General features: G+C 37.9%; 8 protein-coding genes across 8 annotated transcripts; 3 read left to right on the plus strand and 5 right to left on the minus strand.

Annotated features, from left to right (window-relative positions):
- Positions 1-3,269: 3,269 nt before the first annotated feature.
- LOC311171157 (olfactory receptor 9G4-like) lies at positions 3,270-4,308 on the plus strand (the record flags this gene model as incomplete). Its single annotated transcript, XM_084233814.1, has 1 exon — positions 3,270-4,308. The coding sequence occupies one exon, from the start codon at positions 3,270-3,272 to the stop codon at positions 4,206-4,208; it is 939 nt and encodes a 312-aa protein (XP_084089940.1). The 3' UTR covers positions 4,209-4,308.
- Positions 4,309-10,397: 6,089 nt separating this feature from the next.
- LOC311171089 (olfactory receptor 9G4-like) lies at positions 10,398-11,452 on the plus strand (the record flags this gene model as incomplete). The annotated part of the gene is made up of 1 exon (XM_084233660.1): positions 10,398-11,452. One exon carries the CDS (start codon positions 10,398-10,400, stop codon positions 11,334-11,336), a length of 939 nt encoding a protein of 312 aa, XP_084089786.1. The 3' UTR covers positions 11,337-11,452.
- A 1,443-nt stretch (positions 11,453-12,895) lies between these two features.
- Positions 12,896-13,831, minus strand: LOC311171240 (olfactory receptor 9G19-like; the record flags this gene model as incomplete). Its single annotated transcript, XM_084233892.1, has 1 exon — positions 12,896-13,831. One exon carries the CDS (start codon positions 13,829-13,831, stop codon positions 12,896-12,898), a length of 936 nt encoding a protein of 311 aa, XP_084090018.1.
- Positions 13,832-23,139: 9,308 nt separating this feature from the next.
- LOC311171581 (olfactory receptor 9G9-like) lies at positions 23,140-24,415 on the minus strand (the record flags this gene model as incomplete). Its single annotated transcript, XM_084234549.1, has 1 exon — positions 23,140-24,415. The coding sequence occupies exon 1, from the start codon at positions 24,055-24,057 to the stop codon at positions 23,140-23,142; it is 918 nt and encodes a 305-aa protein (XP_084090675.1). The 5' UTR covers positions 24,058-24,415.
- Positions 24,416-31,146: 6,731 nt separating this feature from the next.
- Positions 31,147-32,064, minus strand: LOC311171590 (olfactory receptor 9G9-like; the record flags this gene model as incomplete). Its single annotated transcript, XM_084234560.1, has 1 exon — positions 31,147-32,064. The coding sequence occupies one exon, from the start codon at positions 32,062-32,064 to the stop codon at positions 31,147-31,149; it is 918 nt and encodes a 305-aa protein (XP_084090686.1).
- Positions 32,065-39,120: 7,056 nt separating this feature from the next.
- LOC311171607 (olfactory receptor 9G9-like) lies at positions 39,121-40,038 on the minus strand (the record flags this gene model as incomplete). Its single annotated transcript, XM_084234583.1, has 1 exon — positions 39,121-40,038. One exon carries the CDS (start codon positions 40,036-40,038, stop codon positions 39,121-39,123), a length of 918 nt encoding a protein of 305 aa, XP_084090709.1.
- A 7,057-nt stretch (positions 40,039-47,095) lies between these two features.
- Positions 47,096-48,013, minus strand: LOC311171599 (olfactory receptor 9G9-like; the record flags this gene model as incomplete). Its single annotated transcript, XM_084234571.1, has 1 exon — positions 47,096-48,013. The coding sequence occupies one exon, from the start codon at positions 48,011-48,013 to the stop codon at positions 47,096-47,098; it is 918 nt and encodes a 305-aa protein (XP_084090697.1).
- An 11,625-nt stretch (positions 48,014-59,638) lies between these two features.
- On the plus strand, positions 59,639-60,574 carry LOC311171264 (putative olfactory receptor 2B8; the record flags this gene model as incomplete). The annotated part of the gene is made up of 1 exon (XM_084233954.1): positions 59,639-60,574. The coding sequence occupies one exon, from the start codon at positions 59,639-59,641 to the stop codon at positions 60,572-60,574; it is 936 nt and encodes a 311-aa protein (XP_084090080.1).
- Between the last annotated feature and the right edge of the window lie 661 nt (positions 60,575-61,235).

The raw sequence follows: 61,235 nt of genomic DNA on the forward strand, positions 1-61,235 counted from the left end.
CCTGATGGTTGGAGCTTTGTTTGAAAGAGATAATACTTTGAGAGAGTGGGAAGCCCCAAAATATAAAGGTAATTATCCATTTATTTGTTCTACAAATAATTCTTTAGTGACAACTAGTTGCTAGGAACTGTACTATACACTGGGATACAGCAGTAAACAAAACAGAAAACTCTTTCTGTCTGTGGTGAATGCATTCTGGTGGATGAAATGGTCAGCTAGCTTAGAAACAAGAGTCAGAAGGTGACAGCAGGTCTTGTTGAAAATAGAGCGGAGTCAGAGCAAAATAAGACCGGTAGGGACTGCTGATGGGAGGAAGGCAGGGGGAGTCTAACAGACTGGTGAGGATGGCATTTAATCAGAAAATGACATTTGAATGGTACTTAGAGGAGAGGAGAGTGTGTGCCTTGAATAAATCTGGGAAATAGTGTTTCAGGCAGAGAGACAGTGCAAGCATCTTCCATGCTGGGCCTGAGAGACTGACAAGGTCAGAACAGCTGAAACAGAATGGTAGACTGTGTGGGTCTCAGGCTAGAAAGGCTGTGGGTAATGCAGACCTGCTATTGAGGACCCTTAGGTGACTGTACAGGATTAGACTTGGAATCAGTTGGGAACACATAGGGTTGTTTTTTGTACATGAGTGACATGACTAGCCTTTTTTGTAAGGAACCTTAGATTATAGACAGATGACTCTGTAGACCAGTTAGAAGGAAGAAGGATATTGCAATATTTTCCCCTTATGTGGCAAGTTATTGGTTCAAACACACCAGAAGACTGCCCATATTCCAAGGTAGAAAAACAGAATCTACTTTTGAAATCATGAATTTAGCAAGGAAATTTCCCCCCAACATAGCATAAAAAGGATTGATTTATAGTTTAGTTTGCTTTCTCCACTTTTAGATATTAGAGGCATGGTGCTTATCCCAGAATGGCAGCAGCAGAGATGGAGAGAAGTGTTCAGTTTTAAGACATGCTAAAAAATTAGAGGCACCAGATTTTCTGATAGGTTGAAGAGGAGGTTGGAGTGAAGGAATCAACCTTCAGGATTTTAGAAGGTTACTGTAGGATACTGCCCTTGTGACTCACATTATTTTCCTCTAGAAACCTGTCCTATTATCTTTTTTCCTCAAACTCAGCTTTTATAAATAAGTCAGGAATTATTTTTCCTTTTGAAAAATAAAATCCTTAGTTAGGTACTTCCTGTGTCTACATGTGACTATGCATTTTAAATTTGCAGCCCTGATGTTTTCCCTGCTTTTTTGGTGAATAAATGTGAATGGAAATTTATTTATTCGCAAGATTAAAGAGCTTTTAAATCAGAATTTGAAGTAAGGTGCCATTCCAGTTATACAATGACAAGTCTTCCTATGCCAGACTTGCTTGCTGAGAGCCGGGCTTGCACCAAAGTTTGTGGTCTGAGGTTCTCTGTTCGATTAGCTGGAGACCAGATGATAAAATGGATCCACTCACAAACCGGGGCACCAGTGCTATTAGCTGAGGTCACAGAGGGATGCAGCCCCTTTTTTCAGGAAACATCCCCAATCTGACATGCACATTCTGTGGCTTATGTGGCAAGTTATTGGGTTCAAAAAACCACACGACCATCCCAGATTCACAGGTAGATCAACAGAATCGACTTTTGAAATCAGACACTAGTTAGGAATTGTGTTTCCCTCCTCCAATATGTCCTAAAGAGGACTGATTTGTGGTTTAGTTTGTTTCTTTCTCTTTTAAATATTAGAGTTTGGCACTACAATTGAAGTCGTAAATAGATGTAGACAAGTGCAAACTAGGGCTACAGAGGTGAGCTGAGGCAGCTCACAGAACAGTGGCTGTGGGTCTACAGCCTCTGTGCTTTGCATGCAGTGAGGAGATACTGGGCACTGTAGAGACTGTAGCTCTGCAGGATGCCCAGCTGTGTTTACACAGTGTTACCATCAAGTCATGTCCTCTCTGAACACCATCAGTTACAACAGATTAGGAGAGTGGGTATTTAAAGATGAAGCTGCCTTGCTTCCTAATAGAGGGAGAGATTAGACATTGAGATAGAAAACCAACGTGTGCATTCTAGTCACAAACAAACTCTGGGTTATCTTAAAGGCAAATATTTTAAACATGAAGGCCAATCAAAGTCCTTTGTTAGTGTTAGATTTTCCCAATCCCATTTCAGCTAGAGGGAAAAGTCAGCTGGTCCTTGGAAAACCAGGCTGTTTCTCTAATGCAGCAGCAGCCCTAAGTCTGCAATGGTTTAAATTAGAATCTCCTTTTAGTTTCGCTCTGATATTTATGGAGCTTCAAGATATGAACTACAAAGATTTCATGACTTTTCATGAATTCATGGCACCGATACTTGGGTTCTTCCTAATGGTCAGCATCTCCTATATAAAAATCCCTGATATGAATATAAACCTCATGTGAACAAGAGGAGGTGGGGGGAAGCATTATTAAAAATATTTTAAAGCTCTTGTTAATAAGTAATGATTTTCAGGTTGTCAGACAGTTACAGCATTATCTTAGCAAGAGAACAATGCAAAGGATTCATCTATAAAAGACATAAATGGCTTAACAGTAAGAGCACACACTCATGATAAAGAAAATTCTGGACTCAAATACTTCCTCTGCTGTTGATCAGTCCTGTAACCTTAGAAAATCTTCTTAAATCCTACAAGGATCATAATAGCACCTGCCTTATGATGTCGTGGGAAGGATAACATGGATTCAGATTAGAATTTAGAGCACCAACTGGAACAAGAATATATTAATGTTACTAGCAGCCATAGAACAGTTTGTTCGTATTTGTGTAACTGTCAGCATAAGACACATAGATCATCAATAATGTATAAAGGATATGAAAATTATTTGAGTGTCCCTATGAAAGTGGAGAGACATACAAATACACATCTGGGTCTTTTCAACTCTTCTTTACCTAGTAAGATTTGACCTGACTTAGTCAGAGGATGTAATTTTTTTATTTTTCTTGTTTGCTGACAAGTAGGGCCTTTCTGTGCATCAAATATTTACTACATCAAATCCCCAGTGCCTTTCTCAGCATCAAATATTTACTATGTGAAACCCCTAGTTTCAAAACCAGATTCCTGTTCCATTCTCTAGTTATCTTCACAAAACAAACCCAAGTTCTGTCATTCTAGATAGTCAGAGCTATAAATCTGTAAACCTCTTGGTAATGGCTGACTTAATTGATATCATTATTTATCAAATCCTAAATCATTCCCCCCCCCCCCATTCCTTGTCAGTCTTTCTCCTCTGCAGACATGGAAGTTGGCAATCGCACCATTCTGACTGAATTCATCTTGGTGGGTTTCTCTGCAAACCCCCAGTGGAAGCTGATTCTATTTGGATTATTTCTGACGCTCTACTTGATAACCTTGTCTGGCAACATGACCTTGGTTATCTTAATCCACATTGATTCCCGCCTGCACACCCCTATGTATTTTTTTATTGGCAATCTGTCTTTTTTGGATTTCTGGTACACTTCTGTGTATACTCCCAAGATCCTGGCCACTTGTATTTCAGAAGTTGAGCGCATGTCCTTGGCTGGGTGTGGAGCTCAGTTCTTCTTTTCCTGTCTGGTGGCCTACACTGAGGGCTACCTCCTTGCTGCCATGTCCTATGACCGCTACGCAGCCATCTGCAACCCATTGCTTTATTCAAGTGCTATGTCCAGTTCTCTCTGTACTGGACTTGTTGCTGGCTCCTACATAGGCGGGGTCTTGAATGCCATAGCCCATACAGCCAACACCTTCCGCCTGAGTTTCTGTGGTAAAAATATCATTGAAGACTTCTTTTGTGATGTCCCTCCTTTGGTAAAAATGTCTTGCACAGACACCCAGATCTATGAAAAAGTCCTCCTGGGTTTGGTGGGCTTCACAGTCCTCTCCAGCATTCTTGTCATCCTGATTTCATATTTCAATATCTTCCTGGCTATTCTGAAGATTCGCACGGCCTCAGGAAGGCGCAAGGCCTTCTCCACCTGTGCTTCACACATGGTCTCCGTCATGCTCTTTTATGGATCCATGTTGTTCATGTACTCCAGGCCAAGTTCCACCTATGCCCCAGAGAAGGACAAACTGGCTGCCCTGTTCTATACTGTGATCAACCCCTTGCTCAACCCTCTCATCTACAGTGTGCGAAACAAAGATGTCAAAGAGGCCTTCTGCAAGGCAATGCAGACCTTAAGGCCACAGAGATGAGGTCACCTATTTTGCAGAATGCCCTCATTGCAATTCCCAAATTCTTGGTTTGTGTACATGTTCATAAATGTTGCAATCTTTCATATAAATGCCACAAGTTATTCTTAGAACTCTGAAACTTTGATCAAACCACTCTTGTTATTATTTTGTTGTTAATAAATTATTTTAAACCTATACTATTGGGTTATTTGATGTTCCATGATACCGTATTTCACGACTTTGCCATACCTGATTTTAATAAAATTTATTTTGGGGGAACTTGGAAAGAAAAAGTGGATGGTTTCTATGCACTTATTTTGATTTTGAGGATTGGGTAGAAAACTTTATTGTTAGGGAACGATTTGGAACTGGCTCTAGTGTAGGAAATTTACTCAAGATTTTAAAAATATTTATTTTTATTAAGGTAATCCTTCCAAATTTCTTCATAAAACTCTACTTGAGAACACAGAAAATATATTAATTTGTGTCTCCTATATCATATAATATTAGGCTAAGTATTTGAGTTGTTTAGATTGCAAAAAAGAGAACAACCAATATCCCTTTCTAAGTCCATGGAGAAAAACATGTTTCTGGGATTGTTTATTATGCTAAAGAGTAACCCACAGAGTATGGGAACTCTGTTATACTCCCCTTATATTTCATTCTAGTTCCTATTCCCCCTGAATGAAAATAATAAGTGGGGCAAATGAAAATAAACAACCCCATATATAAAAACTCCACTTTATTCTAGACTCAATGCTTCTTTTCTTCCACCAGTATGTTCTAACTACAAAAACATTTACCAATCCATATTCAGTACATGATAGGTTTAATTGGTATTTTTAAAAATATACTTTACAACAACACTGCACGTTCAGGATAGTTTCATAAAACAAACGAATATCTTTTACCTCAGATGTGAGAACAGACAGGAATGGAGATATAAGAATAAACAGATTACAAAAAGCTTTACATCCAAAAGCATTTTGGAATAAAAATTTCCACTAAGTGAAGTAATGATTGGCAAAAATTAAGGTTCTATAAATGTTTGTGTTTTCTTACAAGTTTATATATGAATTAATGAAAAATTAGAGAATATTCATTATCACGCATCACAATTTTTTAATTTTGGTAGTTGTTTTACATATCACATAAAAGACAAAAATAAAAAAAAACATGCTTAGTGTTGATATATTCCTTAGCCAGGGCTGCCATAACAAAACACCACAGACCGGGTCACCGAGCCATTTACTTCATTACAGTTCTTGAGGACCCAAGGCCAAGTGCAAGGTGCCAACAGGAGCCCTTTGCTGTGAGGCCTCCTTCTTGGGTTGCAGAGTGCTGCCTTCTGCTGTGACCCCCCACAATCTTGTCTCTATGCACAGCTTCTTTGCTGTCTCTGTGTATCTACATTTCTATTGGCTTTTGATATAAAGAAGCCAGTCCTATTGAGATTAAGATCCTCTCCTTCAACTTAATCACCTTCTATAAGACCTTTTCTCCAAATACAGTCACATTCTAAGCACCTGCATTTTAGGGTTTTAAAATACAAATTAATGGCAGATGTGACTCAATTAATTAATCATTGGACTGATAGGATTTTTTTTTTTTTGATAATGAGACAAGGAGGGGAAAACTGAACCTACAGAAGAGCATAAGATGAGAAACAATTACGAGCCACCTGATATACTCTGGAAAAGTCTAATTAGTGCAACTTGGAGAGTTTCTATCATCAAGCACCTGATTATTGTATTGTGACTTCTATCTGTTCTATTATACTCTTAATAAAACACTTCTCTTTTCGTCATGTCCTAATTAATATATGATCCCCATACTCCAAATGAAATTTAAATGAGTCTTTAGAGACTAAGGCACATTTATCTGGGTTACTGTATGGAAGAATAATAACACAGAGGGCTATTAAGGAAATACATATATTGGGTCCAACAAATCCTGCCAATATGCAGAAGGAAGGGAAGAGCGTGTCACTTCCAGGACTGTCCTTCCGGAGAAAGGTAAGTTACCTGGATGTGGCCAGTGAGGTGGTTTGGCTTCCCTGTAAGCTCAGTAGCATTTGGAAGGGAGATACAGAGTCTGGCCTGGCTCTCAAAGGATCACTTTTAACACAGATACGCACGCACGTGCACATTCGCCCTTCTAAATAGGATTCTAACTAATGATCTATGAAACTCCATCTAGAATTGAAATTCAGTCTGGTAATCCTGCTCAGTGAAAATGTTCACTTGGAGAAAATAAGAGGATATAAAAACAAACTTGCTTTTTTCAGACTCTAGTAGTTGAGATATTCTTTGCTGTGCAAACTACTAGTATGATATTTGCACTACTTGCAATCCATGCTCAGTTGCCAGAGGAACACGTTCTTCTGCAGAATTTAGGTGCTCCAGGAATGGGCCAGAGACAGAGCTGCATAGGGTAGCCTCCCACTGGAGAAGCCATTCCCAAAGGGATGCTTTGGGATGATTGCACCAACCTTTCCTATCTTTCATTCACATTCACTTTTCATTGGCATTTCTTTCAAAGTCAGGATAGATTTAGGTCCTTCTGGATGGTTGTGAGTTTGATGGTTGTGAGTCCTCTCCTTCAGTCACTCCTTTTTCTTATGAGTGAGATAGTATACCAAGCCAGGAAAGTTCTCGTGATGCTATATATGTCCTGAATAATTGGAGCACAGTTTGAAAGGGAGAATATTTGGAAGAGGGGAAAGCCCCAAAATATAAAGGTAATTATCCATTTATTTGCTCTACAAATAATTCTTTAGTGACAACTAGTTGCTAGGAACTGTACTATACACTGGGATACAGCAGTAAACAAAACAGAAAACTCTTTCTGTCTGTGGTGAATGCATTCTGGTGGATGAAATGGTCAGCCAGCTCAGAAACAGGAGTCAGAAGGTGTCAGTAAGTCTTGTTGAAAATAGAGTTGAGTCAGAGCAAAATAAGACAGGTAGGGACTGCTGATGTGAAGAAGGCATGGAGAGTCCAACAGACTGGTGAGAATGGGATTTAATCAGAAAATGATATTTGAATGACACTTAGAGGAGAGGAGAGTGTGTGCCTTGAATAAATCTGGGAAATAGTGTTTCAGGCAGAGAGACAGTGCAAGCATCTTCCAAGCTGGGCCTGAGAGACTGACAAGGTTAGCACAGCTGGAGCAGAATGGTAGACAGTGTGGGTCTCAGGCTAGAAAGGCTGTGGGTAATGCAGACCTGCTATTGAGGACCCTTAGGTGACTGTACAGGATTAGACTTGGAATCAGTTGGGAACACATAGGGTTGTTTTTTGTACATGAGTGACATGACTAGCCTTTTTTTGAAATGAACAAATGACTCTGGTTAGTATAGACAGGTTCTAGATTGTAGACAGATGACTCTGTAGACCAGTTAGAAGGAAGAAGGATATTGCAATATTTTCCCCTTATGTGGCAAGTTACTGGTTCAGACACACCAGAAGACCATCCCAGTTTCCAAGGTAGAAAAACAGCATCTACCTTTGAAATCATGAATTTAGCAAGGAATTTCCCCCCCCCAACATGTAATAAAAAGGATTGATTTGTAATTTAGTTTGCTTTCTCCACTTTTAGATATTAGAGTCAAGGTGGCTTATCCCAGCTTGGCAGCAGTAGAGGTGGAGAGAAGCATTCAGGTTTAAGATATGCTAAGAAATTAGAGGCACCAGATTTTCTGGTAGGTTGAAGGGGAGGTAGAAGTGAAGGAATCAACCTTCAGGATATGAGAAGGTTACTGCAGGATACCGTTTCCTCTAGAAGCATGTCCTATTATCTTTTTCCCTAAACCTCAGATTTTTTTTTTAAAGATTTATTTATTTATTTATTTATACAAGCACTGGGTACAGTCAGAAGTGTGGGAGGGTGAGAGAATTCACCAGGGCCAGAGCAGGGAACAGAACAGGCAGACCGATGAAATACACTGCTGAGGGGAGCAGCGGGTGGCCGGAGAGGTCTGCGCGCCTTGTGGGACCCTCGCCGGTGGCCGGGGATCGAACCATCACTGCAGAGGCTGCGGACAGCTTTGAAGCCCAGTGCTAAACTGCTGTGCCACCAGGGGAGGCCCCTAAACCTCAGATTTTATAAATAAGTCAGGAATTATTTTTCCTTTTGAAAAAAAATCCTTAGTTAAGTACTTCCTGTGTCTACATGTGACTATGCATTTTATACATACAACCCTGATGTTTTCCCTGCTTATTTTGGTGAATAAAAATGAATGGGAAGTTATTTATTCCCAAGATTAAAGAACTTTTAAATCATGATTTGAAGTAAGGTGCCATTCCAGTTATGCAGTGAAAGAAGGCTTCCTATGCCAGACCTGCTTGCTGAGAGCCGCGCTTGCACCAAAGTTCTTGGTCTGTGGTTCTCTGTTAGATTAGTTGGAGACCAGATGATAAAGTGGACCCACTCACAAACCTGGGGGCCAGTGCTATTAGCTGAGGTCACAGAGGGATGCAGCCTCTTTTTCAGGAAACATCCCCAATCTGACATGCACATTCTGTGGCTTATGTGGCAAGTTATTGGGTTCAAAAAACCACACGACCATCCCAGATTCACAGGTAGATCAACAGAATCGACTTTTGAAATCAGACACTAGTTAGGAATTGTGTTTCCCTCCTCCAATATGTCCTAAAGAGGACTGATTTGTGGTTTAGTTTGTTTCTTTCTCTTTTAAATATTAGAGTATGGCACTATAATTGAAGTCGTAAATAGATATAGACAAGTGTAAACTAGGGCTACAGAGGTGAGCTGAGGCAGCTCATGGAACAGTGGCTGTGGGTCTACAGCCTCTGTGCTTTGCATGCAGTGAGGAGATACTGGGCGCTGTAGAGACTGTAGCTCTGCAGGATGCCCAGCTGTTTACACAGTGTTACCATCAATTACAACAGATTAGGAGAGTGGGTATTTAAAGATGAAGCTGCCTTGCTTCCTAATAGAGGGAGAGAGTAGACATGGAGACAGAAAACCAACGTGTGCATTCTAGTCACAAACAAACTCTGGGTTATCTTAAAGGCAGATATTTTAAACATGAAGGCCAATCAAAGTCCTTTGTTAGTGTTAGATTTTCCCAATCCCATTTCAGCTAGAGGGAAAAGTGAGCTGGTCCTTGGAAAACCAGGCTGTTTCTCTAATGCAGCAGCAGCCCTAAGTCTGCAATGGTTTAAATTAGAACCTCCTTTTAGTTTCTCTCTGATATTTATGGAGCTCCAAGATATGAACTTCAAAGATTTCATGACTTTTCATGAATTCATGGCACCGATACTTGGGTTCTTCCTAATGGTCAACATCTCCTATATAAAAATCCCTGATATGAAATATAAACCTCATGTGAACAAGAGGAGGTGGGGGGAAGCATTATTAAAAATATTTTTAAAGCTCTTGTTAATAAGTAATGATTTTCAGGTTGTCAGACAGTTACAGCATTATCTTAGCAAGAGAACAATGCAAAGGATTCATCTATAAAAGACATAAATGGCTTACCAGTAAGAGCACACACTCATGATAAAGAAAATTCTGGACTCAAATACTTCCTCTGCTGTTAATCAGTCCCTTAACCTTGGGAAATCTTCTTAAATCCTACAAGGATCATAATAGCACCTGCCTTATGATGTCGTGGGAAGGATAACATGGATTCAGATTAGAATTTAGAGCACCAACTGGAACAAGAATATATTAATGTTACTAGCAGCCATAGAACAGTTTGTTCATATTTGTGTAACTGTCAGCATAAGACACATACATCATCAATAATGTATAAAGGATATGAAAATTATTTGAGTGTCCCTATGAATGTGGAGAGACATACAAATACACATCTGGGTCTTTTCAACTCTTCTTTACCTAGTAAGATTTGACCTGACTTAGTCAGAAGATGTGATTTTTTTATTTTTCTTGTTTGCTGACAAGTAGGGCCTTTCTGTGCATCAAATATTTACTACATCAAATCCCCAGTGCCTTTCTCTGCATCAAATATTTACTATGTGAATCCCCTAGTTTCAAAATCAGATTCCAGTTCCATTCTCCAGTTATCTTCACAAAACAAACCCAAGTTCTGTCATTCTAGATTGTCATAGCTATAAATCTGTAAACCTCTTGGTAATGGCTGACTTAATTGATACCATTATTTATCAAATCCTAAATCATTCCCCCCCCCCCATTCCTTGTCAGTCTTTCTCCTCTGCAGACATGGAAGTTGGCAATCGCACCATTCTGACTGAATTCATCTTGGTGGGTTTCTCTGCAAACCCCCAGTGGAAGCTGATTCTATTTGGATTATTTCTGATGCTCTACTTGATAACCTTGTCTGGCAACATGACCTTGGTTATCTTAATCCACATTGATTCCCGCCTGCACACCCCTATGTATTTTTTTATTGGCAATCTGTCTTTTTTGGATTTCTGGTACACTTCTGTGTATACTCCCAAGATCCTGGCCACTTGTATTTCAGAAGTTGAGCGCATGTCCTTGGCTGGGTGTGGAGCTCAGTTCTTCTTTTCCTGTCTGGTGGCCTACACTGAGGGCTACCTCCTTGCTGCCATGTCCTATGACCGCTACGCAGCCATCTGCAACCCATTGCTTTATTCAAGTGCTATGTCCAGTTCTCTCTGTACTGGACTTGTTGCTGGCTCCTACATTGGCGGGGTCTTGAATGCCATAGCCCATACAGCCAACACCTTCCGCCTGAGTTTCTGTGGTAAAAATATCATTGACGACTTCTTGTGTGATGTCCCTCCTTTGCTAAAAATGTCTTGCACAGACACTCAGGTCTATGAAAAAGTCCTTCTGGGTGTGGTGGGCTTCACGGTCCTCTCCAGCATTCTTGTCATCCTGATTTCATATTTCAATATCTTCCTGGCTATTCTGAAGATTCGCACGGCCTCAGGAAGGTGCAAGGCCTTCTCCACCTGTGCTTCACACATGGTCTCCGTCATGCTCTTTTATGGATCCTTGTTGTTCATGTACTCCAGGCCAAGTTCCACCTATACCCCGGAGAAGAACAAACTGGCTGCCCTGTTCTATACTGTGATCAACCCCTTGCTCAACCCTCTCATCTATAGTGTGCGAAACAAAGATGTCAAAGAGGCCTTCTGCAAGGCAATGCAGACTCTAAGGCCACAGAGATGAGGTCACCTATTTTGCAGAATGCCCTCATTGCAATTCCCAAATTCTTGGTTTGTGTACATGTTCATAAATGTTACAATCTTTCATATAAATGCTGCAAGTTATACTTAAAACTCTGAAACATTGATCAAACCACTCTTGTTATTATTTTATTGTGAATAAATTATTTTAGACCTATACTATTGGGTTATTTGATGTTCCATGATATTGTACTTCACTTCTTTGCCATACCTGATTTAAATAAAATTTGTTTTTGGGGAACTTGGAGAGAGAAAGTAGATGGTTTCTGTGCATGCATTTTGATTTTGAGGATTGAGTAGAAAACTTTATTGTGTAGGGAATAATTTGGAACTGGCTCTATTGTTGGAAATTTACTCAAGATTTTAGAAGTATTCATTTTTGTTAAGGTAATCCTTCCAAATTTCTTCATAAAACAGGTGAATACAGAATATATATTAGTGTATTTTGTGTCTCCTACATCAATATAATATTAGGCTAAATATTTGTGTTGTTTAGATTGCAAAAAAGAGAACAACCAAGATCCCTTTCTAAGTCCATGGAGAAAAATGTGTTTCTGGGATTGTTTATTATGCTGGGATTGTTTATTATAACCCGCAGAGTATGGGAACCCTGTTATGCTCCTCTTTATTTCACTCTAGTACCTATTCCCCCTGAATGAAAATAACAAGTGGGGCAAATGAAAATAAACAGCCCAATATACAAAAACTCTACATTATTGTAGACCCAATGCTTCTTTTTTTTCCCACCAGTATGTTCTAACTACAAAAACATTTACAACTCCATAGTCAGTACATGATAGGTTTAATTGGTATTTTTTAAGATACTCTTTACAAAAACACTGCACTTTCAGGTTAGTTACATAAAACAAATGAATATCTTTTACCTCACATATTAGAACTTTGTCATGGAAAGATTATAGACTACTGTTGTAATGTGCACTTTTAAATTAATAAAAGGCATTTATTAAAAATTGAGAACAAATAATTGTAGGCACTTCTTTTGTATTAGCTATGTCATGTCTGGTCTTTCTTTTCCTCTGGGTTCACTAAATAGCATGTCACTGCCTTTTCTCTTTTCATACAATATTCTTCACATTTTATATCCTATTATTTGCACAGAAGTTCTATAAGTACTGGACAATAAGGATTAGGAATTTATTCCACAAATCTCTACCACTTATACAACATTTTCTTCACATCATCATAAGACCCATCATTTGAGAAGAAAATTGAGTCACTCTCAAGGGTGATAATAGAGAAAGTTTAATCCTTTGGGATTACTTATACATTTCTCTTCTGCATCAAACCCTGATGTTGTTAAAAAAAACTTTTATTAAATTGAATCTGTTTTTTAGTATAGATTATAGTAATTGACTATAACCTATAATTACTGAAGGGAAAAACAACAATGCAAACAAAATCTTTCTCATTGGATTTCTTTGAGTTAAAGAAAATGTTTTTTTTTTTTTAAATCTCATTTTGCCAGTGTACCCGGGAACAGTCCATTTTCGCTGAGCACTGATTTGAAGAATTTATGTTAACTTAGATTTCAGATTGTGTGAACCCAAAGAGCTTTTTCAGAGCTTCTTTCACATCTTTATTCCTTAGACTATAGATCATGGGGTTCAACATGGGGAACAGTACAGTATAAAAGGTAGAGACCATTTTGTCCCTCTCAAGAGAATAGCTGGAACTTGGACGAGAGTAGATGTAGAGGATGGAGCCATAGTATAAGGTGACAGAGACCAGGTGGGAGGAGCAAGTAGAGAAGGCTTTGAGACGTCCCTGGGTAGAGCGGATTTTCAGGATGGCAGCAATGATGAACATGTAGGAGGCCAGGATGAGCACAGTGGGGGTAATGACATTGGAAGCCAGCAGAAAGTATAACACAGCCTGGTAGCTTTCTTTCACATTGCATGCCAGTTTTATCAGGGGTGGGACATCACAGAAGAAGTCATCAATGACATTGTCACCACAAAAATCCAATGTGAATGTGTTGCTTGTGAGTATGATTGCATTGACAAAACCTCCAATATAGGAATAAACAACTAAAGAGATACACAATGTCCTTGACATGGCCTGAGCATAAAGGAGGGGATTGGAGATGGCCACATAGCGGTCATAAGCCATGGCGGCCAGCAGGTAGCACTCACTATAGGCCAGCCCAGCAGAAAAGAAGAACTGAGCTACACAGCCCGCAAAGGAGATGCTTTTGTCTTCAGAGATGCAGGTCACTAGGATTTTTGGGGTGTAGACAGAGGAATACCAGAGATCCAGAAAGGACAGATTGCCAATGAAAAAATACATGGGCGTGTGCAGTCGGGAGTCATTGCAGATGAGCACCATGAGGGTTGAATTTCCCATGAGGGTGAGAGAGTAGACGCCGAGGAACAGCACGAACAGGACCAGCTGCATCACAGGGTCTGTTGTGAAGCCCACCAGGATGAAGTCTGTGACTGTGTGATTGCTTCTCTCCATGCTTCAAAGAGACCTGACCTAATGAGGCAGTGAAGAGTTTAATTTTCTCAAATAAGTCAAGGAGGGCATTGTCTGTGATGGGCCCAGGGTGAGATCAAGGCTATGGGGATAGAACCTGGGAGAGTTGATGAGGAATCTTGCCTGACTTGGGCAGGTGATGTGAGTTTCTTGAGTCTCAACATACTCTTTTCAATATAGAGTATTTTACTTTAGGACAACTTTAGTGCTGTTGGGGTTTATTCATTTTTAAGAAATTGAATCAAGAAATTATGTCTTGATTCCCAGGTGCTGTCTAGGATATAGCAGGGTGCGTAATAAGGTGGCTCTTAGTCTACAGAAACTTTATTTAGATGGGAGAGATGCATACAAGTAAACAAATAAATATAGAAATATATTCAGTTAATGTTAGTTGATACAAGAAAATAAAAACGAAGGGATGGGGTGAAAATACACTTGGAAGATTTAATTTAATTTGGACATTGAGAGGAAAAACTCCCTTTCCCTTTTCCTAAAAAAACAAACAAACAAACAAACAAACAAAAAAACAAAACAAAACAACCAAAGGTGAAGTTATTCAAAGCTCACGAGACACAGGAAAGTTTTTTTTTTTTGTTTTGTTTTTGATTGATAAGGTGATAGCATTGGAAAGCTGAAGAATATGCTCATACAAGAGATGCCATTTTGTCATAAGAATTCACTTGAAATAATGATATTAAATACAAAACAAAACACAAACATGAAAGAGACATTCAGCACTCTCCTTTTCTTCCTGAAATCAGAAAATGAAATTCTCACACGTAACCCCCTGCCTTGCTTTACCAGGAGAAAAGTGTCCTCATTATCAAGAACAAGAAATTGAGATGAAAGTAAGCTTTCTCAAAACAAGTTTGTTAAAAAAAATGTTTTTAATCTACGCCACAGTATGCATTGTTACTTTATTCCTCTCTATTGACAAGTAATATGGTCCTGTTCTATTTTGTCTACCATTCATCAATCGGTGTATGTTCTATTGTTTCTTCTGGGGGAGCAAACATGGACAATAATGCTATGAACATGTTTTATATGGATATGTTTTCACTGATCTTGAGTAGGTATCTAGGAGGACTTCTGAGTTACATGGTGAAAATGTAGTCATCCTCTTGAGAAAATACCAAACTGTCTTCCAAGTAACACTACTATATTTCAGTCCCACCTGCTTCTGACTCCTCTTTATCCCAACCGACAACATTATTGTCTGTATTTTTTACTCTAGTTATCTTTGTGGGTTTAGAGTGGTATAATATTGTGGTTTTTCATTTCATTTTCCTAATGACTAATGATGTTCAACATTGTTTCATGTACTTATTGAATATTTTCTTTGGATAATACCTATTAAATCTTTGGCTCACCTCTTAATGGATGTTTTTGTGTTTTCATTGTTGAATTATATATTTTTACATATGGACATAATTCCTTTATAGATGCATGAGTTGTAAGCATTTTCTCCTGTTCTCTGGGCTGTTTTTTAATTGCTGGATGTACTCCTTAATATACAAAACTCTTAAAACTTGCTAAATTCCAATTTATCTATTTTTCATGCTTGCTCTTGGCCTGAGCCTTGCTGTGATTCCTTCAAATTTTTTCTCTTCTCTTTAAAGTTATTCTTTTCTTTCTTTAGCCTACCTATGTATCTGAGTTACATTTGCACAATTGCTTCTTTTATATCCAACATACTATAAGAACACTTGGGTTTTATTTTTTCTTTGGTTTTTCATTTCCTTATTGAATTCTCGTATTCACATACTTATATTAAATACATTTGTGTGTTTTTCTCCTGTTAATGAATCTTTGATAAATTCATTATCAGGTCCAGCTGAAAATACTAAGGCAAAGTTTTGCCTTCCCTATTCTCCACAAACACAGAAGTTCTCTCACCCCTGAGCTACTATGCCAGAATCTTCTTCTTTTTTTTTTTTAAGTCTTTTTTTTTTTTAAAGATTTATTTACTTATACATACAAGAACTTGGGTATAGGCCAGAGTTGTGGGGAGTAAGAGGATTCACCAGAGTCAGAGTGGGGAACAGAACAGGCAGACTGACTGAAATACACTGCTGAGGGGAGCAGCAGGCAAGACAGGAGAGTTCTGCACCATGTGGGTTGCTCCCTGGCTGACCTGGGATCACACACTGCGGAGGATGCAGACAGCTTCACAGTGCTGTGCTCAACCCTCTGCGCCAGGGAGGTCCTGCTAGAATCTTTGACAAAGGGAGAGAGCCAGACTCAGAATCAGGATGAAATTTCAGAATAGAGACCGATAAATCTCCATTCTATTAATCAATCTGGTTATGTCAAACAAAAAGAAAGATGTGATGTCATTATAAATCTTCTGGGGTCTAAAAACAATGACACAGCTTTATTTTAATATTTAAATCAATATTATTTGATATTATTTGTAGTAATATTGCCATGTAAAAAATGTTCACTTTTTAGCCAACATTTTAATGCTTCCTTTTTGATCCTAAAATAGTCAACATAATCTACTTATAAACATATACATGTATGGAAAAATATCCTAAGTGTAACATAAATATGATAAAAAAGTAGTTCATAATAAAATTATTATAAGGTGGTAATAATGGATTTATTATAAAATAATGTGAATTTCAATGTGTTGATACCGGAATACTTAATGAACTACTTGTGTATGCAGAATTATTACAAAAGCATTTGTGACCTAAACATCAAGAGTTTTTTTATTGTTGATAAGATTTTTCTTGGGGCCTTCCTGGTGGAGCAGCGGTTGAGTGCTGGGTTGCAAAGCTGCCCGCAGCCTCTGCAGCGCCAGTTTGACCCCCGGCCATCGGGTGAGGGTCCCACATGTCACGCAGACCTCTCCTGCCGCCCGCCGCTCCCTTCAGCAGTGTATTTCATCAGTCTGTCTGTTCTCCACTCTGGCTCTGGTGAATGCTCTCACCCTCCTGTGCCTCTGACTGTACCCAGTGCTTGTATAAATAAATAAAAATAAATCTTAAAAAAAAAAGATTTTTCTGCCCAGGTAACTAATTCTCGATAAAGCTCTAAACAAAACAAATAATAATCTCTCAAGTTTGAATTCCTAGCCAAGATGATATACATCAAAACCTAGTAATATAAGCTTTGTGTTTATTTGTAAAATGGAGTAGATTTCAAAGCCATGTAATTATTAAGGTCTTTGTTCAATCCCCAAACGTCCATCCAGTCATTAAATGAGGAAGATAGGATGTTTATGTTTGGGTACAAAAGATTTTCATCCTTTACTACAAGATTAATATTGCTTAGGAAGAGACTGGATTGAGTAGTTGAGTTCTGTATTACTAATCAAAACTAGAATATTATGACAATCTGGTGTCAGCTAAGATGTTATACAACCCATAATTAATGGTCTGTTTTGTATTATAAACTAAATGTATTTTCTACACAAAATTATTAAAATATGACTTTTGGTATTTAGAAATGAATCTGTCTTGTCCAGAATTCTTCTCCAGGACTCATGACTTTGTTTTTTCTAAAAGAATATCAAACTGGGCCTCCCCTGGTGGCGCAGCGGTTGAGTGCTGGGCTGAGAAGCTGCCCAAAGCCTCTGAAGTGCCGGTTCGATCCCCGGTCGCCAGCGAGGGTCCCACATGGCGCGACAGACCTCTCCTGTCTCGCTCGCTGCTCCCCTCAGCAGTGTATTTCATTGGTCTGCCTGTTCTGTTCCCTGCTCTGGCTCTGGTGAATTCTCTCACCCTCCCGCGCTTCTTACTGTACCTAGTGCTTGTATAAATAAATAAATAAATCTTTAAAAAAAAAAAAAGAATATCAAACTGAATGACAGTTGAAACATCTCAGGAAAATTTTTGTCTTTTAGATCAGTAATCTCTAGTTGTGTCTGTTCCTTCCTTCCTCCTGTCACCTAAGATGCTCTTTTGATATTAACAGGACTGTTTTTTGCTGAGTGGTTTCTCATAGTTGCTTGTTGTGTATTTTGTTTTTTTTTCCCCATCTTTGTCCTATTTACATCAATTGCTCCTTTTTGTCTCTAGTAGTGAAAGATGCTCCTTCTCTTGCTGATCTTTCATCAGTTTCAGAAAGTGAAGGTGATAAAGACATTTCCAAAGAGGTCCCTTCTTTAGCATTTACATCTTAGTCTGTCAGTGATCCTTGGGCTGGTCATAAAGAAACAGTGAAATACTAATATCTGAATTAGGCAACTTACCTAAAATTCTCTGCAACACCATCACCTTTGCAGAATTCAAGTCTGCCTGTTCCAGAATCTTTAATATCAGTTTTTATCTCCCCAGAGTTGTAGATCTCTGCAACCCCTCAGGAATTCATAAGCTTGGGAAATAATTAACAAGACAATTAAGAAAACTTGCAGGTTGACAAATTGGTTATTGTTTAAAGATTCACAAAAGTATTGTAGAGACTGTGAGACCCTGGGAAAAATGTAGCCAGTCATGATTTTTATCCTCATTTTCTCTCTCTCTCTTTTTTAAAAAAAAATATTTATTTATGCATACAAGAACTGGGGTATAGACCAGAGGTGCGGGAGGGTGAGAGGATTCACCAGAGACAGTGTGGGGAGTAGAACAGGAAGACTGACTGAAATACACTGCTGAGGGGAGCAGCGGGCGAGACAGGAGAGGTCTGCTGTGCCATGTGGGTAGTTCCCTGGCCAGCCAGGATCCAGCTAGCGCTGCAGTGGCTGCTGATAGCTTTGTACGTGCTGCATCTTAACCCCTTGCTCCACCAGGGAGGCCCCATCATTCTCTCTTGAGTTGTTTAGAATTTAACTCAATCTATGTGTGCACATAGATTACATGTTCCAGACATATTCACATGTATATATTGGTATATTAATGCACATAAGCTCAATACCAGTATTTTTGTTATATGCTGAATACTTTTATCTTTCCAAATCCATTCTACAACCATTTAAATTTCTTGTTGAGCCAGGATACTCAATGTATTAACATAATAATAGCATTAATGGACTCCTGTGCTCTATCTGCTAAAGGGATTAGTGAGTGATTGTCACTAGCTGGGAAGAAAGTGAGGTCAAAGTGGTTTTCCTCTTCCCCAGTTCCTGCAAAGATGCTTCAGCTGGCTGCACCCCTGGACCCAGCCCATAATCTGGCAGGTGACCCATCTCAAGTTCTTCCAGTGCTCATAACGGCTCTGTTCTCTTGTGCCTTCAGGGATACAACGGCTCACAGAAGTCATTCTTTTTAGAACAATTAAACTATTCTTGGGTATTCTCAACACCAGACTTATTCCTTTGTAATATTTCCTCCCCAGTTAAACCAGTTTAAATGTTACATGATCATAACTGATCCAGGTCCTGAAGGAGTCCCAGGAGATGGGATTAAATTGCTCACATAATGAAGACTAGACATATAAACCCATTGGTGGAACATGGGACACTGTAATGCATGCCATGCCATCCAGGGCATCATGGAAAGAATTGGGGGGTGGGTATGAAGAGATCATTTTTTGTAGCACAGAGGCAGGCAAACAGATATATCAAGCAGCATGTGATTTGTCGACTTTTGCTGCAGTATAAACCCGAACTATCCAACTGATAAAAGAGTAGGCAGCCAGAAAGCCATATTGCAGTTCTTTAGTGTCAGAGACAAAATGAAAGCAATTCTTAACAGACCACAGACTCTACATGGTAACCGAGTATTTTGTTGTTTAGATATTGTGGTGATATCTCATGAATGTGGTGGTTTCTAAGAATTGAAGTAGATGCAAACTCGGCCTAGCTGACATTTTTCTTGCAAAGAAAAAAGTTTCATCTTCCCTTGGACAAGAGCTAGCTCATGTTGTCATAGCATAGAAACTCAATCTCTGGTATAATTCTCTGTGCTAACTTCAGGTACTTCCCCTTCAGCCATGGACCTCGGGTGAGACAAGGTCCTGAGAGGACAGATCATGAGATGAGCCAAGATGTGCACTCACAGCTTCCTCAAGACTTCTTGTGTCTGGCCTGCTGCCATTTATAAGGGTACACTTTGGGGAATGGGAGGTACCCAGATATTTCGTGAGTTATTGGATACACTGGTTCAGAATATACACTACCTCCTTTCCTTTTTCTCCACATCCTCGCCAACATTTGTTGTTGCTAGTTTTTTTAATATGTGCCATTCTCACTGGTGTAAGATGGTATCTCATTGTAGTTTTGATTTGTGTTTCCCTGATTACAAGTGATGCTAAACATTTTTTCATATGCCTGTTGGCCATTTGCATTTCCTCTTTGGAGAAGTAGTTCCTTTTTAGCTCTTCTGCCCACTTTTTGACTGGATTATTTACTTTGTTTTTGCTGAGTCTCTTCAGCCCTTTGTAGATTTTTGTGATCAGTCCTTTATCATTAGTGTTATGTGTAAAAATTTTCTCCCGGTCGGTGGGGTATAGCTTTGCTTTTGTTACTGTCTCTTTTGCTATACAGAAGTTCTTTAATTTGATGTAATCCTAGCTGTTTATCTTTGCCTTCGCTATCCCTGTTTTGGACACAGAATCATGAATTCCAAAGGGCACCTGCACCCCTACGTGTATAGCAGCACTATTTACAATAGCTAAGCTGTGGGAACAACCCAAATGCCCAAAAATACATGACTGGATCAAGAAGATGTGGTACATATACACAATGGAATATTACTCAGCAATCAAAAAAGATAAGATCATGCAATTTGCAGCAACATGGATGGCCCTGGAAGGGATCATGCTCAGCGAAATAAGCCAGAAAGAAAAAGAAAAATACCGGATGGTCTCACTCATAGCAGGAATCTAGAAAACCTAAATAAGGGACCAGGAAAAAGACTAATTATAATAAAGTAAAAATCAAAATCAACAAGTAACTATAAACCAGAGACACACGACAGGGGAGGAGGGAAGGAGGGATTAGGGTCAAAATAAAGGGGACTATGGGGACTATAACCAAGATGAAAATGCATACATTGTGCAAAATGAAAAATGATGTAAAATATACAAAATAAAATAAAATAAAAATATATAAGAATCCATGTCACCATGTTGCTTTAAATCTGCATTTATTATAACAATTTACACTTTGTAGCTAATATTTCCCTCTGGAATGATGTATTTCTAGTTTTATTCAGGTGACATAATAATACTTTTCTGCCCCTGTAATATACCAATTAGACTTTTTAGCATGACATAATAAAATTATGTATTTTATAATATTTTTTATGATTTATATTTCTTTTTTTATGCATACAAGAAATGGGGTATAGGCCAGAGGTGGGTGGGGGAGAGGATTCACCAGAGACAGAGTTGAAAGCGAAACAGGCAGATCTACTAAATTACACTGCAGTGGGAGAGACCAGAGGGGTCTGCTGCGCCATGTGTGTCAGCACCCTGGCCTGGGATTGAGCTCATGCTGCAGTGATTGTGGATATCTTGATAGCGCTGAGACTTTAATCCCTGCACCACCAGGAAGGCCATTTATAATAATTTTATATTATTGACAAATTGACATATTTTAGAAAGTGACAGACAGTCTGAATAAACAACTTTCCATTTTAGGACATTGTCTAATTCAAACCTGTTAGGATTACACTGGTGGGCCCTACCTCTATTGGGTTAATACGTGTTGTAATCAGTATTGACTTTATACCTTGGATTTAGTGTTCAGGTTAAAGGCTATGACTGCCAGTGCTGATCAAACTTTCTTGTTTTGTGTGGAGCTCCTACATTTTTTGGAACACTTGCCTAATTTTCACTTTCTTATTTTTTCCCCCTTAACTGCTTACACTAATAAAAACAAGGGCCTATTCACATTTTATTAATATACATTCCATTAATATTACCTCACTGTTAAAAATCATAATTAAGTAGAACTTATCATGCTTACGTTTTTGTTTTATCACTACCTGTATCATTCCCTCAAAAATTTTTTCTCCTTTATTTCTCACGTTAATTCATGTCACCAAGGTTTTTTATTATAATAATTGTTTATTGATGCTCAGAATACCTCAATCTCCACTCCTATAAAATATGAGAGGGACACCGACAGTTATTCAGCGATTCACAAAAATCGTATCTAAGGGAACTTGGCCAGTTTTTCCTTTATTGAGGAACATATGTCAGAGACATATAAGGAGAGTTCCTGCTTACTCATTCTGGTTGCACTGAGTTATTTTGTGGTGCCTTTCGGGTTTAGTGCTAGTGTTTCTGGTGGAGAAAGCACATTTTAATCTCTGAGTTTTTATTTTCTTCTGAAAAATTTAAATTTCTTTTTTTTAAAGATTTATTTATGCATCTAGAGCTGGGGTACAGGCCAGAGATGTGGGGGAGAGGTGAGAGGATTCACCAGAGAGAGACTGGGGAGCAGAACAGGCAGACAGTCTGAAATACACTGCTGAGGGGAGCAGCAGGCGAGACAGGAGAGTTCTGCTGTGCCATGTGGGTTGCTCCCTGGCCAGCCAGGGATCAAACTCATGCTGCAGAGCTTGCAGATTGCTTGATAGTGCGGTGTTAAACCCCTTGTGCCACCAGGGAGGCCCTGAAAAATTTAAATTTCTTTTACCTTTATTAAGTTTTGTGAATTTAATGATAGTTGACAGGATGTAGCAGAGTTAGAATACAGAGGTCCCATATACCCTTCACCCCATCAGTTTCATACATTTTACTTAACTGTGGTATATTGCGATCATGAAAATGACATTGATACAACATGTGTATAGTTCTATTCCACTTCATCACATGCACACATTCCTGATAACACCACGAAGATCAATAGAAGAATATTCTATCACCAATAAGCTCTTCCTCATGCTACCTGTTACAGTCACATTAACACCCCTCTTCCTGCCATTACCCTTAACCCCTCAGAGACATTGATATGTTCTCCATCTCTATTCTGTTAAGGAAACAAAAGTGATATATTTGAAATAATTAAGAGTTATATGAAATATTATGAAATAATCTAGCATATTTGTTTTATTTCTATTAAATTACTATATAGATACCACTCCATGTGTATGAATCCATCAAAAATATCCCTATACTAAGGTACTGAACTTAAAGGAGGAGTTTTTGACTTTAGTTGCTTTTGTTTTTTAATTAGTTAATTCAACTCAAATACTTGTATTTTAGATTCAAAGTTTATCTCCTAAACTGGTTTAATTTTCCCATGCTAAGTCTCTTGAATTATCATGGGTAGAAATTTTTTAACTTGCAATTTAAGAATCCTGGGTCATGATGGAGCAAAGGGTCATGTCTTCTTCACATAAATGCACTCAATCGAAGACTGAGTTTCAACCTCCTTAGTAGGAGAGAATCTTGATTCATTTGAAAATTTTATTCAAAGCATCTTTCACATCCTTATTCCTCAGGCTGTAGATCATGGGATTCAACATGGGGAACACGACGGTGTAAAAGGTAGAAACTATTTTGTCTGTTCCCATAGAATAGTTAGAGCCAGGACGAGCATAGATGAAAAGGATGGAGCCATAGTACAAGGTGACAGAGATCAGATGGGAGGAGCACGTGGAGAAGGCTTTGAGACGGCTCTGGGTGGAGCGGATTTTCATGATGGTGGCGATGATGAACATGTAGGAGGCCAGGATGAACACAGTGGGGGTGATGACATTGGAGGCCAGCTGAAAGTACATTAAAGCATGGTAGTCATCCTTCTGGCCACAAGCCAACTTCACCAGGGGAAGCAAGTCACAGAAAAAGTCATCAATGACATTGCCACTGCAGAAGTTGAAGGAAAAAGTTTTCTTAGTAACGATGGAACTGTTAATAAAGCCACCAAGATAGGAGGCTGCTACCAAAAATGTACATAGCTTCATGGACATGGCCTGAGCATAAAGGAGGGGTTTGGAGATGGCCACATAGCGGTCATAAGCCATGGCGGCCAGCAGGTAGCACTCACTATAGGCCAGCCCAGCAGAAAAGAAGAACTGAGCTATGCAGCCAGCAAAGGAGATGCTTTTGTCTTCAGAGATGCAGGTCACTAGGATCTTCGGAGTGTAGACAGAGGAATACCAGAAATCCAGAAAGGACAGATTGCCAATGAAAAAATACATGGGCGTGTGCAGTCGGGAGTCATTGCAGATGAGCACCATGAGGGTTGAATTTCCCATGAGGGTGAGAGAGTAGACGCCGAGGAACAGCACGAACAGGACCAGCTGCATCACAGGGTCTGTTGTGAAGCCCACCAGGATGAAGTCTGTGACTGTGTGATTGCTTCTCTCCATGCTTCAAAGAGACCTGACCTAATGAGGCAGTGAAGAGTTTAATTTTCTCAACTAAGTCAAGGAGGGCATTGTCTGTGTTGGGCCCAGGGTGAGATCAAGGCTATGGGGATAGAACCTGGGAGAGTTGATGGGGAATCTTGCCTGACTTGGGCAGGTGATGTGAGTTTCTTGAGTCTCAACATACTCTTTTCAATATAGTATATTTTACTTTAGGACAACTTTAGTGCTGTTGGGGTTTATTCATTTTTAAAGAAATTATGTCTTGATTCCCAGGTGCTGTCTAGGTGTTGGGGTATAGCAGGGTGGGTGATAAAGTGGCTTTTAGACTACAGAAACTTTATTCAGATGGGAGAGATGCATACAAGTAAACAAATAAATATAGAAATATATTCAGTTAATGTTAGTTGATACAAGAAAATAAAAACTGAGGGATGGGGTAAAACACACTTGGAAGCCTTAATTCAATTAGGACTGAGAGGAAAAACTCCCTTTTCCTAAAAAAAAAAAAAAAAAAAAAAGGGACCAGGTATTCAAAGCCTATGAGACACATGAAAGTAGGAAAGTATTTTTTTTGTTCGTTTTTGAACTGATAAGGTGATAAATTGGAAAGCTGGAAAAATATGCTCATCCAAGAGATGCCATTTTGTCATAAGAATTCACTTGAAGTAATGACATTAAATATAAAACAAAACACAGACTCGAAGGAGACATTCAGCACTTCCCTTTTCTTCCTGAAATCAGAAAATGAAATTCTCATGTGTAAACCCCCCCTTGCTTTGCCAGAAGAAAAGTGTCCTCATTATCAAGAACAAGAAATTGAGATGAAAATAAGCCTGCACAAATCGAGTTTGTTACAAAAATTATTTTTCTTTTTAATCTATGCCACGGTATGTATTGTTACTTTATTCCTTTCTATTGACAAGTAAAATGGTCCTGTCCTATTTTGTCTACCATTCATCAATTGGTGTATGTTCTATTGTTTCTTCTGGGGGAGCAAACATGGACAATAATGCTATGAACATGTTTTATATGGATATGTTTTCACTGATCTTGAGTAGGTATCTAGGAGGACTGCTGAGTTACATGGTGAATATGTAGTCATCCTCTTGAGAAAATACCAAACTGTCCTCCCACCTGGCTCTGACTTTTCTTTATACTAACCGACAACATTACTGTCTATATTTTTTTACTCTAGATGCTTATTGCTGTGAAGTAGTATGATCCTGTGGTTTGCACTTCCATTTTCTTGACAAATGATGTTGAGCATCTTTTCAGGTGTTTATTGAATATTTTCTTTGGATAAATATCTATTAAATCTTTGGCTCACCTCTTAATGAATGGTTTTGTCTTTTCATTGTTGAATTGTATATTTTTACATATTCTGGACATAATTCCTTTATAGATGAATGAATTGTAAGCATTTTCTCCTATTCTCTGGGCTGCTTTTTTATTGCTTGATGGACTCCTCAATATACAAAAGTCCTAAAACTTGCTAAAGTCCAATTTATCTATTTTTCATGCTTGCTCTTGGCCTGAGCCTTGCTGTGATTCCTTCAAATTTTTGCTCTTCTCTTTAAAGTTATTCTTTTCTTTCTTTAGCCTACCTATGTATCTGAGTTACATTTGTACAATTGCTTCTTTTATATCCAATATACTATAAGAACATTTGGGTTTTATTTTTTCTTTGGTTCTTTATTGAATTTTCATATTCACATAATGCTTATGTTAAATAATTTTCTGTGATTTTTTCCTGTAAATAAATCTTTTGACAATATAATATTCAGCTGAAAATACTAAGGCAAAATTTTACCTTCCCCATTTACAAATATAGACGTTCTCTCCTGCCTGAGCTACTATGCAGGGATCTTTGACAAAGGGAGAGAGGCAGATTGATAATCAGGATGAAATTTCAGAATGGACCCCGATAAATCTCCATTCAGTTAAAAATCTGGTTATGTCAAAGAAAAAAAAAATACGTGATGTCATTATAAGTCTTCTGGGTCTGAAAACAATGACATACTTTTATCTTAGTTTTTATCACTAGCCATGCACAATGCTTACAAAATCACTTATCACAATTTGATATTATCTGTAGTATTATTTGTTATGTGAAAATGTTAATTTTTTGGCCAACATTTCAATGCTTCCTTTATAGTCCTAAAATAGTCAACATAATCTATCTATAGATATATATGTATAGAAAATATCCTAAGTATAACATAAAGATGATAAATAAGCAGTTCATAATGTAATTATTATACAGTGGTAATAATGGATTTATTATAAAATTATGTGAATTTCAATATGTACATACCAGATCACTTAATCAGCTACAAGTGTATGCAGAATCAGTAAGATAGCATTTGTGACCTCAACATGAAGAGTTTTTATATTGTTGGTAAGATTTTTCTGACCAGGTAACTAATTCTCAATAAAGCTCTAAACAAAACAAATGATAATCTCTCAAGTTTGAACTCCTAGCCAAGCTGATATACAACAAAACCCAGAATATAGGGTTTGTGTTTACTTGTAAGGTGTAGTAGATCTCAAAGCCATGTAATTATAAAGGTCTTTGTTCAATCCCCAAATGGCCATCTAGTCAGTGGATGAGGAGAATAGGATGTTTTTCTTTGGATAGGACTGTAACATCCTTGTCTACTACAAAGTAAATATTGCTTAGGTAGAGACGGGTTGAATAGTTCTGTATTTACTAATCAAAACTAGAATACTAGGAGAATCTGGTGTCACCTAACGTGTTATACTTCCTAATTAATGTTTTGTTTTTATATTATAAACTAAATGCATTTTCTATACAAAATTATTAAAATATGACTTTCGGTACTTAGAAATGAGTCTCTCTTGTCTTCTTGTCAAGGGCTCATGTCTTTGTTTTTTTCTAAAAGAATATCAAACTAAAAGACAGTTGAAGCTTATCAGGAAATTTTTTGTCTTTTAGATCAGTAATCTCTAGTTGTGTCTGTTCCTTCCTTCCTTCTGTCACCTAAGATGCTCTTTTGATATTAACAGGACTTTTTTTTTGGTGAGTGGTTTTTAATAGTTTTTTGTTGTGTATTTAGTTTTTTTTTTCCCCCATCTTTGTCCTATTTACATCAATTGCTCTTTTTTGTCTCTAATAGTGAAAGATGCTCCTTCTCTTGCTGATCTTTCATCAGTTTCAGAAAGTGAAGGCGATAAAGACATTTTCAAAGAGGTCCCTTCTTTAGCACTTACATCTTAGGCTGTCAATGATCCTTGGGCTGGTCGTAAGAAAGCAGTGGAATACTAATATCTGAATTAGGCAACTTACCTAAAATTCTCTGCAACACCATCATCACCTCTGCAGAATTCAAGTCTGCCTGTCCCAGAATCTTTAATATCAGATTTTATCTCCCCAGAGTTGTAGATCTCTGCAACCCCTCAGGAATTCATAAACTTGGGAGAATAATTAATAAGACAATTCAGCAAACCTGTAGAATCACAAAAAACCTGTAGAATGATGAACAAAAATAATCTAGAGACTGTGATTCCCTGGTAAAAATGTAGTCAGTCATAATTTTTATCCTCATTCTCTCTTGAGTTGTGTAGAATTTAACTCAATGTATGTGCACACATAGATTACATGTTGCAGATATATTCACATGTGTATATTGGTATGTTAAAGCACATAAGTTCAATACCAATATTTTGTTATATGCTGAATATTTCTCTTTTGTCTTTCCAAATCCATTCTCCACCCTTTTAACTTCCTCATTACTCCAGGAAACTCAATGTATTAACATAATAATAGCATTCCTGGGCTCCTGTGCTTTATCTGCTGAAGGGATTAATGAGTGATTGTCATTGGCTGGGAAGAGAATGAGGTCAAAGTGGTTTTCCTCTTCCCCAGTTCCTGCAAAGATGCTTCAGCTGGCTGCACCCCTGGACCCAGACCATAATCTGGGAGGTGACCCATCTCAAGTTCTTCCAGTGCTCATAACGGCTGTGTCCTCTTGCGCCTTCAGGAACAGAGGATGCAACAGCTCACAGAAGTCATTCCTTTTAGGACAATTAAGCTATTTTGGGTATTCTCAGCACCAGACTTATTCCTTTGTACTATTTCCTCCCCAGTTTAACCAGTTTAAATGTTACATGATCATAGGTCCTAGAAGGAGTCCCATGAGTTGAACGTTCAAATGGCATTAAATTGTTCACATAATGAAAACTAGACATATGAACCCATTGGTGGAATATGGGACACTGTAATGCATGCCATCCAGGGCATCATGGAAAGATGGAAGGCGGGGTGGGGGGTGGATATCAAGAGATCATTTTTTTGTAGCACAGAGGCAGGCAAACAGATATACCAAGCAGCATGTGATTTGTTGGTTTTTGCTGCAGTATAAACCTGAACTATCCAACTGATAAAAGAATAGGCAGCCAGAAAGCCATATTGCAGTTCCTTAGTGTCAGAGACAAAATGAAAGCAATTCTTAACATACTGCAGACTCTAGATGGTAACCGAGTATTTTGTTGTTTCGACATTGTAGTGATATCTCATGAATGTGGTGGTTTCTAAGGAGTGAAGTAGATGCAAACCAGACCCAGCTGACATTCATCTTCCCTTGGACAAAAGCTAGCTCAGGTTGTCATAGCACAGAAACTCAATCTCTGGTGTAATTCTCTGTGCTAACTTCAGGTACTTCCCCTTCAGCCATGGACCTCGGGTGAGACAAGGTCCTGGAGAGGACAGATCATGAGATGAGCCAAGGTGTGCACTCACAGCTTGCTCAAGACTTCTTGTGTCTGGCCTGCTGCCATTTCTAAGGGTACACTTTGGGGAACGGGAGGTACCCAGATATTCCGTGAGTTATTGGACACACTGGTTCAGAATATATACTACCTCCAGACATGAGAGGACATTAAATGTACATTCTCACCAGCAAGACCCATGGAAATGATTGAAAAATAACATTGACCTGAATGAGTTCTCTGTGAGTCCAAGAGACCAGGTATAGAACTGACCATTATTACCCAGGCTCAGAAAGAGTATTGGAGTTAAATATAAGAATCCGTGTCACCACTTTGCTTTAAATCTGCGTTTATTGTAACAATTTACTCTTTGCAACTAATCTTTCCCTCTGGAATGATGTATTTCTAGTTTTATTCAGGTGACATAATAATACTTTTCTGTCCCTGTAATACACCAATTAGACTTATTAGCATGACTTAACAGAATGACATATTTTATAATAATTTTTTAAAGATTTTTTTTTCTTTTTTTTTATGCATACAAGGAATGGGGTATAGCCCAGAGGTGGGTGGGAGAGAGGATTCACCAGAGACAGAGTAGAAAGTAGAACAGGCAGATCTACTAAATTACACTGCAGTGGGAGAGACCAGAGGGGTCTGCTGCGCCATGTGGGTCAGCTCCCTGGATGGGGATTGAGCTCATGCTGCAGTGTCTGGATAGCTTGATAGTGATGAGACTTTAACCCCTGCACCACCAGGGAGGCCAATAATTTTATATTATTGATAAATTGACATTTTAGAAAGTGAGAGACAGTCTGCACAAACAGCTTTCTATTTTAGAACACTCTAAATCCAATCTGTTGGGATTACTCTGACGGGCCCGGCCTCCATTGGGTTACTACATGTTGTGATCAGTATTGATTATATACCTTGGATTTAGTGTTCGGGATAAAGGCTGTGATTGCAATACTGACTGATCTTTCTTTTTCTGTTTTGATCCTACATTTTGGGGAACATTTGTCTAATTTTCACTTTCTTCCTTTTTTTTGTGTTCCTTTACTGTTTACACTAACAGAAACAAGGGCCTATTTATATTTTATTGACATATTCCTTTAACATTTTCTTACTGTTAAAAATCAAAATAAAATATAACTCATTATGCTTATATTTTTGTTTTATCACTACCTGTATCTATCGTTCCCTGCATAAATCTTCTCCTTTGAGTTGTCAAGTTATTTTACCTCACTAAGTTTTTTTAATATAACTGTGTACTGATGCTCAGAATCTCTCAATTTCCACTCCTATAAATAAGAGAGGAGCATGAGAGTTATGCCATGATTCACAAAAATCCTTTCTGTGGGAACCTGACCAGATTTTTCTTTATTGAGGAACGTATGTCAGAGACATATGAGGAGAGTTCATGCTTACTCTGTCTGGTTACACTAAGTGCAACCAGTGCATTGGTGGTTTAGTGCTAGTTTTTCTATGGGAGAAGGCACATATTATATCTTTGAGGTTTTATTTTCTTCTGAAAGTTTTAAATTTCTCTTAGCTGTATTAAGTTTTGTGAATTTAATGATAGTTCACAGGATGTTGCAAAATTATAGAGGGGTCCCATTTACCCTTCACCCCATGTCCCCCATGGCTTACATATGTTTTACTTAACTGTAGTATAGTATAACTACAGTTATACTATAGTATAGTATAGTATAACTGTAGTATATTGTGTTCATGAAAATGACATCGATACAATGTATGTATAGTTCTATTCCACCTCATCACATGCACAGATTCCTGATACCATCACCAAGATCAAGATACAGAATTTTCCATCACCACTAAGCTCTTTCTGATGCTACCTGTTACAGCCACATTACCATCCTTCTTCCTGCCACCATCCCTACAGTGGCAAGATACCAAGTTCTCCCCCACAGCTACTAAGATCTCCATCTTTATTCTGTTAAGGAAATAAAAGTGAAACTTTTGAACTAGTTAATAGTTACATGAAATACTATGAAGTAATCTAGCATATTTGTTCCTATTTCTATGAAATTACTGTAAGATATCACTCCATATTTATGGGCCCGTCAAAAATTCTTATGCTAAGGAGTGAGCTTAAAAGGAGAGATTTTGATGTTAGGTATTTTCTTTAAACTTAATTCAATTCAAATACTTGTATTTTACATTCAAAGTTTATCTCCTAAATTGCTTTAATTTTCTCATGTTAGGTCTCAGGGGTACAAAAGTTTTAACTTGCATTTTATGAATTCTGGGTCACAATGGAGCAAAGAGCCATCTCTTCTTCAAATAAAAGTAACCAATCACAAGTTCCCTATATCCTTAAAAGGAGAGACTCTTGATTCATTTGAAAACTTTATTCAAAGCATCTTTCACATCCTTATTCCTCAGGCTATAGATCATGGGATTCAACATGGGGAACACAACAGTGTAAAAGGTAGAAACTATTTTGTCTGTTCCCATAGAATAGTTAGAGCCAGGACGAGCATAGATGAAAAGGATGGAGCCATAGTACAAGGTGACAGAAATCAGATGGGAGGAGCATGTGGAGAAGGCTTTGAGACGGCTCTGGGTGGAGCGGATTTTCATGATGGTGGCGATGATGAACATGTAGGAGGCCAGGATGAACACAGTGGGGGTGATGACATTGGAGGCCAGCAGGAAGTACATTAAAGCATGGTAGTCATCCTTCTGGCCACAAGCCAACTTCACCAGGGGAAGCAAGTCACAGAAAAAGTCATCAATGACATTGCCACTGCAGAAGTTGAAGGAAAAAGTTTTCTTAGTAACGATGGAACTGTTAATAAAGCCACCAAGATAGGAGGCTGCTACCAAAAATATACATAGCTTCATGGACATGGCCTGAGCATAAAGGAGGGGTTTGGAGATGGCCACATAGCGGTCATAAGCCATGGCGGCCAGCAGGTAGCACTCACTATAGGCCAGTCCACCGGAGAAGAAGAACTGAGCTACGCAGCCCGCAAAGGAGATGCTTTTGTCTTCAGAGATGCAGGTCACTAGGATCTTCGGAGTGTAGACAGAGGAATACCAGAAATCCAGAAAGGACAGATTGCCAATGAAAAAATACATGGGCGTGTGCAGTCGGGAGTCATTGCAGATGAGCACCATGAGGGTGGTATTTCCCATGAGGGTGAGAGAGTAGACGCCGAGGAACAGCACGAACAGGACCAGCTGCATCACAGGGTCTGTTGTGAAGCCCACCAGGATGAAGTCTGTGACTGTGTGATTGCTTCTCTCCATGCTTCAAAGAGACCTGACCTAATGAGGCAGTGAAGAGTTTAATTTTCTCAACTAAATCAAGGAGGGCATTGTCTGTGATGGGCCCAGGGTGAGATCAAGGCTATGGGGATAGAACCTGGGAGAGTTGATGAGGAATCTTGCCTGACTTGGGCAGGTGATGTGAGTTTCTTGAGTCTCAACATACTCTTTTCAATATAGTATATTTTACTTTAGGACAACTTTAGTGTTGTTGGGGTTCATTCATTTTTAAAGAAATTATGTCTTGATTCCCAGGTGCTGTCTAGGCATTGGGGTATAGCAGGGTGGGTGATAAAGTGGCTCTTAGTCTACAGAAACTGTATTCAGATGGGAGAGATGCATACAAGTAAACAAATAAATATAGAAATATATTCAGTTAATGTTAGTTGATACAAGAAAATAAAAACCGAGGGATGGGGTAAAACACGCTTGGAAGCCTAAATTCAGTTAGGACATTGAGAGGAAAAACTCCCTTTTCCTAAAAAAAAAAAAAAAAAAAAAGGACCAGTTATTCAAAGCCTATGAGACACAGGAAAGTAGGAAAGTATTTTTTTTGTTCGTTTTTGAACTGATAAGGTGATGAATTGGAAAGCTGGAAAAATATGCTCATCCAAGAGATGACATTTTGTCATAAGAATTCACTTGAAGTAATGACATTAAATATAAAACAAAACACAGACTCGAAGGAGACATTCAGCACTTCCCTTTTCTTCCTGAAATCAGAAAATGAAATTCTCATGTGTAAACACCCCCTTGCTTTGCCAGAAGAAAAGTGTCCTCATTATCAAGAACAAGAAATTGAGATGAAAATAAGCCTGCACAAATCGAGTTTGTTACAAAAATTATTTTTCTTTTTAATCTATGCCTCGGTATGTATTGTTACTTTATTCCTTTCTATTGACAAGTAAAATGGTCCTGTCCTATTTTGTCTACCATTCATCAATCGGTGTATGTTCTATTGTTTCTTCTGGGGGAGCAAACATGGACAATAATGCTATGAACATGTTTTATATGGATATGTTTTCACTGATCTTGAGTAGGTATCTAGGAGGACTGCTGAGTTACATGGTGAATATGTAGTCATCCTCTTGAGAAAATACCAAACTGTCCTCCCACCTGGCTCTGACTTTTCTTTTTACTAATCAAAACATTACTGTCTATATTTTTTACTCTAGATGCTTATTGCTGTGAAGTAGTATGATCCTGTGGTTTGCATTTCCATTTTCTTGACAAATGATGTTGAGCATCTTTTCAGGTGTTTATTGAATATTTTCTTTGGATAAATATCTATTAAATCTTTGGCTCACCTCTTAATGAATTGTTTTGTCTTTTCATTGTTGAATTGTATATTTTTACATATTCTGGACATAATTCCTTTATAGATGCATGAATTGTAAGCATTTTCTCCTATTCTCTGGGCTGCTTTTTTATTGCTTGATGGACTCCTCAACGTACAAAAGTCCTAAAACTTGCTAAAGTCCAATTTATCTATTTTTCATGCTTGCTCTTGGCCTGAGCCTTGCTGTGATTCCTTCAAATTTTTGCTCTTCTCTTTAAAGTTATTCTTTTCTTTCTTTAGCCTACCTATGTATCTGAGTTACATTTGCACAATTGCTTCTTTTATATCCAATATACTATAAGAATATTTGGTTTTTATTTTTTCTTTGGTTCTTCATTTCCTTATTGAATTTTCATATTCACATAATGCTTATGTTAAATAAATTTCTGTGATTTTTTCCTGTAAATAAAACTTTTGACAATATAATTCTCAGCTGAAAATACTAAGGCAAAATTTTACCTTCCCCATTCACAAACATAGACGTTCTTTCTTGCCTGAGCTGCTATGCAGGGATCTTTGACAAAGGGAGAGGCAGATTGATAATCATGTTGAAATTTCAGAATGGACCCCGATACACTCCATTCTATTAATCAATCTGGTTATGTCAAAAAAAAAAAAAAAAGGAATATGTGATGTCATTATAAGTCTTCTGGGTCTGAAAACAATGACATAGTTTTATCTTAGTTTTTATCACTAGCCATGTGCAATGCTTACAACGTCACTTATCACAATTTGATATTATCTGTAGAATTATTTGCTTTGTGAAAATGTTAATTTTTTTTGCCAACATTTCAATGCTTCCTTTATAGTCCTAAAATAGTCAACATAATCTATCTATAAATATATATGTATAGAAAATATCCTAAGTATAACATAAAGATCATAAATAAGCAGTTCATAATGTAATTATTATACAGTGGTAATAATGGATTTATTATAAAATCATGTGAATTTCAATATGTAAATACCGGATCACTTAATTAGCTACAAGTGTATGCAGAATCAGTAAGATAGCATTTGTGACCTCAACATGAAGAGTTTTTATATTGTTGGTAAGATTTTTCTGACCAGGTAACTAATTCTCAATAAAGCGCTAAACAAAACAAATGATAATCTCTCAAGTTTGAACTCCTAGCCAAGCTGATATACAACAAAACCCAGAATATAGGGTTTGTGTTTACTTGTAAGGTGTAGTAGATCTCAAAGCCATGTAATTATAAAGGTCTTTGTTCAATCCCCAAATGGCCATCTAGTCAGTGGATGAGGAGAGTAGGATGTTTTTCTTTGGATAGGACTGTAACATCCTTGTCTACTACAAAGTAAATATTGCTTAGGTAGGTACTGGTTGAATAGTTCTGTATTTACTAATCAAAACTAGAATACTAGGAGAATCTGGTGTCACCTAACATGTTATACTTCCTAATTAATGTTTTGTTATATATTATTATAAACTAAATGCATTTTCTATACAAAATTATTAAAATATGACTTTCGGTACTTAGAAATGAGTCTCTCTTGTCTTCTTGTCAAGGGCTCATGTCCTTGTTTTTTTCTAAAAGAATATCAAACTAAAAGACAGTTGAAGCTTATCAGGTGTCTTTTAGATCAGTAATCTCTAGTTGTGTCTGTTCCTTCCTTCCTTCTGTCACCTAAAATGCTCCTTTGATATTAACAGGACTTTTTTTTGGTGAGTGGTTTTTAATAGTTTTTTGTTGTGTATTTAGTTTTTTTTTCCCCCATCTTTGTCCTATTTACATCAATTGCTCTTTTTTGTCTCTAATAGTGAAAGATGCTCCTTCTCTTGCTGATCTTTCATCAGTTTCAGAAAGTGAAGTTGATAAAGACATTTCCAAAGAGGTTCCTTCTTTAGCACTTACATCTTAGGCTGTCAATGATCCTTGGGCTGATAGTAAGAAAGCAGTGGAATACTAATATCTGAATTAGGCAACTTACCTAAAATTCTCTGCAACACCATCACCTCTGCAGAATTCAAGTCTGCCTGTCCCAGAATCTTTAATATCAGATTTTATCTCCCCAGAGTTGTAGATCTCTGCAACCTCTCAGGAATTCATAAGCTTGGGAGAATAATTAATAAGACAATTCAGCAAACCTGTAGAATCACAAAGAACCTGTAGAATGATGAACAAAAATAATCTAGAGACTGTGATTCCCTGGTAAAAATGTAGTCAGTCATAATTTTTATCCTCATTCTCTCTTGAGTTGTGTAGAATTTAACTCAATGTATGTGCACACATAGATTACATGTTGCAGATATATTCACATGTGTATATTGGTATGTTAAAGCACATAAGTTCAATACCAATATTTTGTTATATGCTGAATATTTCTCTTTTGTCTTTCCAAATCCATTCTCCACCCTTTTAACTTCCTCATTACTCCAGGAAACTCAATGTATTAACATAATAATAGCATTCCTGGGCTCCTGTGCTTTATCTGCTGAAGGGATTAATGAGTGATTGTCATTGGCTGGGAAGAGAATGAGGTCAAAGTGGTTTTCCTCTTCCCCAGTTCCTGCAAAGATGCTTCAGCTGGCTGCACCCCTGGACCCAGACCATAATCTGGGAGGTGACCCATCTCAAGTTCTTCCAGTGCTCATAACGGCTGTGTCCTCTTGCGCCTTCAGGAACAGAGGATGCAACAGCTCACAGAAGTCATTCCTTTTAGGACAATTAAACTATTTTTGGGTATTCTCAACACCAGACTTATTCCTTTGTACTATTTCCTCCCCAGTTTAACCAGTTTAAATGTTACATGATCATAGGTCCTAGAAGGAGTCCCATGAGTTGAACGTTCAAATGGCATTAAATTGTTCACATAATGAAAACTAGACATATGAACCCATTGGTGGAATATGGGACACTGTAATGCATGCCATCCAGGGCATCATGGAAAGATGGAAGGCAGGGTGGGGGGCGGATATCAAGAGATGATTTTTTGTAGCACAGAGGCAGGCAAACAGATATACCAAGCAGCATGTGATTTGTTGGCTTTTGCTGCAGTATAAACCTGAACTATCCAACTGATAAAAGAATAGGCAGCCAGAAAGCCATATTGCAGTTCCTTAGTGTCAGAGACAAAATGAAAGCAATTCTTAACATACCGCAGACTCTAGATGGTAACCGAGTATTTTGTTGTTTCGACATTGTAGTGATATCTCATGAATGTGGTGGTTTCTAAGGAGTGAAGTAGATGCAAACCCGACCCAGCTGACATTCATCTTCCCTTGGACAAAAGCTAGCTCAGGTTGTCATAGCACAGAAACTCAATCTCTGGTATAATTCTCTGTGCTAACTTCAGGTACTTCCCCTTCAGCCATGGACCTCGGGTGAGACAAGGTCCTGGAGAGGACAGATCATGAGATGAGCCAAGGTGTGCACTCACAGCTTGCTCAAGACTTCTTGTGTCTGGCCTGCTGCCATTTCTAAGGGTACACTTTGGGGAACGGGAGGTACCCAGATATTCCGTGAGTTATTGGACACACTGGTTCAGAATATATACTACCTCCAGACATGAGAGGACATTAAATGCACATACTCACCAGCAAGACTCATGGAAATGATTGAAAAATAACATTGACCTGAATGAGTTCTCTGTGAGTCCAAGAGACCAGGTATAGAACTGACCATTATTACCCAGGCTCAGAAAGAGTATTGGAGTTAAATATAAGAATCCGTGTCACCACTTTGCTTTAAATCTGCGTTTATTGTAACAATTTATACTTTGTAACTAATCTTTCCCTCTGGAATGATGTATTTCTAGTTTTATTCAGGTGACATAATAATACTTTTCTGTCCCTGTAATACACCAATTAGACTTATTAGCATTACAACAGAATGACGTATTTTATAATAATTTTTTAAAGATTTTTTTCTTTTTTTTTTTTATGCATACAAGGAATGGGGTATAGCCCAGAGGTGGGTGGGGGAGAGGATTCACCAGAGACAGAGTGGAAAGTAGAACAGGCAGATCTACTAAATTACACTGCAGTGGGAGAGACCAGAGGGGTCTGCTGCGCCATGTGGGTCAGCTCCCTGGATGGGGATTGAGCTCATGCTGCAGTGTCTGGATAGCTTGATAGTGATGAGACTTTAACCCCTGCACCACCAGGGAGGCCAATAATTTTATATTATTGACAAATTGACATTTTAGAAAGTGAGAGACAGTCTGCACAAACAGCTTTCTATTTTAGAACACTCTAAATCCAATCTGTTGGGATTACTCTGACGGGCCCTGCCTCCATTGGGTTACTACATGTTGTGATCAGTATTGATTATATACCTTGGATTTAGTGTTCGGGATAAAGGCTGTGATTGCAATACTGACTGATCTTTCTTTTTCTGTTTTGATCCTACATTTGGGGAACATTTGTCTAATTTTCACTTTCTTCCTTTTTTTTGTGTTCCTTTACTGTTTACACTAACAGAAACAAGGGCCTATTTATATTTTATTGACATATTCCATTAACATTTTCTTACTGTTAAAAATCAAAATAAAATATAACTCATTATGCTTACATTTTTGTTTTATCACTACCTGTATCTATCGTTCCCTGCATAAATCTTCTCCTTTGAGTTGTCAAGTTATTTTACCTCAATAAGTTTTTTTTTTTTTTAATAACTATGTACTGATGCTCAGAATCTCTCAATCTCCACTCCTATAAATAAGAGGGAAGCATGAGAGTTATGTCATGATTCACAAAAATCCTATCTGTGGGAACCTGGCCAGATTTTCCCTTATTGAGGAACGTATGTCAGAGACATATAAGGAGAGTTCATACTTACTCAGTCTGGTTGCACTGAGTTATTTCATGGTGCCTTGGGGGTGTAGTGCTAGTTTTTCTAGGGGAGAAGGCACATATTACATCTATGAGGTTTTATTTTCTTCTGAAAGTTTTAAATTTCTTTTAGCTGTATTAAGTTTTGTGAATTTGATGATAGTTCACAGGATGTTGCAAAATAATAGAGGGCCCCATTTACCCTTTGCCCCATGTCCCCCGTGGTTTACGTATGTTTTACTTAACTGTAGTATATTGCGATCATGAAAATGACATTGACACAATGTATGTGTAGTTCTATTCTACCTCATCACATGCACAAATTCCTGATAGCAATATCTTGGTGATGACCAAGATCAAGATACAGAATTTTCCATCACCACTAAGCTCTTTCTGATGCTACCTGTTACAGCCACATTACCATCCTTCTTCCTGCCACCATCCCTACAGTGGCAAGATACCAAGTTCTCCCCCACAGCTACTAAGATCTCCATCTTTATTCTGTTAAGGAAATAAAAGTGATACTTTTGAACTAGTTAATAGTTACATGAAATATTATGAAGTAATCTAGCATATTTGTTCCTATTTCTATGAAATTACTGTAAGATATCACTCCATATTTATGGGCCCGTCAAAAATTCTTATGCTAAGGAGTGAGCTTAAAAGGAGAGATTTTGATGTTAGGTATTTTCTTTAAACTTAATTCAATTCAAATACTTGTATTTTACATTCAAAGTTTATCTCCTAAATTGCTTTAATTTTCTCATGTTAGGTCTCATGGGTACAAAAGTTTTAACTTGCATTTTATGAATTCTGGGTCACAATGGAGCAAAGAGCCATCTCTTCTTCAAATAAAATAACCAATCACAAGTTCCCTATATCCTTAAAAGGAGAGACTCTTGATTCATTTGAAAATTTTATTCAAAGCATCTTTCACATCCTTATTCCTCAGGCTATAGATCATGGGATTCAACATGGGGAACACGACGGTGTAAAAGGTAGAAACTATTTTGTCTGTTCCCATAGAATAGTTAGAGCCAGGACGAGCATAGATGAAAAGGATGGAGCCATAGTACAAGGTGACAGAGATCAGATGGGAGGAGCACGTGGAGAAGGCTTTGAGACGGCTCTGGGTGGAGCGGATTTTCATGATGGTGGCGATGATGAACATGTAGGAGGCCAGGATGAACACAGTGGGGGTGATGACATTGGAGGCCAGCAGGAAGTACATTAAAGCATGGTAGTCATCCTTCTGGCCACAAGCCAACTTCACCAGGGGAAGCAAGTCACAGAAAAAGTCATCAATGACATTGCCACTGCAGAAGTTGAAGGAAAAAGTTTTCTTAGTAACGATGGAACTGTTAATAAAGCCACCAAGATAGGAGGCTGCTACCAAAAATGTACATAGCTTCATGGACATGGCCTGAGCATAAAGGAGGGGTTTGGAGATGGCCACATAGCGGTCATAAGCCATGGCGGCCAGCAGGTAGCACTCACTATAGGCCAGCCCAGCAGAAAAGAAGAACTGAGCTACGCAGCCCGCAAAGGAGATGCTTTTGTCTTCAGAGATGCAGGTCACTAGGATCTTCGGAGTGTAGACAGAGGAATACCAGAAATCCAGAAAGGACAGATTGCCAATGAAAAAATACATGGGCGTGTGCAGTCGGGAGTCATTGCAGATGAGCACCATGAGGGTGGTATTTCCCATGAGGGTGAGAGAGTAGACGCCGAGGAACAGCACGAACAGGACCAGCTGCATCACAGGGTCTGTTGTGAAGCCCACCAGGATGAAGTCTGTGACTGTGTGATTGCTTCTCTCCATGCTTCAAAGAGACCTGACCTAATGAGGCAGTGAAGAGTTTAATTTTCTCAACTAAATCAAGGAGGGCATTGTCTGTGATGGGCCCAGGGTGAGATCAAGGCTATGGGGATAGAACCTGGGAGAGTTGATGAGGAATCTTGCCTGACTTGGGCAGGTGATGTGAGTTTCTTGAGTCTCAACATACTCTTTTCAATATAGTATATTTTACTTTAGGACAACTTTAGTGTTGTTGGGGTTTATTCATTTTTAAAGAAATTATGTCTTGATTCCCAGGTGCTGTCTAGGCATTGGGGTATAGCAGGGTGGGTGATAAAGTGGCTCCTAGTCTACAGAAACTGTATTCAGATGGGAGAGATGCATACAAGTAAACAAATAAATATAGAAATATATTCAGTTAATGTTAGTTGATACCAGAAAATAAAAATCGAGGGATGGGGTAAAACACACTTGGAAGCCTAAATTCAGTTAGGACATTGAGAGGAAAAACTCCCTTTTCCTAAAAAAAAAAAAAAAAAAAAGGACCAGTTATTCAAAGCCTATGAGACACAGGAAAGTAGGAAAGTATTTTTTTTGTTCGTTTTTGAACTGATAAGGTGATGAATTGGAAAGCTGGAAAAATATGCTCATCCAAGAGATGACATTTTGTCATAAGAATTCACTTGAAGTATTGACATTAAATATAAAACAAAACACAGACTCGAAGGAGACATTCAGCACTTCCCTTTTCTTCCTGAAATCAGAAAATGAAATTCTCATGTGTAAACCCCCCCTTGCTTTGCCAGAAGAAAAGTGTCCTCATTATCAAGAACAAGAAATTGAGATGAAAATAAGCCTGCACAAATCGAGTTTGTTACAAAAATTATTTTTCTTTTTAATCTATGCCACGGTATGTATTGTTACTTTATTCCTTTCTATTGACAAGTAAAATGGTCCTGTCCTATTTTGTCTACCATTCATCAATCGGTGTATGTTCTATTGTTTCTTCTGGGGGAGCAAACATGGACAATAATGCTATGAACATGTTTTATATGGATATGTTTTCACTGATCTTGAGTAGGTATCTAGGAGGACTGCTGAGTTACATGGTGAATATGTAGTCATCCTCTTGAGAAAATACCAAACTGTCCTCCCACCTGGCTCTGACTTTTCTTTTTACTAATCAAAACATTACTGTCTATATTTTTTACTCTAGATGCTTATTGCTGTGAAGTAGTATGATCCTGTGGTTTGCATTTCCATTTTCTTGACAAATGATGTTGAGCATCCTTTCAGGTGTTTATTGAATATTTTCTTTGGATAAATATCTATTAAATCTTTGGCTCACCTCTTAATGAATTGTTTTGTCTTTTCATTGTTGAATTGTATATTTTTACATATTCTGGACATAATTCCTTTATAGATGCATGAATTGTAAGCATTTTCTCCTATTCTCTGGGCTGCTTTTTTATTGCTTGATGGACTCCTCAACGTACAAAAGTCCTAAAACTTGCTAAAGTCCAATTTATCTATTTTTCATGCTTGCTCTTGGCCTGAGCCTTGCTGTGATTCCTTCAAATTTTTGCTCTTCTCTTTAAAGTTATTCTTTTCTTTCTTTAGCCTACCTATGTATCTGAGTTACATTTGCACAATTGCTTCTTTTATATCCAATATACTATAAGAATATTTGGTTTTTATTTTTTCTTTGGTTCTTCATTTCCTTATTGAATTTTCATATTCACATAATGCTTATGTTAAATAAATTTCTGTGATTTTTTTCCTGTAAATAAATCTTTTGACAATATAATTCTCAGCTGAAAATACTAAGGCAAAATTTTACCTTCCCCATTCACAAACATAGACGTTCTTTCTTGCCTGAGCTGCTCTGCAGGGATCTTTGACAAAGGGAGAGGCAGATTGATAATCAGGTTGAAATTTCAGAATGGACCCCGATACACTCCATTCTATTAATCAATCTGGTTATGTCAAAAAAAAAAAAAAAGGAATATGTGATGTCATTATAAGTCTTCTGGGTCTGAAAACAATGACATAGTTTTATCTTAGTTTTTATCACTAGCCATGTGCAATGCTTACAACGTCACTTATCACAATTTGATATTATCTGTAGAATTATTTGCTTTGTGAAAATGTTAATTTTTTTTGCCAACATTTCAATGCTTCCTTATAGTCCTAAAATAGTCAACATAATCTATCTATAAATATATATGTATAGAAAATATCCTAAGTATAACATAAAGATGATAAATAAGCAGTTCATAATGTAATTATTATACAGTGGTAATAATGGATTTATTATAAAATCATGTGAATTTCAATATGTACATACCGGATCACTTAATTAGCTACAAGTGTATGCAGAATCAGTAAGATAGCATTTGTGACCTCAACATGAAGAGTTTTTATATTGTTGGTAAGATTTTTCTGACCAGGTAACTAATTCTCAATAAAGCTCTAAACAAAACAAATGATAATCTCTCAAGTTTGAACTCCTAGCCAAGCTGATATACAACAAAACCCAGAATATAGGGTTTGTGTTTACTTGTAAGGTGTAGTAGATCTCAAAGCCATGTAATTATAAAGGTCTTTGTTCAATCCCCAAATGGCCATCTAGTCAGTGGATGAGGAGAGTAGGATGTTTTTCTTTGGATAGGACTGTAACATCCTTGTCTACTACAAAGTAAATATTGCTTAGGTAGGTACTGGTTGAATAGTTCTGTATTTACTAATCAAAACTAGAATACTAGGAGAATCTGGTGTCACCTAACATGTTATACTTCCTAATTAATGTTTTGTTATATATTATTATAAACTAAATGCATTTTCTATACAAAATTATTAAAATATGACTTTCGGTACTTAGAAATGAGTCTCTCTTGTCTTCTTGTCAAGGGCTCATGTCCTTGTTTTTTTCTAAAAGAATATCAAACTAAAAGACAGTTGAAGCTTATCAGGTGTCTTTTAGATCAGTAATCTCTAGTTGTGTCTGTTCCTTCCTTCCTTCTGTCACCTAAAATGCTCCTTTGATATTAACAGGACTTTTTTTTGGTGAGTGGTTTTTAATAGTTTTTTGTTGTGTATTTAGTTTTTTTTTCCCCCATCTTTGTCCTATTTACATCAATTGCTCTTTTTTGTCTCTAATAGTGAAAGATGCTCCTTCTCTTGCTGATCTTTCATCAGTTTCAGAAAGTGAAGTTGATAAAGACATTTCCAAAGAGGTTCCTTCTTTAGCACTTACATCTTAGGCTGTCAATGATCCTTGGGCTGATAGTAAGAAAGCAGTGGAATACTAATATCTGAATTAGGCAACTTACCTAAAATTCTCTGCAACACCATCACCTCTGCAGAATTCAAGTCTGCCTGTCCCAGAATCTTTAATATCAGATTTTATCTCCCCAGAGTTGTAGATCTCTGCAACCTCTCAGGAATTCATAAGCTTGGGAGAATAATTAATAAGACAATTCAGCAAACCTGTAGAATCACAAAGAACCTGTAGAATGATGAACAAAAATAATCTAGAGACTGTGATTCCCTGGTAAAAATGTAGTCAGTCATAATTTTTATCCTCATTCTCTCTTGAGTTGTGTAGAATTTAACTCAATGTATGTGCACACATAGATTACATGTTGCAGATATATTCACATGTGTATATTGGTATGTTAAAGCACATAAGTTCAATACCAATATTTTGTTATATGCTGAATATTTCTCTTTTGTCTTTCCAAATCCATTCTCCACCCTTTTAACTTCCTCATTACTCCAGGAAACTCAATGTATTAACATAATAATAGCATTCCTGGGCTCCTGTGCTTTATCTGCTGAAGGGATTAATGAGTGATTGTCATTGGCTGGGAAGAGAATGAGGTCAAAGTGGTTTTCCTCTTCCCCAGTTCCTGCAAAGATGCTTCAGCTGGCTGCACCCCTGGACCCAGACCATAATCTGGGAGGTGACCCATCTCAAGTTCTTCCAGTGCTCATAACGGCTGTGTCCTCTTGCGCCTTCAGGAACAGAGGATGCAACAGCTCACAGAAGTCATTCCTTTTAGGACAATTAAACTATTTTTGGGTATTCTCAACACCAGACTTATTCCTTTGTACTATTTCCTCCCCAGTTTAACCAGTTTAAATGTTACATGATCATAGGTCCTAGAAGGAGTCCCATGAGTTGAACGTTCAAATGGCATTAAATTGTTCACATAATGAAAACTAGACATATGAACCCATTGGTGGAATATGGGACACTGTAATGCATGCCATCCAGGGCATCATGGAAAGATGGAAGGCAGGGTGGGGGGCGGATATCAAGAGATGATTTTTTGTAGCACAGAGGCAGGCAAACAGATATACCAAGCAGCATGTGATTTGTTGGCTTTTGCTGCAGTATAAACCTGAACTATCCAACTGATAAAAGAATAGGCAGCCAGAAAGCCATATTGCAGTTCCTTAGTGTCAGAGACAAAATGAAAGCAATTCTTAACATACCGCAGACTCTAGATGGTAACCGAGTATTTTGTTGTTTCGACATTGTAGTGATATCTCATGAATGTGGTGGTTTCTAAGGAGTGAAGTAGATGCAAACCCGACCCAGCTGACATTCATCTTCCCTTGGACAAAAGCTAGCTCAGGTTGTCATAGCACAGAAACTCAATCTCTGGTATAATTCTCTGTGCTAACTTCAGGTACTTCCCCTTCAGCCATGGACCTCGGGTGAGACAAGGTCCTGGAGAGGACAGATCATGAGATGAGCCAAGGTGTGCACTCACAGCTTGCTCAAGACTTCTTGTGTCTGGCCTGCTGCCATTTCTAAGGGTACACTTTGGGGAACGGGAGGTACCCAGATATTCCGTGAGTTATTGGACACACTGGTTCAGAATATATACTACCTCCAGACATGAGAGGACATTAAATGCACATACTCACCAGCAAGACTCATGGAAATGATTGAAAAATAACATTGACCTGAATGAGTTCTCTGTGAGTCCAAGAGACCAGGTATAGAACTGACCATTATTACCCAGGCTCAGAAAGAGTATTGGAGTTAAATATAAGAATCCGTGTCACCACTTTGCTTTAAATCTGCGTTTATTGTAACAATTTATACTTTGTAACTAATCTTTCCCTCTGGAATGATGTATTTCTAGTTTTATTCAGGTGACATAATAATACTTTTCTGTCCCTGTAATACACCAATTAGACTTATTAGCATTACAACAGAATGACGTATTTTATAATAATTTTTTAAAGATTTTTTTCTTTTTTTTTTTTATGCATACAAGGAATGGGGTATAGCCCAGAGGTGGGTGGGGGAGAGGATTCACCAGAGACAGAGTGGAAAGTAGAACAGGCAGATCTACTAAATTACACTGCAGTGGGAGAGACCAGAGGGGTCTGCTGCGCCATGTGGGTCAGCTCCCTGGATGGGGATTGAGCTCATGCTGCAGTGTCTGGATAGCTTGATAGTGATGAGACTTTAACCCCTGCACCACCAGGGAGGCCAATAATTTTATATTATTGACAAATTGACATTTTAGAAAGTGAGAGACAGTCTGCACAAACAGCTTTCTATTTTAGAACACTCTAAATCCAATCTGTTGGGATTACTCTGACGGGCCCTGCCTCCATTGGGTTACTACATGTTGTGATCAGTATTGATTATATACCTTGGATTTAGTGTTCGGGATAAAGGCTGTGATTGCAATACTGACTGATCTTTCTTTTTCTGTTTTGATCCTACATTTGGGGAACATTTGTCTAATTTTCACTTTCTTCCTTTTTTTTGTGTTCCTTTACTGTTTACACTAACAGAAACAAGGGCCTATTTATATTTTATTGACATATTCCATTAACATTTTCTTACTGTTAAAAATCAAAATAAAATATAACTCATTATGCTTACATTTTTGTTTTATCACTACCTGTATCTATCGTTCCCTGCATAAATCTTCTCCTTTGAGTTGTCAAGTTATTTTACCTCAATAAGTTTTTTTTTTTTTTTAATAACTATGTACTGATGCTCAGAATCTCTCAATCTCCACTCCTATAAATAAGAGGGAAGCATGAGAGTTATGTCATGATTCACAAAAATCCTATCTGTGGGAACCTGGCCAGATTTTCCCTTATTGAGGAACGTATGTCAGAGACATATAAGGAGAGTTCATACTTACTCAGTCTGGTTGCACTGAGTTATTTCATGGTGCCTTGGGGGTGTAGTGCTAGTTTTTCTAGGGGAGAAGGCACATATTACATCTATGAGGTTTTATTTTCTTCTGAAAGTTTTAAATTTCTTTTAGCTGTATTAAGTTTTGTGAATTTGATGATAGTTCACAGGATGTTGCAAAATAATAGAGGGCCCCATTTACCCTTTGCCCCATGTCCCCCGTGGTTTACGTATGTTTTACTTAACTGTAGTATATTGCGATCATGAAAATGACATTGATACAATGTATGTGTAGTTCTATTCCACCTCATCACATGCACAAATATCTGATACCAAGATCTTGGTGATGACCAAGATCAAGATACAGAATTTTCCATCACCACTAAGCTCTTTCTGATGCTACCTGTTACAGCCACATTACCATCCTTCTTCCTGCCACCATCCCTACTGTGGCCAAGATACCAAGTTCTCCCCCACAGCTACTAAGATCTCCATCTTTATTCTGTTAAGGAAATAAAAGTGATACTTTTGAACTAGTTAATAGTTACATGAAATATTATGAAGTAATCTAGCATATTTGTTCCTATATCTATGAAATTACTGTAAGATACCACTCCATATTTATGGGCTCGTCAAAAATACTTATGCTAAGGAGTGAGCTTAAAAGGAGAAATTTTGGTGTTAGGTATTTTCTTTAAACTTAATTCAATTCAAATAATTGTATTTTACATTCAAAGTTTATCTCCTAAATTGCTTTAATTTTCTCATGTTAGGTCTCAGGGGTACAAAAGTTTTAACTTGCATTTTATGAATTCTGGGTCACAATGGAGCAAAGAGCCATCTCTTCTTCAAATAAAAGTAACCAATCACAAGTTCCCTATATCCTTAAAAGGAGAGACTCTTGATTCATTTGAAAATTTTATTCAAAGCATCTTTCACATCCTTATTCCTCAGGCTATAGATCATGGGATTCAACATGGGGAACACGACGGTGTAAAAGGTAGAAACTATTTTGTCTGTTCCCATAGAATAGTTAGAGCCAGGACGAGCATAGATGAAAAGGATGGAGCCATAGTACAAGGTGACAGAGATCAGATGGGAGGAGCATGTGGAGAAGGCTTTGAGACGGCTCTGGGTGGAGCGGATTTTCATGATGGTGGCAATGATGAACATGTAGGAGGCCAGGATGAACACAGTGGGGGTGATGACATTGGAGGCCAGCAGGAAGTACAATAAAGCCTGGTAGTCATCCTTCTGGCCACAAGCCAACTTCAGCAGGGGAAGCAAGTCACAGAAAAAGTCATCAATGACATTGCCACTGCAGAAGTTCAAGGAAAAAATTTTTTTGATGAAGATGGAACAGTTAATAAAGCCACCAAGATAGGAGGCTGCTACCAAAAATATACATAGCTTCATGGACATGGCCTGAGCATAAAGGAGGGGTTTGGAGATGGCCACATAGCGGTCATAAGCCATGGCGGCCAGCAGGTAGCACTCACTATAGGCCAGTCCACCGGAGAAGAAGAACTGAGCTACGCAGCCCGCAAAGGAGATGCTTTTGTCTTCAGAGATGCAGGTCACTAGGATCTTCGGGGTGTAGACAGAGGAATACCAGAAATCCAGAAAGGACAGATTGCCAATGAAAAAATACATGGGCGTGTGCAGTCGGGAGTCACTGCAGATGAGCACTATGAGAGTGGTATTTCCCACGAGGGTGAGAGAGTAGACGCCGAGGAACAGCACGAACAGGACCAGCTGCATCACAGGGTCTGTTGTGAAGCCCACCAGGATGAAGTCTGTGACTGTGTGATTGCTTCTCTCCATGACTATCAGCAGTCTCACCTAAGAAGATGGAAAATGAAATTTCAACTTGAATCACTGTGATGATAAGTAGAAATGGTTAAATAACAATGCGCCAGTGTAAGCTAGTTGTCTTGGGATTCAACCATGTAAATGCTCACTTTAGAGTTTTCATTTTGCAACAAGCCATTCAGACTTGACAGTTATATGTGGTTAATAGGTAAATTCAGATACTTTAAAATTTTCCAGAGATCATTTGAGCAAGCATCCTTTTGATCCCGGCAGTGCTAACCAAATGTGGTTAAGCACCTGTCACTGATAGAAGCTGAGAATAAGTTTTTGTAGAAAAGAGGTGGAAACCATGAAAGGAAATTACTTGATTGACTCTGGATTAAGTGGTTGGCAATGTTGAACTGGCTGTGATGGGATGTTCTTATTTTATCTTCTTGGACTGAAGTGCACTGATGCTGGCCTAGGTATTGGTTGGCCTCTGTTACAAGGCATTAGAGACAGATCAATCTAATGGCCTTGTTTCATTCCTTTACCAATATTCACTGTCACATCTCTGAAGTTGTTTAATTATTATTTCCCTTAAAAAAAGTTCAGCTAAAGAAAAAATGTATTTATTATTTTTGTTTTCTTGTGCTTTGGTCTATTTTTTTTTTTTATGAAATGATGACTTAAAACACTCTCAAGTGTTTTTCTTTAAGTGTCTCCGTATATGGAGCATCCTTTTATATATATTTTATATACTGGAATGACATTATAAATGTATATCTCATAGGCACATAAAAATACTTGAGATTATAAGGAAAAATAATATATATATGCACAAAATGTTGGGAAATGTACACTAGATGGATGATACACAATGTTGAGATTATAATGTACACAGCATTAACTCTACAATAATAAACAACTGAAAACAATAATCTACCAGGCCAATTTAAATATAAATGATTTATGTGTACAATATAAATAATAATGTAGTACAAGAAAATTATACATTATTTAAAAATTTTATTGTCTTTGTAAGTTGTTATTATAGAGGAATTTTTCCTTAAAATAACGATACTAATTAGGCAAAATGTGCATATCTTAGAATATGATGTGGAGTCTCAGTGTTCCATCTCATGTCCAGAATTCTGATCATTAATAAGGATTCTCTGCACTTTGAGCTATAAATGTTCAATTGAAATGGGCCAACAGGTATATATCTAGCAATTTTGCCTATTATATCTTTAAAAGAGAATTCCAGTCATACTAACCACTGATTAACTTAAGTTAAAACCCCCAGCAATATAACTGTTATTTGTATGCCCTTCCTCTTGGAATTGAGAAAAACAGTCAGTTCATACTCATCTATCAATAGTAGTGTCAATAAACACCAATGGTAATACTCCACTTTAATTCTGAATATAGTTAGAATGAGATTGTTTCCATTAGGCTTTGGGTGCTGCCCCCCACCAAAAAGTGCCTAATCTAGGTCCATGACCCCACGAGTTAAAATCCGCCCATGCATTTCAGTTCTTCTCAACTTGATTTATCTGCAAACATAGTTTATCACTCCCTCCTGCTGCAAACACTCTCTTTTCTTGGTTTCCAGCTCATCAGACTTGCTGGGTTTCCTTCTGCTGCTATGGCTACATGTTCTCAGAGTCACTGTGCCCACCTTTGAATTCTGCATTTTCCTGAGATCAACCCTTTCCTATCTCCTCATCCACAATCACTCCCCAGACAACCAGCCTGTCTAGTGACTTTAAATGCTCTCCATTCTCTCCATATAGAAACGAGTTAATATTTTTTGCTCTCCTAAACTTTTATCTTCCCTGACCTCCAGACTCATGAACCAAATACCTATTTCACATTTTGACAAACTGTCTAGTGGCATTTCAGGAAAGACCGATTCCTAATGATGCTCCCTCAGCCTGTTTTTCTCAGACGTCTCCCCTGCAGTCAAGGGAATTATCCCAGTGTGGGGAAAACCATGGCATATTCTTGAGTCTTCTCTTTTTCACTGCAACTGACTAATAAGCAGCATTTTGATTCTACTTTCAAAATATGTCAGAACCTTACTTTCCCCCACCAGCTCCAATGGTTCCACCACAGACTAAGGCACTCAAGCTCCTCTCTACAAGATATTTAGTAGCAGGGCCTCCCAAGTGGCACAGCGGTTGAGCACTGGGCTGTGAAGCTGCCTGCAGCCTCTGCAGTGCAAGTTTGATCTCCAGCCACCTGCAAGGGTCCCACATGGCACAACAGACCTCTCCTGTTGCTCCGGCTGCTCCCCTCAGCAGTGTATTTCATCAGTCTGCCTGTTCTGCTCCCCGCTCTGGCTTTGGTGAATTCTCTCACCTTCCCACACTTCTGATTGTACCCAGTGCTTGTATAAACAAACAAACAAACAAACAAACAAACAAACAAACAAATAAATAAATAAATAAATAAATCTTAAAAAAACAAAACAAAGCAGGATATTTAGTAGCAGGGCTTCCTAAAACTCTCTCAGATTTCTCCTGGTTTCTGTCCTTATGTCCTTATCTGATATGAGTCTCTGGACAAGAAGACAGAGGCATCCTGTTAAAATACCTGGTGTACAATGTCACTCTTTTGCTTTCAGTACAATGACTTCTCAATTTTTTCAGAGTCAAACCAAAATCTTTTCAAAGACATACAAGCTTATTACCGCTGCTGCTTATTAAAACTTATTGTAACTTCTGCTCTAGCTTCCCTGTTCACTCCTATCCAGCCACCCTCCTCTCAGTTCCTATAATAAGCAGGGCCTTAGCAGAGCCTTGGCAATTGCTCTTCTCTATGGATAGAAGATTCTTCCCCAGGTGTCTTAAAGTGAACTTACTCACATTTTTTCAGGGGTTTCCCCAGTACCATTTTGTAATCTGCTTACCTGATACTTCTTATATCTTTTTCCTATTTTGTTTTTCTCCCTAACACTTCTATGTCTTATTAATACTACTTATTTTCTTTGCTTTCCACTAGAATATACTCTTTCCCATCTGCTTTTGATGAAGCAATGTTTATTTCACATTAATTTATGGGCTTATTATGAGGGTTTATGGGAGGTTCATTTTAAATGAATCACTTAATAAAAAAGGACAACAACTTAGTGACTGTGCAAAATCTTGAAAACCTGATTCTATGAGAAACAAAAGGGGTTTCCTATGAGAAAAAGTTGAAAACCTCTGGACCTAAACTTAGACTTAATATCTTCTGATTCTATACTTTGGTTATCATAATTATCTCAGAATTTGATCATTTATGAAAATAATAGCTAACAATTTTGAATATTTGAGTTAAGCTTAGTGCTTTGTAAACAGTGTTTTATTTATTTCCACAACATCCATTATAGATATGTTTAATGATCAATAACAATAATTTTACAAATAACCAAATGGTATTTTAATAAATAACTAGGAATTACACAATTAGTTAGTGATGTTATCTTATTCCAGAGACCTAACGCTTAACTATTAAGCTCTTTTCCTTTTCTATATTAGGTTGACAGTTGCTTATGGCCTTCATGGGTACCCAAGCTTTCTCCCTCTTTTGGGTTATGACACCTTACCTCAAAACCAATAGAAAAAAGCCGAGAGATTCAGATGCTGTCCAGTTGAATACTTCATTCATGTGGTGTCAAATAAATTTTTCCACATCAGTTCCAAATCATCATCTGGCAGAGAGAGTCCTGTGTCTCCTACATTTATGGCTAACCTTGCTAATGAACACAGTAACTTTCTTCTCATCTCACCCAGGGCCACTTACCTGCAGTTCTCATAGTGAGAACTAACAAATGACGCTCCCTGGATTTAGATCACTTATAGCTACCTGGGCTCCCCAGTGTATTTGATTCTTTAAGCACCTTAGGGGTTCATAGCTTGGAAAGGCTCTGAAAAGGTAATTAACCAAAATTATGTTAGCTTTATTTAGGAGAATATTGTTCAATGCAAAATAAGAGAATGATTTAAAGAGTAATGGTGCTAATTACTATATTTTGAGAATCTACTTTTTGCAAAACTTTTTCTTGGCACCTTTATTGAATGGTCAAACAACTCTACATAATATGTATTGTAGTTGCAGTGATAGAAGAGAAAATAGATGCAGAGCAGTTAATTAAAATTGCCAAATTCAACTCAGAAGTAAGTACAGTCAAGGTTTAAACTCAAGGCAATGGGATTCTAAAATTCAGAGCCTTTCCATTCCACCAAACATACCTGTTAGTGGCATATAATCTTTTAGTATCCATTTAGCAATCACTACTGTTTTAGAAGTGGACTTCACTTGAGTATCTATACAGATAGATGTTGCAACATATTCGTTCTCACTTTTCATCAACTTATTATTCAATGTTTAAATGACAAGAAAGATTATGTCAAATTTCTCTATTATTTATCATAAGAATATTATTTGTCATAGTATTTTCTATTTGAACTTATATGCCAGGGACTCTGCTCAGTGCTCTCAAAGAGTCTTCTCATTTGAACCTTCACGTTAATCTTGTGAAGTAAGTGTGGATTTTATTTCAAGTTGAGTAGGTCAGGGCTCCAAAGAATGACCTCTCCCTTAAATAGCCCAAATGATTCGGCTGTAAGTTGGTGTCATGTAAGGCTTTGGGAAACACTGACATTGGCCACTGTTATTAGAATGACAGCAATCCTACCTTATGTGAGTCCTACTTTACAAGATATGGAAATTAAGTGAATAAGCATATGACCAACCAAAATTATTTTCAGAGAGAATAAAGTATTTAAGATGCAGTAGCAACAAGTTGACGTGAGATGTGTGATTAGACAGAGCAGGCTGAATTCCAATTCTAACCTTTCATAACTTAGTCAGCTTTGAAAATTTATTTAAGTTGTGGTAAGCTGTTTTTTAACACTCTTTTGGAATGTACCATGTATTTTCCTGCCTTCTGGGACAAAAATAAGTTAAAAAAAATTAAACATTTTCTGATCTATTTTGAGCATGGGTATAGAAGTCTACCACCCTCCAGGGCATTTAAGATATTTGCAAAAACTTACAATGTATTTGTAAAAACTTATTGGTAATAGTGTTCAATGTTCCCTCCCTTTTAGTGTCAATTGTTTAGTTTTATTTTCCATTCCTTCCTTTAATGCAAATTGCCATCTCACCACAAATATTAGGGAAAACTAAGTCTTTTTATTCTCAGCAGTTTTAGAAACTGCCATTGAATGGTAGTGCGGTATGAAGATGTGACTTCCCACACCTGGCATGAAGCAGGATGTAAATGGCTGTTGAGTTATTATGGGGATAAAACAAAATTTCCATGCCAGTGGTAATATCCAAATCACACAACTTAGCAAAATTTGTAGCAAAATCTCATTCCATTATTCCAATATATAAATCAGCTTGTTTCAGAAGCTGATTCCCAGGGGTTTTATTTTTTATTTTTTTAAAGATTTATTTATTCATGCATACAAGAACCAGGGTACAGGCCAGATGCGCAGGAGGGTGAGAGGATTCACCAGAGACAGAGCGGGGAACAGAACAGGCAAACTGACGAAACACACTGGTGAGGGGTGCAGCCAGCGAGGCAGGAAAAGTCTGCTGCGCTATGTGGGATCCTCGCCAGCTGGCCGGCCGGGGATCAAACCTGCGCTGCAGAGGCTGTGGACAGCTTCTCAGCGCTGTGCTCAACTGCCTGCACCACTGGGGGAAGTCCCCAGGGGTTTTATACCAATAGTATTCCTCATGGTTTTTTTGCTTGGGGGGAATGGCAAATGAGGCAATTACTCCAACCTAGGCATTGCCAAGGTCAAGTCAATCTTAATAATATTCAGAAATGTTTAAAGACTGAAATCCCACAGTGATAGATGCGTTCAACCTTAATTTTCTTTCATATCTTGTGTTGATTTTTGCTGAATTGAAATACACATTTAACTGATCTGTAACCACATATACAGATCAGTAGTATTTATTTGGAATATAAGGACTGGGGTGTAGGCTAGAGGTGCGGGGGTAGGGGGTGCAAGATGATTCTCCATAGACAGAGTGGGGAGCAAAACAGGTGGATCTACTGAAATACACTGCTGAGGGGAGCAGCAGGGAGACAGGAGAGGTCTGGTATGCCATGTGGGTCACTCCATGGCTGGGGATTGAACTCAGGCAGCTGTGGACAGTTGCAGTGTTATCACTGAGACTTAACTCCTAGGCTACCAGAAGGCCCTGGACAAAAGTTTCCTTATTTTTTTTTCCTTAAGAAAGTAAAGTTTATTTAGGGAAAAAGAAAGACAAAAGCAAAGACTTCGAGGTGTGATGTACCTGGGAAGAGTAAGAGAGCCCTGGACAAAAGTTTTATTGCACTTGAGTTTTATTCTCCTTGACATCCAAATTTACCACTCCGCGTTGCCTCTGTAATGAAAGTCTTCTTAAATATACACTAAAAAAAGTTAAAGGATTTCACCAATCTGTATTGCCAGGCGGGAATCTGGGAAACAAGTATGGAAACGAGTTCTAAAGTGGTAAACCATGGAGAATTAAATTTATGGATTAATTAACCAAATTTATCAACACATGGATACCCATATACGATTCAGTAATTCACCATTTTCTGAAGAAGCTTAGGAATTTACAAAACATTCAAAATGTTTGATTCCTTTGAATTGTTTAAATACACGCTGAAGTCAAAATTCCCATCACAATTATCACAAAAACATGCTAATCAATAATGCATTATCAATTATCAAAATCATATGTGATTAATTTAAATGTCTCTATTTTAGTGTAACTTGCTAAGATTGGTTACAAGCTTGCTTGTAATCTTACTGTTTATTGCTAGCCCACAGAAAGAGCAAAATTCAAAATTTTAAGTCCAGTTTCCACTAAGTGTGTAGTGCTTTCACAACATTTTAAAGTAAAAAAAAAATGTTTAAGTCAAACCATCTTAAGTCAGGGACCTTCTGTATTTACTAGTAGAGTAACTAGGTCATTCAGCTTTAGTAATGCTGGCAGCTTTTCCAAACTGATGTAATTTACACACTCATTACTAGCATATACAAAATCTGGTTGCTGTCTGTCCTCACAAAAATCAGCCTTTTAACTTTCAGTCATCCTGGTGCATAAGCAGAGATTCTGCATTGTTCTTTTTGTAACACCTAATTTTGCTATCATTTCTTTTTTCTCCCTTATTCTCTGGTCACTTTGACAGAATGTACTGGTAAACATAGTGTTTGGTTCATATGTAGGGACAAAAGCAAGAAGAGGATCTACAAATAGCTGCAGAGACCAGGAATCTCTCAGAACAAATAATTACATTTTAATTACTGGTCTGGGACATTATCCCTCAAGAATCTGAAATCCAGCCAAAGGTCCTAAAACAACAAAAGTCAGATAACTTAGGGATTTCACTGTGTATACATTCATTGTCTCTTTCTTTAATCTATAAAAAGGGCTGGGTTGGACTATAGCAATAATTCATCTGTGGTTATCATAAAAGGACATTGGTTTTATCAAATGAAATTGAATTATTTTTGCACATGGATATCGTGTCTGCTTGTTTTTTATTTCATTTTATTTTATTTTTGGCATGAGTACATGGTGAGGACAGGTATGAAATAGATTATTTCCACGCATCGCTTACGGCCTTTGGGCTTGTTTTGTCAACTGTGCCTGTGGTTAAAATTACCCTATCAGGTATTAAATAATAATAATAGTAATAGAAAAATAAAACCAGAAGTTATTTAACTAAAGGAAAATTAGCAATTAACAGACTTGAATATGATATGGGTCTGCTAAGTGCTCTGATAACTATAGTCTCTGTGATATTCAATGTTCTCATCATTAGAAAGGATATTTTGGAGTTGTGAAGATATTATTTACTATCAGAAAAGCATATATAAATGTGTTTGCCATGTCACAGAGAATTTTAACAGAATGATAAAATTAATATTATTTTAGGGGATTTTTTTTCTTTTGAGGAGAGAATACTTTTTTTTTTTTCTGGGGTTGGAGGCGAAAAAGTGATTGCCTTCCCTGAACTGCAAAACTAGTTAACTTTTGTTAAGATGCTTTCCAACATATTCCTCATTGATGTCAGGAGTTGACCCTTTCATAGTCACTATCTTCCAGGAGTCCCTGCTTCCGCATTTTCTTCTTTCTCTTCCTTGCTTTATCAAAACCAGATCTCAATGACTTGCTCAAGAGGACTGCTGAAACGCACGCTAAGTGGTAAATGGATATCTGTGGTGCAACTTGCAAGTGCTGTGAATGGAGTTTTTAATCTTCAAAGCTGTCATTCCTTTTTTATATAATTTTCCATACTCAGTGATCGATTCACTAGAAAAATATTTATGGGCTTCCTTGAAGTCTTTCCTAATGTTCTTAGGTGGGAGGCAGCTCTATGCTATTTTAGCCCTTAAATGGATTTTTAAAATAAATTTTGTTGAGCCAACGAAGGGCATCATAAATTTGTGCAACAGTGTCCTCATAGGGATGACACGAGTTTGTGTAGGTTCTGAAGTCCTCTGCAATGATTTATATCAAGCATCTCAATATGATCATGTCACTTAGTCCTTCTGCACAGAGAATACAAGTTTATTTCTAGTAAGTTAAATAATCTTGAGGTTTATATAATACTGCTAGTTGTTATATATGAAGCTCTTACTATCTGCCAGGTACTATGCTAAAATTGCTAGACGTACTTTCTCGTAACAACCAAGATGACCTTATGGATTAAATTCTAATATATTTCCTACTTAACACAGGAGTAAAATGAGGCTTACAGAAGTTTAGAAACTCACCCAAGTACCCCATCAGAGAAGTGGTTGGGTTAGGTTTCAGATTCAGTTCGTCCATCTCCAGAATTGATTTTCCCTACATAATAGTTACTTGTAAAATTATCCTGAAAAATGAAGTATTACCAAAGGCCATCTATATCACTGTAACCCATCAAGCCTAACAAACATTAAATAAAAATTAATTAATTACACATTGGAGAAAATGAAGCATTCAGTTCTACAAGTGATTTGAATTACACTTCAAATCAAAGAGCTAAATTTCAAAACTCAGAACTTAAGAAATGTTGGACTATTGTATTTAGATATGCAATGTAGTTCAGACTTTTCACAGTGATTTGCAGAATGGAAAGATGAGTCATTTATCCACATCATTTTTCTTTTTTTTTTTAAAGACATTTATTTATGATTATAAGAACTGGGGTACAGGCCAGAGGTGTGGGAGGTGAGAGGATTCACCAGGGACAGAGCAGGGAACAGAACAGGCAGATAGACCAAAGTACACTGCTGAGGGGAGCAGCGGGAGAGTCAGGAGAGGTCTGCTGTGCCAGGTCTGCTAGCCGGGGTTCCAACTCATGCTGCAGAGGCTGCAGACAGATTCACAGCGCTGTACTCAACCTTGAGCCACTAGGGAGGCCCACACATCATTTTTCATTAAGTATCTAATATGTAAAATAAGCAGGCCTTGAGAGAAGTATAATCAGCGCACATTGTACCTTCATGGCATCAAACCACCTAACATTTTTCTACTTTATTTCAAATTGAATTAAATGGAGTCTTTGAGCATTAGACAGTAATGTTTGTTTGACTATATATATATTGACTAAAATCAGGGTGAATTTATTTTGAGCTGAACCCTTAAGTAAAGCAGAAATGGGAAAAGCTTGTTTAAGTTTCATCACCACTTAATAGTGCTGTGAGAAACATCAGTAATTCCTATTCTGTATACTCAACAGATAATATTTATCTGGTCATAATAATATTTAACATTCATTAAGCCCCATCTGTACATGTCTGGTTATTCCAGGTCATTTATATGCATTATCTCCTTACTTCACCCGCCAACTCTACAAGATGCTACTCCTGACCACGCGCTGGAGATGAGGAAAACCAGGCATAAGGTTGGGGCATGAACCCCTCGAGACCACCCAGTGCATGAGAGGCAAGTGTCAGGTCACAGGATCCTGCAGTGGAGCCTGTGCTCTTTGTCACTAGTCTTGGGTCATTTGATGCTGTGCTATCCTGTTGTCAACTGAGAAGTCCAGGTGGACTTCTGTGAGTGTCATTTGCTGCCATTAGTCACTCCCCCAAAATGACTCCAATATGTCTTATTTGCAGCAGAATTTTCTAACCATCCTTGGAAGACCCTGCAAGGAACTCACACCTCTCCCCCTCACCCCATTTCTTGCTCCTCTTGATGAATACAAGACTGAGGCTTGATATTTCTCCACTTTGCAGACCCATCCTTCTTTATTCTTGGACTTCACATGTTAGCCCATGTCACCAGGTCACTGAATTATTTGATTGGCAAAGTCCTGATTTGAATCAAAATATAAGAAAGCCCTTTAGAGCATATTACCTGTGAATCAATATCATTTGAAAAAGGATGTTTTGCAGAAAGTTGTCTTTTTATGACCTACAACTACTTGTCGCTTAAAAGTCTTCATGATAAAATCCCCCAATTCTTCAGGACAGTTTCTACTTAGTGACTTTCCACTGTCTGTAAGCTCCACAGCAGCAGCAAAAATGTCTGTTATGTTTCCTGGAGTCTGTTCAGTATCTGGTACATAGCAAGGCATCAAAACAGTATTTTTGAAAAGAAGAAAGGTAAAAGTAAAAAAGAAAGAAAAATGAACAAATGAGCAAATAAGTGGTTGACAGCTCCTAGTGGTTGTGACTCTGCCTGCTCCAGGACTCATTATCCCCAGATTTTCTAGTTGTTGCTTTAAATCCACTCAGGGTTGGAATTCAGGTAGATAAACATATTAGCTATACAAAAGTTTAGAGCACATAGGTCCACTGTAGGAGCTGAGGTGCTCTCAGTGAACAAAGCCCATAACTTTAACTGGTCTGGAACATTTTTTACAATATTATTTCTCTGGAATAATTATTAAAGGAATGAATGCCAGATAAATATAGGTCCCTGGATGTCATAGGGGTATCAATGACCGTTATTTGTGGATTCTTGCCTATGTATAAACATTATCTGAAATTTGTATACATCATTTCATGTAATCCTCAAAAATTGGTTCTATCATTATTCCCACCTTATACATAATGGGAGTTTCTAAGATCCCACAGCATGAAAATGGTGAAGCTGGAGAATTGGTGATTTTTTGTGATTCATGATTGATTTTATTGGTGTACACTGACTTTGCTTTTTAAGATGCAAGAATAGAAGTCTGCATTAGAGTGATAGAGAAAAGGCAAAGGCTGATGTTTTTGCTTTTATTTAAAGGTTCATGGGTACACATTTAACAATGCCCTTCACTGCTTTCTACTTGAGTGCTGCATCAGGCTGCTATTTGCTATGTCCTTAGGCACAGATCAAAGACATAATTGGATCTTTTTGAAGAGGAAAGCAAAGGGTAAGACTTTGAAGAATGAATAGGATTTGGAAAGATTATAAACAAGTAAAAGAGTATATCCTTAGATAAAAGGCAAGTCTAACTGCTTAACTTAAACAGTATTTGAGTTTGAAATTCATAATGTCATCCAGAGGAAATACCCCCCAAAACAGATGAAAATCTTTCTATTTGATGTACAGCTCAGATATGATACATTCTCAGACTTGAGTGTTTACATATGTCATGAATTTCCAGCAGTGTAACATATAGGGTGTGTGATTATGTGGTTATTTGAGAACTAGGTGACCTGCAAAATGGATATGATCAAATCAAATACCACTGTTACTGAATTTGTGTTCTTGGGGCTCTCATCTCAACCAAGGACACGACTCATACTTTTTATTATGTTCCTGTTCTTTTATTTATTAACGGTGGCTGGGAATGTTATTATTATCACTGTTATCCAGATAGAACCTCGTCTCCAAACACCCATGTACTTCTTCCTCACTAATTTATCCTTCCTGGATATCTGCTACACATCCACCAATGTTCCACAAATGTTGTCCAACATGGTGGGCAAAAAAAAGACCATCCCATTTGCCAGCTGTGCTACTCAGATGTACTTCTCTCTCTCCTTTGGAATGATTGAATGTGTCCTCCTTGGAGTGATGGCTTATGACAGATATGTTGCCATCTGTCATCCTCTTCATTATACAGTTATCATGGACCGAAACACCTGTGTCCAATTGGCAGCCATTTCATGGTCCAGTAGCTTCCTGAGTTCTATGGTTATCAATGTTCTCACTTTGACTTTGCCTTACTGTGGGCCCAATGTCCTGAATCACTTCTTTTGTGAGGTCCCTTCTGTCCTGAGGTTGGCTTGCACAGACACCTCATTCACTGAGATGGTCGTTTTTATCTTCAGTATCATCATTGTCTTCATTCCTTTTATCCTCATTGTTGTTTCTTATGCCCGGATCCTTCAGTCTGTTCTCAGGATGCGGTCAGCATCTGGAAGGTACAAGGCACTGTCTACTTGTGCCTCCCACCTGACGGTGGTGGCTTTATTCTATGGAACTGCCATCTTCATGTACATGAGGCCCCAGTCAAAGTCCTCCAGGGCTGGGGGCAAGATCATTGCTGTCTTTTACACTGTGATCACACCCATGCTCAACCCCCTGATCTATAGCCTGAGGAACCAGGATGTGAAGGGTGCTTTGCAGAGAGCTATTACAAAGCAGAGGACTTGAGCACTCTTCATAGGACACTGAGGTTAAGCTATAATAATTTCCTTCTGAAGATCATGTGAAAGTAAAATAAAAATATCTTTAATGGTCAATATATCTTTTCAAGGATTTATTTATTTATGCATACAAGAACTGGGGTAGAGGCCAGAGGTATGGGGATGAGCAAATACACCAGAGACAGAGGGAACAGAATAGGTAGACTGACTGAAATACACTGCTGAGGGGAACAGCGGGCGAGACAGGAGACTGCTGTGCCATGTGGGTCAGCCTCCTGGCCAGCTGGGGATCACTTTATAGTGCTGTGCTTAACCCCTTACACCACCAGGGAGGCCCTTCAATGGTCAACATTTGTCCTAAAATTCATAGAAACAGCTGCAAATGCAGCAGGAAACAAGTCTTCTCCAAGGCAAAGCCTCAGTATCCATGTGTGAAAATGATTTAAAGCCACTAGTGACTGATATTTCCTTGTACCCTGATGAACTATGGTTCTTTAAAATCATGACGATCTGAAATTAGTTGTTTGAAATTATATCAGTAAGATGAATCATCTTACTCTTGCCCAGAGACTTTAAGGCATGTTGACATTGAAAAGCATTCTTAATTTCTAACTCAGATACAGAAGTTCCAACTCAGATATCTGTCTTAATTTTGTAGTTTCCAAAGA

Source organism: Talpa europaea (assembly GCF_964194135.1).
Source record: "Talpa europaea genome assembly, chromosome: 1".
NCBI lineage: Eukaryota > Metazoa > Chordata > Mammalia > Eulipotyphla > Talpidae > Talpa > Talpa europaea.